Source organism: Capricornis sumatraensis, chromosome 1 (genome assembly GCF_032405125.1).
Source record: "Capricornis sumatraensis isolate serow.1 chromosome 1, serow.2, whole genome shotgun sequence".
Taxonomy (NCBI): Eukaryota; Metazoa; Chordata; class Mammalia; order Artiodactyla; family Bovidae; genus Capricornis; species Capricornis sumatraensis.
In genome coordinates, this window is record NC_091069.1 from 172,749,190 (window position 1) to 172,817,929 (window position 68,740).

Genomic DNA, 68,740 nt, shown 5'->3' on the forward strand with positions numbered 1-68,740 from the left:
CCATATGAATTTTAAAAATCAACCTGTAATTTTCTACATTCACAAAACCTGTTGGATTTTTTTGTGATTGATTTGGGGATTGCTGACATCTTACTGAGTCTTCCAAATCATGAGCATGGTATGTCTCTCCATTTATTTAGATCTTTAATTTCTTTCAATAATGTCATAGAGTGTTGAATACTGATGTCTTTTTTAACTGATTTTTTAATTGTAGCATGTACTGATGTCTTAAACATCTTTCAATAGATTTATTCCTAGGTATGTTTTATACTATTAGAGCTGGTATAATTTTTAAATTACCTTTTCTATTTGTTTTTGCTGATATTTAAATACAATCTTTTTATGTGATGATTTTGTATTCATAGTTTGCTAAACCCGCCCTCTTCTAATTTCATATTTGCCTCTTCTCTCTGACTATATACATATCTTTCATTTGAGACTTTCAGCCTCCTTTCTGTACATGACTGTAATATATTACTCTCTTCTGTCATAATCACTGAGTCACAGATATTTTTACTCATAACTGGTATTTTAGATTATTTTACTCTGTTATTCTTTTTTTATCTCTGAAGAGTTTGTACTCATTTCTGTTCATGAATTGCTTTTTTCTTTGATTTTTTTCCCTTTTATCCTTCTGATTTCAACTTAGCAAAAATGATGCTGTACAAGAGGCATCTTGATAAAATAGCAAAGGCTCTAGAATAGGTCTTAGAGTCTGGGATTCTAGTCTGAGCTCATCTGTAATATTCTTCAGGCTAGATTAGCAGAAGGATTTCAAACCAGTGTTCACCAAATCCCTAATAAAAGAATAACCAGAGATGCTTGTTAAAAATACAAGTTCTTAGCTACCTCTTTAGATTTGTGTGTCTGTGTGTGTGTGTCACCCTGGAAATTATATATTGATACATAAGTACATGTACAAATATAAATATATATAAATATCCGTAAGTGATTTTTATCATCAGGAAGTTTACATATGACAAGATTAGGATTCCTTCCATCTCTGATATTATTTGATTCCATGAATGCTTAGCATTGTATTGCCATAATCAATGAAAAATTTCACCTAAACAAACAAGTATCAACGATCCAATACCAATATGCTAAAGTTTGGTATTTAGGGCACCTATGAGCACAAATGAGTTGGTGCCTTGCATACAGGTGCTATTCCATCTGCTCTGCTATATCAAATGCTATTTCAGAGGTACAAGGCCAGAGCAGGAGGAGCCATTGATATAATTAGATCTTTTTTTTTTTTTACTTATTATTATTTTTACTTTACAATATTGTATTGGTTTTGCCACACATCAACATGAATCTGCCACAGGTGTACACGTGTTCCCAATCCCGAACCCCCTCCCACCTACCCCCCGACACCATCCCTCCGGGTCATCCCAGTGCACCAGCCCCAAAGGCATCTGTGCCTCTAGTGGTTAACTTGGCTAGTAACTTCTGATTGTTCATTTGTTTTGTACCCAGTCATTAACCAAACTAGGTCAGAAAGGGCATTACTTCCTGAAAGAATAACTACAGCTTAATCATTAATGTCACAAGCAGAAATGAAGCCGGACTCTTCTTTGGGTAAAGGTTGACGGGAGAGAAACAGGATGAGGAGTGTAACAGAAGCTGAGAAAAAAACATGATCAAAGTCTGAGATAGAGTTTAGGGAGGAAAGAGTAGAGTTTATTCTGGTCTTATTTGTCAATAGATTACTCAAGTAGGTAATGTAAGAATTTTATGAGGGATAGAATCATAGGTTCTCATATTCTAAAATAAAATAATGCATTCTCCTATCTCCTGCCTTCTTTTTTGGTTTAGTCCTTATTTTTCTTATTTTTCTCTAGCCATTCTTTTCCTTTTCCTTTTGACTGACAACTAAATGGGCACCATACTGTTTTGTTCTTTTACCTCTTTGACTTTGCAAAAATAATAATTATTTAACAGTCATGTCTGATTCTGTTCTTCCTCTGATAAGAACTAAATGTATTCTGGAGTCATTTGGAAGTCCATTCACTGAATATTAAGAAAAATGGTGTTTGTAATAGTACCTAGAAAATAACTGGTTCATAATTTTTACACAAATCAAATTTTATTTACAGATGAAATGATAGGTTCATCTTGAAGTAAGAAAGTTACAACACAGAGAATGAATTTTAAAAGAAGAATAATTCCCAAATGTATATCACTGAACTTTTCCTTTTGTTTTCTTTAGCTCCACCTCTTTAATTGCTTATAAGACATTTCCAGTTGAACTTTACTATGTTGAAAACCAAAAATTAGCATTTTTTTGTATCTCTCCAAGTTCACTTTGGAGATAACTTTCCCTTTTCAATGCATTTCAATTCCCCTACATTCCTGTGTTTCTATTTCCATAGCTTCCATTCCTAAGTAATAACCATAGGCATTACTGATACTAATCTATCCATAACAGCATAGTGAAAATTCCAGATCTGCCACTTGATGGCCACATGACTTTGGAAAAATTTCAATCTCTTGAGATATTAGTTCCTGTAAAGTGAGGATATTAGTAAGAATAAGAACATGAAGATCATATATGTGTGTATACACACACACACACACACGTATATAATAGGTGTGTGATAAATGGCAGCTATTATTACTCTGAAATCAGTGTTTAAATCTGTGCTCCAGGCTATGTCCGAGGCATTATATTTCTAACTACTTTTCACTCGTGCAGTTCTCCAGCATTTTACAGTATCTCACTTCCCCATGCTTTACCTTTCACATAAACATTCTTTTAAACTAGTCTCTGAGACCCAATAGTTTTTTTTTTTTTTCATATAGCTTTCTGCTTCTCAGGAAGCTGCTTAAGCCCGACACCCACAGGGTTAAGACTGGTTGCTGAAGCCACCCCCTCTTCCCCTCCCAGTCCCCCTTTTCACAGTAGCCTGGCAGCTGTCCCAACTGCCTACCAAAGCCAAATGCTTGAAGAGAGAGAGAGGAGCCAGCCATGAATCCCTTCCAGAAAAATGATTCCAAGGAAACTCTTTTTTTACCTGTCTCCACTGAAGAGGTACCACCTCAACCCCTCAGCTTTCCAAAGAAGCCATCTCCGGTGAGTCCTGGGATTCATCTCTGCCTCTTGACAGGAACACAGACATACTCTGTTGGTTCTCCTTGGTCCCTGGAGCTTCAGGCTGAGCTGTATTAGAGTATTAAAAACTATTCTCTCTTGGAGTTAGAATGAACCTATAAACCAGATCTAAACAGGAGTTTCTTTCAATTTAGGAGAGGAAGCAGCAGAAGGCGGTGGTCAGAGTTCCTCAGTGGGTATCCAGGACTTGGCTGTATTTCATTGTATATTCTGAATTTCTCTGGGGTGGAAAAAAAAGCACTTTGCATGTCCAGGGAAACTTGGCAAGTACTCCTTTCTGGAGAACTGTGTGTGATTGTTCTTTCTTTACCAAAAAAAACCTCCAAAACTTCAGCCTTTAGTTTCCCCTGTACACAGAGTCTGTGCTGCACACCAAGAGAAGTTTTAGAATAGATCTAGTCTCTGTTATTGTGTTTCAGTTTACAGTGGGTGAAAGGACAGAGAAACAGGGAAGTAATAATGTTTTAAATTATATATTAATACTTGTTAAAACATTTCCCAATTCTTTTTCAATCCTCCTATCAAAATCCTGTTAAGTAGAGAGGGTATAGTAATACTAGCCAGTATTTACTTAGTTCTTACTTACAAGCAAAGAAGTAGCAGTATTCTAGAGGTGGGTAGTTTCTTTGGAATAACAAAATTGAAGTATAAAGCCAGGTTTAGTGACATGGCCTGGAACAGTGTGTTAACACAGTCAGTGACAGTGTTACATAGCTAATAGAAGCTGTGTTAACCAAACTTCAGGCTGTATAATTCTCAAGCTGTGAGCCAGGAAAGTAAGAAGACTATTCACTGTGTCTTTAAAGAAAGTTTTTTTAAAATCATACATTAATGCATATTAATACTTTGGAGGGTTGTTTATGTATATCCATATATATCTATGTGGATAAAAAAAATGAACACATTACTTTATCAATCATTTATTTAGTTGTATATCTTCTGGTCCCAAATAATTTGAGGCTACTTACAAAAATGCATGTATATCTTATGAATAAGGAAAGGTAATAAAAAATCTCGTGATTTGATTGAACCGAGGCCACGTATCTCCATCCCTTTCTCATGTTGGTTGGGCTATCGTAATGAGGGATTTGAAGTAAAACATGATATTCCTTTTATTCTGACTGATACAGTGCATGCAATAGCATAGTCCTTTTAATTCCCAAAAGGATTAGCAAGAAAATATTATAGAATCTGTTTCATAGAACAAATGGACATTTAATTTGAAAAGGTTTAAGAAATGTCTGCCAAAGGTTAAGGTGATCAATCATCTTAATCTTTAACAATCTGTATTGGGCTCTGTTGCTGGCAGGAAGCCTTCATACTGCTAGGATTCCTCCCATCACAGTGAATGGGGCAAGTGGGGACAGAAAGGTTAATCCACACTGTAGAGCTAAGCAGGGTACTGACATCTGAGTGTAACTACCTGGACATCAAGTGTTCCAGAGGCCAACTCTTTGTTATGTTCCTAGAAATAAGGATGATTATTCTCTTGCCCAGTGCCCCAGGCTTTCCATTTAGTACCTGTGGGAAGATGAACAGGTCTTAGTGTCTGTATCAAGAAGTGCCTGAGGAGCTCCATATTAAATGTTTGAGGGACAAAGGAATATTCAGAATAGCTTCTTTGACTGCTAAATCAGCAATGCAAGCACTTTTAGTAGGATACTGACCGTTTCATGAAGAGTAGGGACCATTGCTTCTTCACATGACCTATCATGATGTCTTAAATGGTTTTTTCTGTTGCAGAACAGTATAATGGTCTAAATATGGAAATATTGTTCATGCTTGAACCAGTGTCTTTTTGTTTCCTAGAAAATCTGTGGCTCCAATTATCCACTGAGTATTGTCTTCATTGTGGTGAATGAATTCTGTGAGCGCTTTTCCTATTATGGCATGAAAGGTAATTTTGTGTCTCCCAATCCTACTTTTCTCCACTCACTCTCACCCCATGTTTGTAATAATCTGTCTTATATGCACTTATTTCTCTTATCTACTCTTTACCTTCATCCAGCTGGTCCTTTCCTTTGGCGAAGACTTCCAAAAAATGCCGGGTGGGATTTCACCTTCTAACTCATACAGACCAAGAACAAAAAAGAGTAGTGAAAACCAGAACACAGTCTATGAGAATATAAGTGGAAAAACTCATCAGCAGCATTCCATTCTTAATTTTTGTTCCTTAGGTCTATGGATTATATTGTTGCTGGGAAGGAGAAGAAAGGATTATTAGATATTAGATAAAGATAACATTAGGCCATGTTATCTTTCAGATTGGCCTAAATGATGCTATGTGCATAAAGACTGAAGGGAGGAGTATTGCAGTGCCTCACTCCATAAAGCATCTGCCTGCAATGCGGGAGACCATGGAGTAATCCCTGGGTTGGGAAGATACGCGGGAGAAGGAAATGGCAACCCATTCCAGTATTCCTGCCTGGAGAATTCCATGGACAGAAGCCTGGTGGGCTTCAGTCCATGGGGTCACAAAGAGTTGGACATGACTGAGTAACTAACACACACACGCTAAGCACAGCCCCTTTCACCCTCACAACTCCAAGGGACCCTGCTTCTGCTCCTCAGAAGTTACTACTGATAGGAGTGCTGAAGATCAAGATCAACTGCAAAGACCCTATCAAATGCTCTTTTCCTCCATAAATCATTTTAATGTCCCTTTTTTTTTTTTTTGCTTTAGCTGTGCTGACCCTGTATTTCCTGTATTTCCTGCATTGGAGTGAAAACACTTCCACATCTGTGTACCACGCCTTCAGCAGCCTCTGTTACTTCACTCCCATCCTGGGAGCAGCCATTGCTGACTCATGGTTGGGAAAATTCAAGTAAGGATGATGGGAAGTCACATTTCCAAGAAGCTTCACAGATTAAACATGCAGAGAGTATCACTTCTAGCCTCTTGCTTCCAAGCAAGAATATACTTGTATCATCCATGATAAATAAGAATCTCTCTCAGACTGACAATATAGAAAGGTTTTGTCTCTTCATTATCAGTTTTTCCAATATTTTTATACCCTTTTCAGTCAGGAGGGGTTTTTTCTTGTATTTAATTTTAATCTTCTATTCTGAAGTTTAAGACCAATTCTTGTTCTGATCTCAGGTGGTAAGATGGCTACCCACAAGAAAATGTATAATTAAATGTTGTTATTTTATATACTATCCATCTCTCCTCCAGACTGAGTCATTTCAGCTTTTTTAGTATCTTCTTATAAGTCCTTCTTTTCAGCTCTTTTACCATCTCTGATTCTCTTTTCTAATCTCCTTCTGTAGGTTCTTTCTTAAAACTATAATAAATATTTTCATGAGTTAGACTAATAGTCTGTTCATTTCAATATCTTTTAAGTCCCTAAAAATAACACCAAGAGATGTTTGGGGATAATGTTATAGTTGTCATCTATAACATCATTCTCATGGGACAGAGATGGATCTCAGGTATCCATCACTCAGGTATTTTCTGTGGAGTTGTCATCTACGGAATTGTCTAAATTAGCATTTCTCAAAGTGCATTCTGTTGAAAATTTGTTGTATAGGATCTAAAGAATGTTATGTAGGAACATAAAGCTCTCATAGTCAAATAAGTTTGGGAAAATGCTAGACTGAATAAAGCTAAAAAGGTATCTTTACTGCATGACTTCTTATAGCCTTTAACATGAAATTAATATTATAAAATCTCCAGGAGAAGGTTATGATAGGTAGCATTTCCCAAACTTGTTTGACTGTGAAATATTTTTTCAGGGTATCTTGTAGACTGAGTGTTCCAAGGAGTTGTCTTTAGTAAACACTGGTTTCTATCTCACTTTGGCCTAGATATATCCATTATTCTAAAGTATTTATTCAGCACCTAATGTAGTGCTACAGCCACAACACTGTACTAAATAGTTTCTTGATTTGGGAGAGAGATGGCAGGTGCCTGAGTTCTATGTGTGCTCCTTATGTAGTAGTAGTCACTGAGTCCATCCAGATAGAAGGATGGCACTATATGCAGAAAAAAGCATAAGCCATGGTATGGTCTTCATTCAGTTATAGAATAAAAGATTCATATTTATAGTATTTTAATTTATTTTTAAAATGACTGCTTTGTAAAAAGTATAGCTCTGGGATTTGGTGAACAATAGCTTCCTGACTATTTCAGAGGAAATTTGGCTATCTCTCCTTGTACCCTCAATCTCAACCCTTAATGAGGTAATTTTAATTATTTTGAATTTGTTTTTATTGATGTATAACTTAAGTATACAAATCTGAAAGGCTTAAGTATACAACTGGATGAATTTTTACAAATGTGTCACCATCACCTAGGTCACTCTCATTGGTATCTTTGTACCCTCAATATTTCCATCTCTTGCCTTCAAATTCTTCTTCAGAGATAGTCTTGTCCTAGAAATAATGGCAAATATCTTATGGCTGTAAACAAAAAAAATTATTATTAACCTTTCTTTTTCTATCTTCTTTATCACTACCTTCAAAATTTTAAAAGAATCACTTAATATTTGTTGCCTTCCTTTCTCACTCTTCATTATCACTCCTTCGGCTCAGTTCAGTCACTCAGTCATGTCCAACTCTTTGCAACCCCATGAACTGCAGCACACCAGGCTTTCCTGTCCATCACCAATTCCCGGACTCCACCCAAACCCATGTCCATTGAGTCGGTGATGCCATCCAACCATCTTATCCTCTGTCATCCCCTTCTCTTCCTGCCCTCAATCTTTCCCAACATGAGGATCTTTTCAAATGAGTTAGCTCTTCGCATCAGGTGGCCAAAGTATTGGAGTTTCATGCTTCAACATCAGTCCTTCCAATGAACACCCAGGACTGATCTCCTTTAGGATAAACTGGTTGGATCTCCTTGCAGTCCAAGGGACTCTCAAGAGTCTTCTCCAACACCACAGTTCAAAAGCATCAATTCTTTGGCGCTCAGCTTTCTTTGTAGTCCAACTCTCACATACATACATGACCACTGGAAAAACCATAGCCTTGACTAGATGGACCTTTGTTGGCAAAGTAATGTCTCTGCTTTTCAATATGCTATCTAGGTTGGTCATAACTTTTCTTTGAAGGAATAAGCCTCTTTTAATTTCATGGCTGCAGTCACCATCTGCAGTGATTTTGGAGCCCAAAAAATTAAAGTCTGACACTGTTTCCACCGTTTCCCCATCTATTTGCCATGAAGTGATGGGACCAGATGCCATGATCTTCATTTTCTGAATGTTGAGCTTTAAGCCAACTTTTTGACTCTCCTCTTTCACTTTCATCAAGAGGCTTTTTAGTTCCTCTTCACTTTCTGCCATAAGGGTGGTGTCATCTGCATATCTGAGGTGATTGATATTTCTCCCGGCAATCTTGATTCCAGCTTGTGCTTCATCTAGCCCAGCATTTCTCATGATGTACTCTGCATATAAGTTAAATAAGCAGGGTGACAATATACAGCCTTGACGTACTCCTTTTCCTATTTGGAACCAGTCTGTTGTTCCATGTCCAGTTCTAACTGTTGCTTCCTGACCTGCATATAGATTTCTCAAGAGGTCTGGTATTCCCATCTCTTTCAGGATTCTGACAATTCTGACAAACCAGAGATCAAATTTCCTCTTAGAGAGAAATTCCTCTCTCTAAGATCACTGGTAATGATGCCATCAAACTGAGTGATCTTTTTAAATTCTTATTCATGTTGAGCATTTTAGTCTGTTAAACTTCCTGGGCTTCTCTAAGACTGTATTTTCTGGTTCTTTTACTTTTTGGATTCTTCCAAGTTTGGCTTTTTTTATTTATTTTTTTTCTGCTTATTGTTTACTACACTCTTTCCTGAATGTAGGCATTTCCCCAGTGTATACCTTTTACCCTTTTCCCTTTCTCCAGATTTTCCCTTAGCAAGTTCTGTGGTGTCAATTTTAGCTATATGTGATGTCTCCTCAAACTCTATAATCTTAACCTATCACTCAAGCCCCAAGTGTGCATTGTAACTGCACATTATCATTCATTTCTTGGATATTCCACCTTACCCTCTCTCCTAGCTTCCCTATACTTCTGCATCCAATCAATTTTTAAATTCTACCAATTCTGTTTCTATATTATATCTCATATTCTTCCTACCTCAACACTGAGTCACCACTACTCCAGTTTTGGTTGTCTTTAGCCTCTGAACTGGACTATTATAATGGACATGTGTGACATTTTCATTGTTTCCCATAATATTTGTTCATAATTGAATCCTTGCACTACTGTCAAATTAATTTTCCTAAAAGAAATCTCCATTCACATTACTACTCTGCTCAACATTTCTGCTAACACGTTGTCTACTAATCTCATCCAACTTACCTTTCTGCTCTTATTGTCATACTTACTCCCTTTCAAGAATGTCCAATAGATGAACCAGATACTAATATTTACCTAATGATACCCAGGAATGTCTGTTTTCCATGTCTGTTTGCATAGTTTCTACTTCACAAAATCTCTTTCTTCCCCAGCCTTCCACATCCAAACTCTTTAAGGCTCAGTTCACATGCCACCTATGCAATGGAATATCCTCTGCCCCTTACTTTTCACCACTAACCAGAATTAATCTAATATTCTCTGAACTCCCTACTTTTCACCCTCACATGACAAATTCTCTCTTATAATAACTATGTGTATATGAATCTAATATCTTCTTCGAAACACTTAGAAGACAGCCTCATTTATAGTTTTCTATCCACAGCACTTAAAACAGTGCCTGGTACATAGGAGGCCCACAAAAAACATTTCAGTTCATAAATGTATTCACCCTCAGATGAACATAGGCAAAAGACTGAGGGTAGGTGTGGGCAGGTGTGAAGATGACTTTTATTTTGTTGTGGGTATTGTGGTTGCTTTTAAAATAACAAAATTCTTTGAGGGGTGAATAGGTATCTCTTTCAGAGGAAAGTGGGTTGGAGAAAACATGAATAACTTGTTCTTTAGGGATGTGTGGGGGTGTGGTAAGCTCACATGTCCAAAGACAATGATGACAAAAACATGAACAAACTAGTATTTCAAACTCTTTTCCTTTTCTTCAGAAGTTAGCTGCGGATGAAAAATTTCCCGTAACATTAGAAACATTGCTCAGACCTTCAAACCACAATTTTCTGAATTTAGTACAAACATATATTAAAGGTCCTTCCTCTATTTGAAGTCCCAGAATCCTAGCTTTGTTAAGAGAAAATGGGCACCCACGGTCCCTGACTTTTGTACAAGGAACTCACTGTGTCAGGAGAGAGGTGAAACTTCCTTCAGGGCTACATGTAGGAGAGAGTAGCCAGTAGATACACAATGAAAAACAATTTTTTAAACATGGATACTGGCTTTTTACTGTTTCTATAAGTATCTACTGAGAAGGTTAATTACATGCTCAGATGCTATTTTTGATGCCAAGTTGCTTTTAAGAGAGAATAACATTTTTAGTCATAGTCCCTAGTGTTGGTTTATACCTTGTGACCTGTGCCTGTCAGTCTGATCTCCTGATCATGGCAGTCACTAAAAGCCACTCTCTTAAGTGTGTCTTGCCAAATATACTTTTGGATGTCTTTTCTACACTTCCTCTTTCTCTGAGTGGGTCTATAGCATATCCCTCCCCCTGTCTTTTTTGTCTGGTCAGAGCTGACCCTCTTTATGCTAGGTCTCTTCCTTTGTCATAGCAGGTCTCTGCCTATTGCACATACTCCTTCTCAGTTCCTAAACTCTAATTTAGAATGTCTCTGGCTTTTATATTCTTATGGAGAAATAAAATTTAAAACTTCATCCTTTTCCCTTTCCTTTTTCCACATTAACTTGTTCATAAAACTGAAGGAATGCAGACTGTAAGAAAGAAGTTCTAGACCTAATTCTAATCCTAATTAGCATGGTGCTTTAAAAATGTCCTTTGACGTCTCTGCATTTCACTTTCCTCATTTGCAAATGGAATACTGAAGTCTGTCTGAAGCAGATCTCTGTCCTGTGGTTAGGACTGTAATATCCCCAATGACAACTGCATTTCAAATGCAGAATTTCCAAATCTCTCTTGACTTCTCTCTTCTTCTGTTTAAGTTCTCTGCTGTTAGCTTCCTCACTTATATTCTTCATATTTTAGACTAATTCCTTGAATCTTTCACCTAGAAGGTAGCTTGTTTTTCTTTTAAGGCAATTAGACTTCTCTCACTTGTTTAGTCCAACAATCTGATACTGCCCTGATCTCCCAACACAGGCTATCACTCCAGCTCACACTCCTTTTGTTTTTTCTCTGTGATGATTTAGCATACATCATCTATTTTGTGTTCATAATAGCTGGCCTTTTCTCAGTCACTTTTTATTCCATTTCTTTCTATTCATTCTTTTTGTTCCAATGAAGAAAACTTTTCTCCAGAAGACACTACAAGGCCTTTTAGGAAAACCTATCCCTTCCTTTTTCTTATCTCCTATTTCACATTATAAACCCTCTAAGATCCTTTCCCTGGTGAGCCAACCTAGGAATATTTGGCATTTAGAATGAGAAATCTACATCCTGAGGTTTCTGGTGTCTCCAGCCTCTCTTTGGTATCTTCATCGCATTTTTTTGTATTCCACTTTAGCACATGGTACTTTAAAATTTGCAGAAGTAAGCAATATAATTTCTAAGGTTCCTTCTAGTACTTATATTCTACTTATATGTAAAGAGAATCTGGTGTCCCAATACACATAATACACATTGTATATTTGATAGCTTGCCATGTTTCAGTGTGTGTATCTCAACGCAGGTTCCTACTGGAATTTCTCACTCTTCCACTTACTAGTTGTCATTCAGATCTTTTTTTTGAAAAACAATATAATGTTTGGGAGGAATGGATACATGTATATGTATGGCTGAGTCCCTTTTTTTGCTGTGCACTTGAAACAACGTTAGTTGGCTATATGCCAATAAAAAATATAAAATACTCCAATATAATATACTCCAATGTAAAATAAAAATTAAAAAAAGAAAGAACAACATAACAATAAGTCCCTATCAACTGCATGAGCTATATATCACTGAACAGTCTGTTCAAACGCCTTGGCTCCTTTCTTACCCTTGCTAAATAGTCCATGAGGAAACTGTGGTGGGGATTACAATAACCCAAGTGTTCAGGTTAAACCCTTTACCTCTTTATCCCAGTGACTGTGTTTAAAGAAAGTCCTTTGTTCCCTTATTTTCCTGTTTATGTGATTCTTTCTTGACCTTTATGCGTTTCTACAATCAAAGACATTCCTTGGGAAAAAAACCTCAGGTCAAACATATCCTGTTCTTCTGGTTCTCCTTTCTTAAAACATTATCCCTCACTACAGATCAAACCTGTTCATGATATATCTGTACAAGATCAGGGATTTTCTGTGTGGGGTAGGTAGGGAAAAACAGAAAGCATGAGAAAAGAATGTCCCTAATGCTATAGGGTGAAGAGTTACGGTCCCTTTTTCTAGTCTGTTTGCTTTATTCACCATTATTATTTATATTTGCATTTCTCATATAATTGTTCCCCCCTCCACCCCTTCCTCCTCCTGCTCCATTTATCCTGACACTGAGAACAGTATGAACTCTGAGTCTGTATTGCTCAAATCTCTGAATTCTGTTTGTAGACTGACTGATTTAACTTTCTCAACAGGACAATCATCTATCTCTCCTTGGTGTATGTGCTTGGCCATGTGATCAAGTCCATGGGTGCCTTACCAATAGTGGGGGGACAAATGTTACACACGTGAGTAAAATCATGTAAATCATGTAGATATCATGTAATCATGAACCTCCTCATTGGAAAAGAGCCGCTTTCCTCCATTGGACTGGTAAATGTTTCATGGATTCATTATAGACGTTTTTCTGTCTTACTAGAGATGTCTCTTTATTTTACAACCGACTATTTTATTGGGCTTCCCTGGTGGCTCAGAGGTTAAAGCGTCTGCCTGCAATGTGGGAGACCTGGGTTCGATTGCTGGGTTGGAAAGATCCCCTGGAGAAGGAAATGGCAATCAACTCCAGTATTCCTGCCTGGAGAATCCCATGGACAGAGCCTGGTGGGCTACAGTCCATGAGGTCGCAAAGAGTCAGACACGACTGAGGGACTTCACTCACTATTTTATTATACCAAATTGGTTAAGAAAAAAATATTTGACTAGTTGAACTCTTTCCTGCTTTATCTGAGCTCATTTGTTGTTATTAAATATCTGGGGACTTGTAGAATACTCAGTTAGCATCCTTTTCACAGAAACTCTACATATACTTGAAGATATGAAAATCTTCATGCCCTCTGTATTCCTTCACCTGTTCACCCATCCACACATTGTACTTTAACAGAGTTTCAAAAAAATGTCTGTGATACTTCTTTATAGTATATTGTAGAATTCATATTCAAAGCTTGAATGATTTCCATTTATGTGTAGTCCCATATATTCCAGTTGCTCTGTCCCTCTTTGTTAAGCTATTGATGTTTATGATGCCAGAGAATCTTGATAGGTTCTGACGTTTTGTTGGTTCAGTCAGAGAGGATTAGATTTGTTCATGAAGCAGGTTATATATATATTTGTGTTTATAATGTGGCTAAACATGTATTTTCCAGTGAGTTAAGAATTGTGTTTGAGATTTAATGGATATTAGACACCTTATTATTGTTGTCCCATCAGAAATCACTGACATTTCTTCCATTAGTTATGACTAACTTAAGATTTTATTTTGTGGCTACTAAGAATATGTAGGATAAAGGTTCACAAGGTCTTTCTATTGACATGTCCCTTTGACTATGACGATATTGAGAACAGTCTTAACTCTGGAGTTCCTTGAGTATTGGCTTCTATATGTTGCACGCATAAGGTAAATGAAACTATCAGGGACAAAATCTTCCCATGTAATGATACTTTCTGGCAGCAACTCAAGGATTATGAAGATTATAAGTGCTCCTGAGTCTCTCCTAGGAGGAAGCCATTGGGAAGTGCCTGCAATATAGAAATGTGAAGGAGGTCATGCCCTTGTACACATATTTTTTCTCTTATAGCTCTATATTCCATTTCTACCGTTGTGTTTAGTATCAGTATGGTTAGCACTCTCACATTTCCATTTCAGAGTCCTGTCAATGGTCGGCCTGAGTCTAATAGCTTTGGGGACAGGAGGTATCAAACCCTGTGTGGCAGCTTTTGGTGGAGACCAGTTTGAAGAAAAACATGTAAGAGTCTGGTCATTTCTCTATTTTCAAGAATTAGAGCAGGCATTAAATGACAGGTAGTGATTTGCCAAGATTGAAGTGATCCAGTAGTTAGAACATATCTGAGTAGTGTTCAGTGCTGGGTACTGATCATTAATAAAGAGAAAAATGGAAACATTTCAAAGGAATATGACCAGGACTAAAAAGATGCAGCTTAGGAAGAAAAGTTGATGGAAATGAAGATACTTAGACTGGATAAGATAAGACTTGAAAGAGAATATTATAATTATCTATAGATACTGGAAGTTGTTTAGTCACTCAGTCATGTCCAACTCTTTGTGACCCCATGGGCTGCAGCACGCCAGGCATCCCTGTCCACGGGATTTTCCAGGCGAGAATACTGGAGTGGGTTGCCATTTCTTCCTTCAGAGGATCTTCCCAACCCAGGGATCGAACCTGTATCTCCTGCATTGCAGGCAGATTCTTTACCTTCTGAGTTACTCCCTTTATATAGATATTGGAAGGATGTCAGTAACTAATTGGAGAAGGCAATGGCACCTCACTCCAGTACTCTTGCCTGGAAAATCCCATGGATGGAGGAGCCTGGTGGGCTGTAGTCCATGGGGTCGCTAACAGTCGGAAATGACTGAGCGACTTCACTTTCACTTCACTTTCCACTTTCATGCACTGGAGAAGGAAATGGCAACCCACTCCAGTGTTCTTGCCTGGAGAATCCCAGGCACGGGGGAGCCTGGTGGGCTGCCATCTATGGGGTCGCACAGAGTCAGACACGACTGAAGTGACTTAGCAGCAGCAGCAGCAGCAGCAGCAGCAATAATTAATCCAAAGATCAATGACAGAAAGCTATAGGAAGTTAGCCTTTCACTTGATGAAAGGAAAAACTTCAAATATTAATGAGTTCACTCTCACTTAAGGTATTTAAGAAGATACATGGTCATCACTTTGGGAATGGGAGGTAATGAGTAGTTTGGAGATGATATAAGCATCTCTAGCCTTGGGATTCTACAAAGGAGAAAATGACCATTTGGAATAAAACAGAATTAATTTCTTTAGATGATCCTGTCTTGATGATCCTTCCTTCTTTTCCTAGACACTTTCCACTGTCCATGGTGGGTGGGAGGCCAGTATGAATAAAGGTAAAAACATACCTGTTAAGGAAGCAGTGACAACTAGGCAAGGAAAATACTCTATTCTTAGATCAACCAACATTTCTAGCTTCCTCTTTTTACCTCTCAGTTTTCCTTTTTGATGGTCTTCATGTATCATTCCCTCTTCTATAGCTATTTATCATGTTTCTTTTATCATGTTTGTTTTTTACTCTCTGTTCTTTCTCTGTATCATGTCTTTCTGCATTTCTCTAACCTTTCAGACCCTGTGGGTTATTTTATATTCTTTATCTACCCAGGGGTTCATAGATTATAATTGCTTGCTAACCTTAGAGAAGTCACCAAACTCTGGCAAGTGGGATTCTATGCACAATGAATTCTACACATAGATGAATGGAGCAGGTTTAAATGGGGACCAGAAGAGGAAGCAGAACACACCATAAATGGAAAATGGAGATTGTGCTGATGTGTCAGGGGAGTCAGAATGAAGCACAGACATGCATAATGAATAAAGCGTCAGCAACTTTATTTGAAAGCTGCTTCATTTTGTACGTGCTCCACAAAGATATTTCAGTAATAGGACAAACCCACTTCCAAGTTTCCACTGGCCACTGCCCAGCCCACAGACTTTCTTTAATAGTCTCTGGCAGACTTCCCATGAGCATTAGGTAAATTATTCTGTTTGGTCAACAATTTACTCAACTGTTTCATATTCTAGTCCTATTCCTACCACACATTCCACAAAATCTATTATTTAACTCAGCCACTCATTCACTAACTTAATTCAGTTTAATAAACATTTACTGAGTCTAATATAAGACAAGTGCTATGCTAGTGATGCTTGTGAGGATTACAGAAAATAATAAGGTATTTTTTCTGCTCTGAAGGAACTCTCGACCTACTGAAACAAATTTAATACAGAGACTAATACTAGAATAAACACTATAGGACACACTACATAGACATAGTATACAAGATGATCATTTTTGCCAATATAAAAGGGTAAAAAAATGTTAAAGATGATTGCACTAGGGTGTGAAAGGTAGAGAAATGTTTATTTGGGGTCAGCAAGATATGTGTTAAAATATCTAATATGACATTCACATACTATGGAGGCAGTATCTGAATTGGTATATGTACCTCTTAATGAGTCTGAAGAGGTGGGGGTGGACCAAGGAGGCACACTGAACTGATGATTTGTCCTGTTTTGGCTTTTTTTTTTCAGGCAGAGGAACGGACTAGATACTTCTCAGTCTTCTACCTCTCCATCAATGCAGGGAGCTTGATTTCTACATTTGTCACACCCATGCTGAGAGGTTGGGATCTTTTCTGAGGGCCTCTGTATAAGCTTTACTCTGCCCAGCCAGAAATCCATTGAAGGCTTCTTACTGTCCATCTTCTCCTTTTATACGAGTTTTTAATCTTGATTTGTCTGGCCCAAAAGAAGGATTATGGATTAGGTGTTGGGAGGAAAGAAGATGGCTGTGTCTATGACCTCAAAAACCTGAGCTTATAGAACAGAACATCAAAAATGTTCAGGATTAATTTGGTTTTGTTTTTTCCTGTAGGAGATGTGCAGTGTTTTGGGAAGGACTGCTACGCATTGGCTTTTGGAGTTCCAGGACTGCTTATGCTGATAGCTCTTGGTAAGTGCAGTGGGGCAAAGGAAACTAATAACCACTGATGCCTTCCACGTGGAAAGCATGAGTAAGCACTATACACAAACTATTTTATTCAGTCCTCACACAAGCCTATTAGGTGTTATTGTAGGGGTTTTCCCTAGAAATTATAGATAAATTAACTGAATAAAGTTAGAAGCCTAAAAAAAAATAGTGCCCACGGTTATATAACTAATAAGCTTCCTGAGAGTTTTAAAAAGACTGATCCTTGGATGCCATGTAGGACCAATTAAATCAGGATCTCTGTGGGATACAGCCGTGGCATCTAAAATTTTTTAAGTTTCTAATTGTAGTCACAGTTGAGATGTACTGATCTATATTGCAATATATAGTGAAGCAAAGAGAATAATCCTTCCTCTCAAACCAGCTTATTTCATCTGATAACTATCTGGTAACTGGAAGATGTAAAAATTCTTTGGGCCTTTTAAAGCTTCTAGGGTCAGCTGTTTCTGCCCTGCTCTGCAATGCTTCCAAGAAGTTTGCTCCTGAGCAATGAGAATAAGAGGAGCTGGATAAGTAGGGGAAAACTGATGCAACTTAGATCAAGTGGCATTCTCTTTACCACTGAGAAACCAGCAATGGAAGAGGAAGAGGAATATATGTGTTGCTTAGTTTACACAGTCCAAGGGGAAACTTGGACATGATTGTTTCTAATCATTGACCTGGAAACCTGTTCTCACACTGAGCCTTTGGGTGACACCCCCCTGGAGGATATCCAGTCCAAACACATAAAGAGCTCAATAAAGGATAAAGAGCCCAGAGGCTCACTGTTCCATCTGATTATTTTCAAACAGAGTTGGGGGGGTAATAATATTACTCAGGCAAGTTGCAATTCCAATTCCAAGGAAATTTATGTGTTAGTCCAGGGCCCAGTGATAATACATTCTGTTTCCTTCTCTCTTCAAAGCCAAATATATTCCTAGTTTTCCTGATTAGTACTATGTCTTTTTCTCTGGATCATTGCACAATATTATTTACATATCATAATAATTATGAAGATCAAAAGAGATGCTTTTGAAATGTTTACAAATTATGAAATGTTTAATTGAATGTTAAACGTTAAGTGTTAGCTGTCATCATTAGTTACTTCAGTTTTCTGGGTACTGATAAATCAATTCTCTGATTTTTCACTATAATTTAATTTATTTGATTTTTTTCACTCACTAATTCATTCAGCAAACATCTATTTAATGAACAGTTAATGTGTCAGATTCTGTGTTAGGTACTGGGATCACGTTATTGAATTAGGTAGCTACAGAATTCATGCTTTCAAAGAATTTATTTGGTCCAGCAGGAGGAGGGAGACAGAGGAATAAACAGGATCTCTCAATATAGTATCGTCACTGTCAGAACTAGAGAAATACAGAGGAAGCTATAAGAACACAGAGGGATACCTAAGACGTTGAGGCTCAGAAAAGCTTTGCCTAAAGAAATGATAGGGAAGGTAAGACCTAAAGCATTAACAGCAGTTAATCAAAGAAGAGATTGAAAGTGAAACAGAAATAGGGCATGGTATCTATAAGACAAAGGGTTGAGAAATAGTATGATATATTTGAAGGCCTTGAAGGAACAGACGATAAAGAGGAGAAACTGACAGAAACCAGATAATGAAAGGCTTTTAACTTATTAAGGAATTAGAACTTTATCAGGAGAATAGTAGGGAGCTTCAAAAGGGTTTTAAATAAAGGAATGATCATTAGATGTTTATTTTTCAGTGGTATTTCTGACTGTAATGTGGAAAAAGAATGGATTAAGGATGAGACAAAGGATATTCTTTGTCTTGATTATTGAATTTTTGGTACTTCCTTAAATTTTGTGCTCAAGGTGAGTGCCTACCTTAGCTCACCTTCTTCAGCACTGACAGAACTGACAAACTTGATATGATTAGATGTGTGAAAGTAAGAGAGAAGATAAGCCAGGACTGAATGCGACATTCTGACTTGAGCAAATGGGTGGATAGTAGGAGTACGGTCTAAGGGAGACTAGGCTTGGGGCAATACCAATGAATTTAGTTTGGACATGTAACATTTAGATGTTTTTGGAACATCTAATTGGGAGTACCAAACTTTTAAATCTGTATTTATTTGGAAATACAGGTTTAAAGTCCAGAATAAATGTCTGGACTATAGATATAGAGTTGGAGCTATTAGTACATGGATAGCAATTAAGTCAGGAAAATAGATGGAATGACTAAGAGTATGATAAAGGAGAACAAGGATAGGACCTTGAGAAATACCAATATTTAAAAGACAAACAAATGAGCTAAGCACCAGGCATTAGAAATAAACAAGTTATGGCAACTAATTTACAAGAAATTTTGTTGTCCTGGTGAAAAATTAAGTTCTCTTCACTGTGATAGTGCAGAAATAAAGATATCTACAAGGATGTACAGCAAAGGCAATAATTAAGTTGCGCTGAAGCCATTCAAATCAAGGTTCACTAAAGAAAAGTTGGGAAAGGGCTCTCCAGGTAGGGAAAAAAAAACTGCAAATGGAGAGGTAGAAAACAGAATGTGGCATTTTGAGAACCAGGGTGATTTCCATAATACCACAATCAGACCTTTAGGGAACAATCTCCATGGCATAAACCTTTAGAATAATGTTTCAAATTAGTATGGGAATGAGTCTTATTGTAATGAAAACTTCATAGTAATTATTTTCTCCAATATATGGATTGTCGACTCTTGATGTATTTATATTATTAATATTAAAGAGATTTTTCAGCATTAAGCTTACTTTTATACAAGCCAGCATTTACTTATAAGTTGTATTTCCTTTAAGATGAAAATGTGTTGACTCCAATTTTGTATTTGAATTAGGTAAAGGATTCAGCAGTTAAACAAACAAAAAAAGACAGGTAAAGAGGGGAAAGCCCACAGATGAGACTAAAAATGAATGCGGAAAGTAATAGTAGTTCTACCTTGGATACCAAGAGGATTTCAGGAAGGGGATCATTCAGAGTAACAAATATTACTAACTGGGAAAGCAAGATAAGGGTGAAAAATGTCCATTAAATATGGTGACACAAAGGTCTTTGATTTGATGATATCAGTTATGGTAGATTGGTGGAGTTTCAAGAATAATTAGAGCAGATCAGGAAGTGAATAAAATGAATGAAAGAAAACAGTAAGAATTTTATAGCTGAAAGGTGACATGGAGTCAGGAAAGGATATTAAGCACGTTTGATTATTATTAGGAACACTCCAGTAAAGAAAGATGTTGAAGATGTAAGGCAAGACAGTATAATCAATATGAAAGCACACATGGTAGAATTGTATTTACACAAGAGGAGGAACATTACCTTCATGTAACTGGAGAGAGGAGGGGATGGGGATGGATACAAATATTAATAGATTTGGTGGCAGGAGTTGAGGGAGTTTTCATCTGAAGCCTTCTATTTTCTTTGTGAAGTAAGAGGCAACAAGGTCTACTAGTGGAAGTAAATGTTAGAGAAACTCAAGGTCCCTACCCATCTTCTTCAGTTAAGTGGCCTTCAAACTTAAGTGTGACCTTGTCAAGTTGATCACCTCACCTTCTTTTTATCACTCCGTTGTCACATTTTAGACCAGAATTCCTGAGAAGTTCAGCCCCTTTCTAGGATCATTATTAGTTTCAAGAGCTGTCTATTTCCCATCCAAAATTTTCTACTTGTCCAGATACCTTTTTTATCTGCCCACTTGTCTCTCAGGATTAGCATTCTTTATCTGAACTTTTTTTTTTTAATCAACAATAAGAAGGCCATGGTAAGTGGTAAAGCATGCTATTTGGAGAAGTTTGGGAGAAACTCAGAGGATAATAAAGAAAAAGTGGTGGAGTGAGCCTGACAGAGAAGAATGGAGAAAGTAGAAAGTTAAGAGAGAAAAGTAGGGTGATTCAGGCGTTCTGGATGTAAGGATATTGGAGATTGTTACTAGTCACTGAAGAAGGCATTTTTGGTAGAGGAGCTGCTAGAGGGACATCTTTCTTGCTGGAGCCGGGAAATCATTCAAGAGGAAAGTATATTGGAGATGGTACCAAAATGGAGGTTTCCCACAAATTTTAGTTAAATTTAATAAACTTTGGCCACCTGATGCGAAGAGCTGACTAATTTGAAAACACCCTGATGATGGGAAAGATTGAGGGCAGGAGGAGAAGGGGACAACAGAGGATGAGATGGTTGGATGGCATCACCAACACAATGGACATGGGTTTTGGTAAACTCCGGGAGTTGGTGATGGACAGGGAGGCCTGGTGTGCTGCAGTTCATGGGGTCACAAATAGTTGGACACAACAGAGCGACTGAACTTAACTGAACTGAATACACTTGAAAAAAAAACCTTGCGATTTTATAATTGTAAAGTAATATCTCATTGCTGGTATGTGGAAAATGAAGTAAAAACAAGAAAATTAAATTCACTTACAGATAGCTATGGAGATGTGGTTAAAAGATAAAGATATGCGTTGAGAGAAAAAGAGTTCAAGAACAGAAATAAAACAGAAAAGAATTGTTTTAGGAATAATGAATAGTAGTTAGAAGATACATTGGCAAATACAGAGTGATGAAAGGAAAAGTGGGAAGCAGTTGGTTGTGGGGAACTCTGTTGCAGATAGGGGTCACGTCTTTTTTATCTTTATTCTCAGCAGTGTCAGGTAAAATGTGTGATGCAAAGATCAATAAATGAGGTCCTTTATGGTAGTTAAGAGTATAGATTTTTGAGTTGAAAGGCCTCAGTTCAAGAAGGTAGTTTCTGATCTTACTACCAAGCTTAAAAAGGAATTGGAAGAGGCATAACTTAGCAGAGGTGGGTTGAGGGTGGGGTGTCAGTGCTGGAAGGGAACACTGGGGTCTAGAATATGTTTTTTATCTGGTCTGAGTTACATCGGTGTGTTCACTTGTAAAAATTCATTAAGTTTTACATCTATTATTTACTTGTTCTTCTTATATTTTAATACAATTTATTTCATATCATTTAAAAGATTCTATATGAAAGTTTACTGATATCAAAAATAAATAATGAAAAACTGTAGTTTCTGGCAATTTCCATCTGTGCAATCTTGCACAACTTGCTTTTGATTTCTTTAAGTGTAAAACCCTTTTCAGGTTAAATCAGTACTATTATGTAAAATGCTTAACTCTATATATAATAATAAACCTTCAAGAGATCATTAATGATAATAATAACCATCAGGATAATAATGAATTTGGGAAAATCCATTTCAGGAGTTAGGACTTATTAGGTAGGTCTTGGAAACAAGATTTTAATTTGGCAGCAGATAAGGAGAAATGAACAGGGATTAAGAAACTACTTGGTGGCCATTTTGAAAATAGAGGGTAGAAGTTGTGAGGTCCTATACGAGTCATAGCCCTGGTGATGCAGAGAGGGGACAAGCAGGAAACACACTGAAGATAGAAGGTCAGTGAAAGTTGATAATATATTAGATGTAGAGATGAGCTAGAAGATGGAGAATTCAGAGGTGACTTTCATTTCTGTGATTACAGGAAAGTCTACACATTGACCATTTTATTTTTCTCTTGGCTCCCATAGTTTTTATGACTCCAAAGTCAGGGAGCATCAGTCAGTTTCCACCCTTTATGAGATGTGTCAATCATTCCTACATTTCAGCAGTGTGTCCTTAGTGTTGACAACTAAATGTGCTAAGTGAGAAACTAATAACTCTGTTTATCTACTGCAGTTGTGTTTGCAATGGGAAGCAAACTATACAGAAAACCACCTCCTGAAGGAAACATACTGAATCAAGTGGTCAGATGTATCTGGGTAAGTTCATGAACTGTTTGTCTGCCTTTTTCAATCACGAGAAAAGAAATGCTGTTCTGAGCCTACAGGCCTTCAAACATGGGTATACACTTTTCTCAATGACCTCTGCGCTGCTTCTGTGACTTTTAGAAAGTAGGATTGATCAAACTTCACTTGATACCTCTATTTAACCTTTAGCTGAAAAGAATATAATCATTTTTAAACACTGGCAAAAGTTTTCTGAAATGTGGTTACATATGTTGAAATTATATTTCACTGAAATTCAATGTGTGATGAAATCAAAAGTTTAGATTAAGTCACTCAAGAGTATGTGTGTCTAAGGGAAGATACAGTGAAATGGAAAAGGCAGGGGATGGGTGTTCCTCTCTTCTGATATCTATGCTCTGCCCTAGTTTGCCATTTCCAGCCGTTTCAAGAACCGTTCTGGGGACAATCCCAAGCGAGAGCACTGGCTGGACTGGGCAGCTGAGAAATACTCAGTAAGTTGAACTGCAGAAACATCTGATGCCTTCATAGAGTTTTTCCTAATAACCAAACTGATTCTCTTCTACTGTACTTGACCTCTTCTCTTACTGTTCTGGCCCATTTCTACTCCAAGCGAGAAATCCTTAAATGCCAATTCAGCCTATTCCTTCTTCCTCCTCTTTGCAGAAGCAGCTCATTATGGACGTGAAGGCACTGACCAGGGTACTGTTCCTTTATATCCCATTGCCCATGTTCTGGGCGCTTTTGGATCAGCAGGTAAGAATAGTTCTTTTGAAAACTACCTGTTCTTCCAGCCCCTTCTCTCTCAAAGGAAAGGGATTTCCTCTAATAGCATCTGTTTGCCATAGGGATCACGATGGACCTTGCAAGCCACCAGGATGAATGGGAATTTGGTGAGTAGAAGAGATTTTTTCCAATATCATTTTCTTTTTAATCCACACTAAGGAAAAATTTCTTTGTGTTTTTGCCTAAAAAGTGACATAAGATTATGCCTTTAGCATGAAGTTACTGGGTAGGCAAAGTGAGTATTAAAAGATAGAATCTTATCTTTGAAAATCAGAAAGGTAAGGATGGAAAGGTTTCAGTGTATACAGGAAGCACTGAGACAATAGCAAATGAAGTGATAGGGAGTGGATAGTGATAGGGAGTGGATAGGGAGCAAATGAAGCCTGGGGAATGGATGTTTCCTTCCAACTATGCCCCACCAAAGCTCCCATCTTAGCTCAGTCAGTAAAGAATCTGCCTTCAATGCAGGAGACCTGAGTTTGATTCCTGGGTCAGGAAGCTCCCCTGCAGAAGGAAATGGCAACCCACTCCAGTATTCTTGCATGGAGAATTCCATGGAGAGAGGAGCCTGGCAGGCTACAGTCCATGGACTTGCAAGAGTTGAACATGACTTAGTAACCAAACCACCACCACCAGGCACCCCAGGGCAAAACAGATTGCTGTGACAACACAGTTGGCCCAACCTCTCAGGCAGGGTTCACAGCAGGGATCCAGAGGTGGGATATTTTGTTCATGGATACAGAAATAATGGGAAATTTTTAAACATAATGTTCTCTTTTTAAAATTTTCATTCATTGACAAATTCTTCTTTCATTTTTATTCCCACTGCCTAGATTATTGTATGTTCTCCTGCCATCTCACTTGTGAAGAAGGCAGGGTGGAATGATGCCAGGGTTTTATAAGCCAGTTTGTTTGGAGCTTGCCTAATATAATTTCATCTTTTCCCTTCCTCTGGCTGTCCAGGATTTACCATGGTTATCTTCCTTTTGACCCTCTGAAGGGTCAAACTTTAAAAACACTGTGTGTCGAGGGGAGACTTCACCCTAACCATGATACCTTTTTGTCCTTCACATCTTTACCGCCATGACTACAGTTACTGAGATTAATAAAAACACACTGACTCTATTCTCTCTCAAGTTAAAAAAGCATAGTGCACAGAAAATAAGATTCTCCCTTATGCCCATCTGCCTTCAGAAGCCATAGTCTAAGCCATTCTAGCCTATTCCCCCACATACCCTTACAAGGATAATAGTGGCTCTGAACCAAAGACCTGATGGATATTATCTTATGCTTCTCACCTGCTAATTATCAAGATTGTTGATCTAGGCTTTTTTTGTCCTTATGCCAGTATCTTCATGTGATTTGTTGTCATGTTTCAGGGTTTCTTTGTGCTTCAGCCTGATCAGATGCAGGTAGGAGACTTCTCTATATTCTTGGGTACTTATTTCTTCCCTTATCTATAACTTTACGTGTAGTAGGAGGATTACCAACCATAATTTGATAGGGTTTTTTCCTTGTATGCTGAGGAGGGCTAAACATAGTGATGAAAATATTCTCTTTAAGCCTCACACTTCTCTTTCATATCTTCTCTTAAGCAAGTAGCTCCTGCAGAAACTCCAGGGAGTTTTGAACTCACAGGGAAAGTGTAAACATTGGATTTTTTTTTCCATGTCAAGTATCATGTTGTCAGAGGAAGTATAACGCTTTGTTGTGTGAGCAGTGAATTCAGAAGCCCTGTTTATTGGTGACTTCCAGTTATTTTTAACTCTTTGTTTTGTTCAACAGTCCCCAATTCCTTTTTCTCTCTTTCCTTTCTCCTGACCATGACATTTTTCCCTTGGTTGTGAAACTGGATAAGATCAGAGCAAATGGGAGGAAAGAACTCCTAATTAATTGACAGAAAAACCAGTACAGAGTGAAACTTGTTCCTTGGGATATTTGGAAGCTAATGTGCTATGCAGGGGTATTACAGTCTTGGGTATAAAGGGACTGAAAGATGTGGAATCATTCTGTACACTGTATGATGAAAGTGTGTTTGGATGTGAGAGAGTATGCACACACGCAAATGAAAGCACATGCTCACACTCATAATAGAACACTTGTAACTAATTCTTTTTACCATCCTGTTACAGGTGCTAAATCCCTTTTTGGTTCTTATCTTCATACCATTGTTTGACCTTGTCATTTATCGTCTGGTCTCCAAGTGTGGCATTAACTTCACGTAAGTGCTCACTATGGGCTTCCCAGGTAGCTCTAGTGGTAAAGAATCTGCCTGCCAATGTAGGAGAAATAAGGGACATGGGTTCAATCCCTGGGTCAGGAAGATTCCCTTGAAGAGGGCATGGCAACCCACTCCAGTATTCTTGCCTGGAGAATCCCATGGACATAGAAGACCAACAGGCTACAGTCCACGGGGTCGCAAAGAGTCAGACATGACTGAAGCAACTTAGCACCATGCACACAAGTGTTCACTATGACTATGTTACTCCAAATTGACTCAGAATTTGCCCAGTTTGATAAAGAGTCAGTATCTTTTCTGCTTAGTAATGATTTTTTTTGGCTTATCATTTTTCTGCTTCTGTTTAACCACATTAGATTAAATGCCTATTAATACTGGAGGATGGGAATTAGATCTAATTAATTCTTAACTTAGAGAGTCCAAGTCATTACTGCAGACTTACATATGTGATGTTGAAAAGATAGGAGTACACTTCATGGAAAGTCAAAAGTAGGTGATTAGTCTCCTAAACCAACTTGCTGCTTTGTACATAAAAGTTGCCTCTTCAAAGCAGTCCAAAGTCTTTGATGATTAACTAATCCCTTTAAATCTCTTACTTTCCCTATGAAACAAATGAAGGACCTCATAAGAGTGGGGATAGAAACTGTTATCCCCCTTTCTAAATATAAGTGTTATTCTTTGTAAAGTTTGACAGAGGAGGGTGTTAAGTCATCTATAATATCTGATTTAATAGCAATTTCCTTTTGATAATCCTTTCATATATTCAAATGACTTTTTGCCATTTACTCATTCATTGAGCACCAAGTGCTTTGTAAAAGCACAAATCTTGCTTCTAAGGAGTTTATCCTTTAGTAAGGGAGCTAGAAGGAGCAAGGTTATTGCACAAGATAAATTACGTTAATATGTCAAGCCTAAGAAGAGAAACAAAGTACCAGGAAATGCAGAGATGGAAGAGTGGCCAGCATCAAGAAAAAATTATAAAGAAGAGGAAAAGAAGGTAATAATATATAGTAACTGGTATATGGTAAATGTTCAATAATTCTGGCTATATTACTATTATTTTTGCTATTGTGATATAATAGATAGAAAAACCATCATTAATAAAGATGGAAAATTTGGTGTGTTACAAAGAATAGTTCAGTGTGACTCAAGTAAAGGTAGAAAGAAGGATACATGAAGGGGAGTACTAGGAAATACTTTGAAAGTAATTGAGAACAAATTAGGTAAACTAAGGGGGGTTAGCGGAGAAGGCAATGGCACCCCACTCCAGTACTCGTGCCTGGAAAATCCCATGGATGGAGGAGCTTAGTAGGCTACAGTCCATGGGGTCGCTAAGAGTCGGACATGACTGAGCGACTTCACTTTCACTTTTCACTTTTCATGCACTGGAGAAGGAAATGGCAGCCCACTCCAGTGTTCTTGCCTGGAGAATCCCAGGGATGGGGGAGCCTGGTGGGCTGCCATCTATGGGGTCGCACAGAGTCGGACACGACTGAAGCGACTTAGCAGCAGCAGTAGCAAGGGGGTTTAGATTTTATTCTTTAGCACCTACAGTTTAGGTATAATTGCCTCTGTTTCCTCTACAGATCACTTAGGAAAATGGCTGTTGGTATGATCCTAGCATGCCTGGCTTTTGCAGTTGCTGCTGCTGTAGAGATAAAAATTAATGTGAGTACAGTAAATCTTAAGCTCCATGAGGGCAGGATGAAATCTGTTTTGTTCATTTCTCTGACTTGTTCAATCTCGATTCACTGGGCCCTACCACAGTAGCTGTTTTACAGAAGGTGCATAATAAGTATTTGTGGCAAATGAGTAGATATAGGAGTAGAGCAGCAGTGTAAAATGAAGCCCACCTCCCACCTGAATGATGTAGGAATTTCCAAACACCAGTATCCAAGATATATAATCATTTCTTTGATACCTTACCAAACACTCAAATACCTTTTGGCAGGTTGAATAGTCACTATTGGGGAATGATGTATGGGGCCACAGCCAAGTCACAAAGCATGGAGTTTGTTACCTGGCATCGGTGCTTACAGGGGATTCTCTGATAGCTCAGTTGATAAAGAATCCACCTGCTATGCGAGAGATGTGAGTTCAGTTCCTGAGTTGGGAAGATCCCCTGGCGTAGGGAAAGACTACAGAAGCAGAAGATATTTAAGAAGAGGTGGCAAAAATACACAGAAGAGCTATACAAAAAAGATCTTCATGACCCTGATAACCACGATAGTGTGATCACTCATATAGAGCCAGACATCCTGGAATATGAAGTCAAGTGGGCCTTAGAAAGCATCACTACGAACAAAGCTAGTGGAGGTGATGGAATTCCAGTTGAGCTATTTCAAATCCTAAAAGATGATGCTGTGAAAGTGATGCACTCAATATGCCAGCAAATATGGAAAACCCAGCAGTGGCCACAGGACTGGAAAAGGTCAGTTTTCATTCCAATCCCGAAGAAAGACAATGCCAAAGAATGCTCAAACTACTGCACAATTGCACTCATCTCACACACTAGCAAAGTAATGCTCAAAATTCTTCAAGCCAGGCTTTAGCAGTACATGAACCAAGAACTTCCAGATGTTCAAGCTGGATTTAGAAAAGGCAGAGGAACCAGAGATCAAATTGCCAACATCAAAAAAGCAAGAGAGTTCTAGAAAACCATCTATTTCTGCTTTATTGACTATGCCAAAGCCTTTGACTGTGTGGATCACAACAAACTGGAAAATTCTTCAAGAGATAGGACTACCAGACCACCTTACCTGCCTCCTGAGAAATCTATATGCAGGTCAAGAAGCCACAGTTAGAACTGGACATGGAACAACAGACTGATTTCCAAATTCCTGATTCCAAATTTCCAATTTCCTGATTTCCAAATCAGGCAAGAAGTATGTCAAGGCTGTATATTGTTACCCTGATTATTTACTTTATATGCAGAGTACATCATGTGAAATCCCAGGCTAGATGAAGCACAAGCTGGAATCAAGATTGCTGGGAGAAATATCAGTAACCTCAGATATGCAGATGACACCACCCTTCTGGCAGAAAGTGAAGAGGAACTAAAGAGCTTCTTAATGAAAGTGAAAGAGGAGAGTGAAAAAGCTGGCTTAAAACTCAACATTCAGAAAACTAAGATCATGGCATCTGGTCCCATCACTTCATGGCAAATAGATGGGGAAACAGTGAGAGACTTTATTTTCTTGGGGTCCAGAATCACTGCAGATGTTGACTGCAATGATTAAATTAAAAGATGATTGCTCCTTGGAAAAAAAGCTATGACAAACCTAGACAGCATATTAAAAAGCAGAGACATTACTTTGCCAACAAAGGTCCATCTAATCAAAGCTATGGTTTTTTCCAGTAGTCATGTATGTATGTGAGAGTTGGACCATAAAAAAAGCTGAGTGTCGAAGAATTGATGCTTTTGAACTGTGGTGTTGGAGAAAACTCTTGAGAGTCCCTTGGACTGCAAGGAGATCAAACCAGTCAATCCTAAAGGAAATCAATCCTGAATATTCATTGGAAGGACTGATTCTGAAGCTGAAACTCCAATACTTTGGCCACTTGCTGCAAAGAACTGACTCATTGCAAAAGACCCTGACGCTAGGAAGACTGAAGGCAGAAGAAGGGGATGACAGAGGATGAGATGGTTGGATGGCATCACTGACTCAATGGACATGAGTTTGAGCAAACTCTGGGAGTTGGTGATGGACAGGGAAACTGGTGTGCTACAGTTCATGGGGTCACAAAGAGTCGGACATGACTGAGCAACTGAACTGCTCTGATCAGTGCTTACTACAGTGAGGTGGAAATTCCCACTCCAAACTGCCTTCAGAGTTTTCAAAGCCAAATGCTCTTTAGAAGTAGAAAACTGTGTCCTCTTGACTAGATAAACTTGGCTATCAAGATAGCACTGCAGTATATGATCTCATTGTATCTCACAGGTGATTTGTTGGTAACATGTGTTCTCTGTCCTAAGGAAATGGCCCCATACCAGCCAGATTCCCAAGAGATTTTCCTACAAGTCTTAAATCTGGCAGATGATGAGGTGAAGATAACAGTGCTCGGCGATGAAAATAATACTCTGTTGGCAGAGTCCATCAAATCTTTTCAGGTGACATATGGACTTCAGTGAGTTAGAAACACATTCAGATTATTTGGCAAGACAGCACCGTAACACAGTGGTTTGTAGCATGCATTTGTTGAGTCGAAGTGCCCCAATCCAATTCCTGATTCTGTCACTCTGTAGTTATAAGACCTTGAACAAGTTATTTGTATCTTTAAGCCTCAGTTTTACCATCTGTAAAATGGCAGTAATTTTTATGTCATAAGTTGTGGTAAGGATAAATATTATATGTAAAGTGCTTAGCATAATGTCTGAGACATTGTAAGTTCTCAATAGGTGGTAATTTGTTTTAGTATTTCAAACTGCTTCCTACACACACCTTGTGGAAGACTTTGGCTTGCATATTTTCACTTCTATATTATACATATTCTGAAATATTCATTTAAAAATACTTTAATAAAATATACATTTATTATTGAAAATTAGGGAATGTGTCAACAGATATAAAATCCACCTATAAGTCTATCATACAGAGATTATAGATAGCAGTTTTGTATAAATGAATAAACAAATTTTTAAAAAGTATTGAAACACTGTATGCTGTATTGACTTTGAATTTTTCTTAAGATAAACTGCATCAAAAGCATTTTCCTGTGTCCTTAGATAAAAGCATTTTCCTGTGTCCTTTGAGTATGTGGTATTAATGGGTACATAATACTCCATTCTGTGGAAATATCTTAGTTTAGTAAAATATTTCCTTATCGGTATTTTAATTATTATAAGTAATCTTATAATGAACATCCTTACTCATAAATCTTTATTCATGCCTATAATTCATCCTATGGTATATTACCAGAAATGGTATTATGAAGTTAAAGAGTAATGTTGAAAATATCTGATGAGGTCAACTGCCCTGGTTTACTATGAGATTGCATTGTTCAAGGTGGGGGTTTTACTATGAGATTGCAGTGTTCAAGGTGGGGTAGAAGGTGAATGTAACAGGCTCTTCATTCTGCAGAATATGCCACACTATTCCAAACTCCACTTGAAGACAAAAAGCCAGAATTTCCACTTCCAATTGAAATATCACAATGTGTCTGTCTTCACTAAGCATTCTGTGGAGGAGAAAACATGGTACACCCTGATCATTCGAGAAGATGGGGAAAGTATTTCTAGCATGATGGTAAGTGAGGAATGGCCTAATTTCCAAATTATCTTAGAGTATGATGACTGGCTCATCAATATCTTACCAATGATATATCTGATGATCAAATGTTATGATTATCTCTTCCTTCTAGTCACTGGTAACTGATTTTTACTTCCCTCTATTGTAGGTGAAGGATGAAGAAAACAAAACAACCAATGGGATGATAGCCATGAGGTTTGGATGTCAAGGAGACCCAGGCCTCTCTGTTCTCTTGAATCTGGGGTCTCTTCTAAGCTGCGGGGCTTCAGAAGAGACCCCATATTCTTCATTCTGCAGAATATGCCACACTATTCTAGATGCCACTTGAAGACAAAAAAACAGAATTTCCACTTCCAATTGAAATAACACAATGTGTCTGTCTGCAGAACTTCACATTCTGATTGTCTTGTACTAGGATGCTTTTTCCTAGAATGTCAGGAGGATTGGTGTCAAGGCATTTCCCCAGGGAACTGAGAGGCACAGATTCAAAACCAAGTCTTTTGGCTTGCTTTCTCAATAGTAATCAAAAATGACCCTGTGTCTATGTACGCCCCTCTGTGCTCTGTCACATGGATTGCTTCTACTGAATTTTATGCACTTATCTTGCTCCTAAGAAAAAAATTAAGTACTTCCTGTCTGTGATCTTCAGAGAGAAATTTAGAAGTAAATATTTCTCCCTTCACTACTGGAAGTTGAATATCTTTTATAGTTACTATGTTTTTAAAGTAAAATTTAAAATGAACCTATAGAGGCATCATGGTTTAGTAAAGGTAACATACTTGGGGTCAAAACACTTGGTTTTGAATCTAGATAAGCTTGAAGGTCTTGTTAGATACCCTGGGACAGTTACAAAGATGAAGCCCTGAAGAGGTCACTTGCTCACAGGGGCAGGAATCTGACATGAAATAGACAGATGCATGTGCCTATGGCCATCAAGATTAGATGGTTGCTATAGAGAATAGCATTTTAGAGGAGAACTTTTAATGAAAAATTTGAATTTCACTGAAGGCTGGAACAGTCATAATAATCTGCCTTTGCATGATTTTCAGAAAAATTAAACAGATCAAAATATGTCTTCCCTGGGTCAGAGAGCAGTGGAAACCTCCAGTAAGGATGAAAGGGAGCAATTTCTAGGTTAGTGCAGGATGACCAAAAATCCAGGAATCAACATCAACAGTTTTAGAGGGAATTGCCCTTCTAATCCCATGAGCCAGGGACTAACACAAATGCTACCAAAAATTGAAACAGAGGGAACAATTTAGGCTCAGGTTCAAAAGACTAAAAAGATGGTTCTGGAAGAGTTCAAGTTTGTCTGAAGACCCAAACAATGATAGCTTAACCTACTGTGGGTTGGGAGTCTGAGTTTTATATAAATTAAATCAGACTTCATTTATAAAATAAAATATCAGTTTTATATAAATACTAATATGTATTTATATATACATAATTATTTTCCTTTTTGAGCTTCAAGTGATGAATTCCATCATTAGAAAACAGAAAGAAATAAGGTGCACCTAAGCTGGGTTACTGAGGAGGCTCAAACTGCCATGAGTGATCATGACGGTATCATCCCAGTTGAGATCAAGTGATGATGTGGCAGACAAAAAGCTAATACCTGAGGAAAGAAAAAGATAGGGACAGCTAAGATTACTAATTACTTATGTGTGAGTTCCTTTATTCATTCAGTTAACAATATATATCATGTACCTTTTATGTGCCAGCCTCTGTTCTAGGCACTAGGCATATAGCAATAAACAAAACAGAAAAGGCCCCTGCCCATTTATCAGGTGGGAGAGTTTGTCTGATCTCTAACAGTGTCTCTACTCTTAGGTTTGTTAACACATTGCATGAAGAGGTCAATGTCTCCCTGGGTACAGATGCATCCCTCATTGTTGCTGAAGACTATGGTGTGTCTGCTTACAGAACTGTGCAAAGAGGAGAGTAAGAGCACTACCCTGTGGACATTTTACTTTTATCAACAACTGATTTTTAAATACTTTGTTTGTGTAATAGGTGGGCAGATTAGGTTTAGAAGTTACACCTAATTATATACCTAATATATCTCAGCTAATTGTAAATATACACAGACTCCTCTTTTGCAACTTTTGACTCCTTTCCTCAGTCTCATTTTCTGCAGAGACATATTGAGACCATGCTTGTTGTGAAGGCCGTCTCCTGGAGGTTTGCCAGTTTATTATTGGCTCCCATTCCTACCCTTTTGAAACTCCTATTAACACCTTGTTACTTTGAGCTTATCCTTTCAGATTCAGTTTTAAGCTGTTCTACTAGTTCATAAGGTTCAGAAGAGAAAAATTCATAAGATTTAGATGAGAAGACTTAGTCTGAAGTACACAACAGAAGGCAATTTGTACCTTCTGCATTCAGGTTTAAGGTTAAAAAAAAAAATACCCAACAGGCAATGAAATCTCAGATCAGGTGTGGAAAAAACCTTGCAAGAAAATAATTTACTCTAAGACTCCTCAAAGAGAAAATGGTAGCTTTGCTGATTGATTCACCATCAGTAGAGAGATGAAATCACTCTTTCCACCAGAGATGGAAGTGCTTTTCTAAATTGTAATGTTCATTCTAACCTAAATTTGTCCTGTTGCAGATATCCTACAGTGCATTGTAGAACAAAGAATGAGGATTTTTCGCTGAATTTGGGCCTACTAGACTTTGGTGCAGTTTATCTGTTTGTTATTACTAATGTAAGTAGCCCATGGCTATCCTCAGTCTTTCCTTCCATATATCTGTATCTATATAACTATATCATATCTAAACATATATAATCTATGTCTATATGTATCTATCTATATATATGTATCTATATATATATCCTGGATCCAAAGAAGACTCTGTGGCAAAACGGTATCACATACTTATCTCTAGTGTAAGGTGATAGCTTCTATAGTGACTTTAGAAAAGCTACTAAGGTCTCCAGAGAGGACTTAAAATAGATAACATTGGCAGGAGGCACAGGATCTTGGGGAATGGTAGACATAACTTGTCTTGAGTCACTGCTATGAGGTGACATGGTCTGCTCCAGTCTCATTATGGCACCAAGAGAACTAAAATTATTTTGGTCTTCTTGACTGACTCCACATGTGGTTCTCCTAGCTCCTTGGAAATTGATCTGCTAGTATATCACAGTCTGAAATACCAAGACTTGCAGCAAATGTCAATCTTTACACAAAGTTTGGGGGATCAACTAACTGTGGCCCATCAAAAGCAGTTGTTCAGCCATCAGGGTTTTAGACCGCTGATGTTAATTTTGATTCTAATTTTATTCCATTACTTTTGACATTGTATTAAATATAAAAAGTAGATAGTGAATAAGAAAAATATGGAATACTTCTAGAAGATGATGAGAATAATCTGTAACATTTTATTTATTGTAATTTAATTAGCATGACATTTTTGGTATGCCATTTTTTATTATAGCCTTATTGAGATATAATTAATATACCATACAATTCACCCACTTCAAGTATATAATGGTTTAAAATGTATTAACATATTCAATATGCATTGTATGTTCAATACATATGTAGAATATATTTTCAAGAATATATATTCAGTAGTGTTTAAAAAATTCAGAGTTGTGTAACTTTAGAACATTTTCCTTGTTCCAAAAAGAAGCCCCATACTCAGCAGCAGTTACTCACCATTTCCTCCCAAACCCCTTATGCCTAGACAATTACATGTTTACTTTCTTTCTTTATACACTGACCTATTTTGGACATTTAGTATAAATAGAATGATATACTATGTGATCTTTTGTGTCTGGATTCTTTCATTTAGCTTATTTTTAAGGTTCATTCATACTGTAGTATATAACAGTTCAGTTCAGTCGCTCAGCTGTGTCCAACTCTTTCCAATCCCATGAACTGCAGCTCGCCAGGCCTCCCTGTCCATCACCAACTCCCAGAGCCTACCCAAACTGATGTCCTTTGAGTTGGTGATGCCATCCAACCATCTCATCCTTTTTCGTACCCTTCTCCTCCTGCCCTCAATCTTTCCAAGCATCAGGGTCTTTTCAGGGTATATAACAGTACTTCACTTATTTTTATTGCCCAATAATATCCCATTGCATGGAGAAGGCAATGGCAAACCCACTCCAGTACTCTTGCCTGGAAAATCCCATGGACGGAGGAGCCTGGTATGCTGCAGTCCATGGGGTCGCTAGGAGTTGGACACGACTGAGCGACTTCACTTTCACTTTTCACTTTCATGCATTTGAGAAGGAAATGGCAACCCACTCCAGTGTTCTTGCCTGGAGAATCCCAGGGACAGGGGAACCTGGTGGGCTGCCGTCTCTGGGGTCACACAGAGTCGGACACGACTGAAGCGACTTAGCAGCAGCAGAAGCAGCATGGATATAACACATATTGTTTATGTATTCATCAGTATATGGACATTTGGTGTTTTCACCTTTTGACTGATATAAATAATGTTGCTGTGAATATTCATGTACAAGTGTTTGTGTGGGCATATATTTTCATTTCTCTTGGGTATATAACTAGGAGTGGAATTGTTGGGTCACATGGTAATTCTGTGTTTAACCATCTGAGGAACTGCCATGTGCTTAGTCGCTCAGTTGTGTCCGACTCTTTGTGACCATTTGGACTGTAGCCTGCCAGGCTCCTCTGTACATGGGGATTCTCCACACAAGAATACTGGAGGGGGTTGCTATACCCTCCTCCTGGGGAACCTTCCCAACCCAGGGATCAAACCCAGGTTTCCTGCATTGCAGATGGATTCTTTACTATCTGAGCCACCAGGGAAGCCCTTTTGCAAAGTGAATGCACATTTATCATTCCCATGAGTTGAAAGTGGCAATATTCTCACATCTTTGTAGCACTTATTTTTCTGTCTTATTAATTATAGCCATTCTAGTAAGTATGAAATGGTATCTCATTGTGGTTTTGATTTGTATTTTCCTGATGACTAATGATGTTGAGCACCTTTTAATGTACTTATTGGCCATTTGTAATCAGGTTTGGAGAAATGTCTTTTCAGATTCTTTGTGCAATTTCTAATTGAGTTGTCTTTTAATTATTGACTTGTAAGGGCTTTCCAGGTGATGCTAGTGGTAAAGAACCTGCCTGTCAATGCAGGAGACATAAGAGACATAGGTTCCATACCTGGTTGGGGAAGATCCCCTGGAAGAGGGCATGGCAACCCACTCCTGTATTCTTGCCTGGAGAATCATGGACAGAGGATCCTGGCAGTCTACATTCCATAGCGTTCACAAAGAGTTGGACAAGACTGAAGCAACTTAGCATACAAGTATTCTTTATGTATTTTAAATATAAGTCCATTATTAGATATACAATTTGCAAACATTTTCTCCCATTCGTAAAATTGTCTTTTTAACTTTCGTGATGGTGCCCACTGAAGTACAAACACTTTTAATCTATATGATGTTCAGTTTATCAACTTTTTCTTTGGTTGCATATGCTTTAAGTGTTACATCTAAGAAACCATTGCCATATCTAAGCTCTTGAGGATTTATACCTATATTTACCTCTATGTTTTATTGTTTTTACCTCTTACATTTTAGTTCAGTTCAGTCACTCAGTTGTGTCCGACTCTTTGTGACCTGTGACCCCATGAATTGCAGCACGCCAGGCCTCCCTGTCCATCACCAACTCCCGGATTCTACCCAAACTCATGTCCATTGAGTTGGTGATGCCGTCCAACCATCTCATCCTCTGTCATCCCCTTCTCCTCCTGCCCTCAGTCTTTCCCAGCATCAGGGTCTTTTCAAATGAGTCAGCTCTTCGCATTAGGTGGCCAAAGTATTGGAGTTTCAGCTTCAACATCAGTCCTCCCAATGAACACCCCGGACTGATCTCCTTTAGTATGGACTGGTTGGATCTCCTTGCAGTCCAAGGGACTCTCAAGAGTCTTCTCCAACACCGCAGTTCAAAAGCATCAGTTCTTTGGTGCTCAGCTTTCTTTATAGTCCAACTCTCACATCCATACATGACTATTGGAAAAACCATAGCTTGACTAGACAGACCTCTTACATTTAGGACTTCTATATGTAGCTAAGTTGGTAAAGAATCTGCCTGAAATGCAGGAGACCTGGGTTCGATCCCTGGGTTGGGAAGATCCCCTGGAGAAGGAAATGGCAACCCACACCAGTATTCTTGCCTGGAGAATCCCCATGGACAGAGAAGCCTGGCGGGTTATGGTACATGGGACTGCAAAGAGTCAGACATGACTTAGCAACTAAATCACCATTTAGGACTTTAATCTATCTTGAGTTAATTTTTGCATATGGTATGAGCTTGGGGGTTAACTTCATTCTTTCGTATGTGAACATCCAGTTGTCCCAGCACAATCTGTTGAAGATTCTTCTTTTCCCACTAAATGGTCTTGACATTCTTGTCAAAAGTCAACTGACCAAAAATGTGAGGGTTTATTTCTGGAGTCAATTCTATTCCATTTACCTATATATTTATTCTTGTTCCAATACCATAATCTCTTAATTACTGTTACTTTGTAGTCAGTTTAAAAATCAGGACATATGAGTCTTTCAATTTTGCTCATTCTTCCCTTTCAAGACTGGTTTGGCTATTATGGGTTCCCTGAATTTTCATATAATCTTAGGATTAGCTTGGAATCAGCAGCTGGCTGGGATTTTTTATAAAGATTGCATTGAATTTGTGAGGTGATTGTGAGGAGTTTTGCTACCTTAACAATATTGTCTCCTGATCAGTGAACATGAACTGTCTTTCCATTTATCTTAGGTCTTCTTCAAGATGTAAATATTTTCAACAATGCTTTTATACTTTTTAGAATATAGGTTTTACATTTGTTTTGTTATATTTATTCCTAAGTATTTTATTCTTTATTTTGCTGTTACTAATGGAATCATCCAAGTACTGCATTTCGGACTCTTGTTAACCATGATGGCTACTCCACTTCTTCTAAGGGATTCCTGCCCACAATAGTAGGTATAATGGTCATCTGAGTTAAATGCACCCATTCCAGTCCATTTTAGTTCACTGATTCCTAGAATGTCGACGTTCACTCTTGCCATCTCTTGTTTGACCACTTCCAATTTTCCTTGATTCATGGACCTAACATTTCAGGTTCCTATGCAATATTGCTCTTTATAGCATCGGACCTTGCTTCTATCACCAGTCACATCCACAACTGGGTATTGTTTTTGCTTTGGCTCCATCCCTTCATTCTTTCTGGAATTATTTCTCCACTGATCTCCAGTAGCATACTGGGCACCTACTGACCTGGGGAATTCCTCTTTCAGTATCCTATCATTTTGCCTTTTCATACTGTTCATGGGGTTCTCAAGGCAAGAATACTGAAGTGGTTTGCCATTCCCTTCTCCAGTGGACCACAATCTGTCAGACCTCTCCACTATGACCCGCCTGTCCTGGGTGGCCCCACATGGCATGGCTAATAGTTTCATTGATCCATGTGATCAAATTGCCAACATCTGCTGGATCATCGAAAAGCAAGAGAATTCCAGAAAAACATCTATTTCTGCTTTATTGACTATGCCAAAGACTTTGACTGCATGGATCACAATAAACTGTGGAAAATTCTGAAAGAGATGGGAATACCAGACCACCTGACCTGCCTCTTGAGAAACCTATATGCAGGTCAGGAAGCAACAGTTAGAACTGGACATGGAAAAACACACTGGTTCCAAATAGGAAAAGCAGTACGTCAAGGCTGTATATTGTCACCCTGCTTATTTAACTTATACACAGAGTACATCATGAGAAACGCTGGACTGGAAGAAGCACAATCTGGAATCAAGATTGCCGGGAGAAATATCAATCACCTCAGATATGCAGATGACACCACCCTTATGGCAGAAAGTGAAGAGGAACTAAAAAGCCTCTTGATAAAAGTGAAAGAGGAGAGTGAAAAAGCTGGCTTAAAGATCAACATTCAGAAAACTAAGATCATGGCATCTGGTCCCACCACTTCATGGGGAATAGATGGGGAAACAGTGGAAACAGTGTCAGACTTTATTTTTGGGGGCTCCAAAATCACTGCAGATGGTGACTGCAGCCATGAAATTAAAAGACACTTACTCCTTGGAAGAAAAGTTATGACCAACCTAGATAGCATATTGAAAAGCAGAGACATTACTTTGCCAATGAAGGTCCGTCTAGTCAAGGCTATGGTTTTTCCAGTGGTCATGTATGGATGTGAGTTGGACTGTGAAGAAAGCTGAGTGCTAAAGAATTGATGCTTTTGAACTGTGGTGTTGGAGAAGACTCTTGAGAGTCCCTTGGACTGCAAGGAGATCCAACCAGTCCATTCTGAAGATCAGCCCTGGGATTTCTTTGGAAGGACTGATGTTGAAGCTGAAACTCCAATACTTTAGCCACCTCATGCGAAGAGTTGACTCATTGGAAAAGACTCTGATGCTGGGAGGGATTGGGGGCAGGAGGAGAAGGGGACAACAGAGGATGAGATGGTTGGATGGCATCACTGACTCGATGGACATGAGTCTGGGTGAACTCCAAGAGTTGGTGATGGACAGGGAGGTCTGGTGTGCTGAGATTCATGGGGTCGCAAAGAGTCAGACACGACTGAGCGACTGAACTGAACTGAACTGAATGGAATCATTTCCCTAATTTCATTTTTAAATTGCTCATTGGAAATATGTAGAAATACAATTGATACTGATCTTATGTCCCGCAACCTTACTAAACTTGTTTGTTAGTTTTAATAGATTTTTAGTGGATCTCTTGGGACTTTATACATACAAGATCATGTTATCTGCATAAAGAAGCGTTACTTCTTTCTTTCAGTGGATGACTTTTACTTCTTTTTCTTAATGAAGTACTCTTGCTTGAACCACCAATAAAATACTGAATAGAAGTGGTGAGAGTAGACATCCACTTGGGGGAAAGCATTCAGTCTTTTATCACTGAGTACGATAGCTGTGGGGTTTTCACAGGTGTCATTGATTGGGTATCAGGTTAAGTTCCCTTCTATTCCTAGTCTGTTGTGGTTTTTGTTTGTATGTTTTTTACTAGGAAAGTGGGAGGAGGCATTGAATTTTGTCAAATGCTTTTTCTGTGTCTACTGAAAATCCTGTGATTTTCTATTGATATGGTGCATTGACTGATTTTCTGCTGTTAAAGCAACCTAGCTGTATTAGTTTTCTAGGGCCACTGTAACACAGTACCACAGGCTGAATGGCTTAAACAACAGAAATTTATTGTCTTACAGTCATGAAGGCTAGAAGTCCAAGACCAAGGTGTTGGTAAAGTAGGTTCCTTCTGAGAGCTGTGAGAAAGAATCCATTTCATTTCGCTTCCTTTAGTTTTTAGTGGTTTTCTGGCAGTGTTTGGTGTTGCTTGGTATATAGAAGAATCACCCCAGTCTTCACTTTCATCTTCTCATGGAATTCTCCCTGTGTATTTGTCTATGTCCAAATTTCTCTTATGAAGACACCAGTCTTATTAGATTAGGGCCCACCTAAGTGAGCTTATTTTAATTTGACTAATTATATCTGCAACAACTCTATTTCCAAATAAGGTCACATTCTCAGGTGGATAATGGGGGTTTGAATTCAACATATGAGTTTTAGGGGGACACAACTCAACTCATAACACTTGCATTCCTGGTGTTGTTTCATTTTTTCCTTGTTCAGTCTATAGTATAATGCTCAAGTTAGAGGCTATATGTATTGTTTCTGAATGCAAGGATCTAATAAGCATCTAGAGTAGAGATCATAAATTAGAGGTTCTGAGGGCCCAGTTCCTATGTAGTTCGGTTTTGTCTGGTTGCAGTCTTGACAAAAATGATAATAATTATTAATTGACAATATTTAAAATTTAAGCAATTTCACCAAAGAAACTGGATTCCTAACATTTCTTTGTTATTAGATCAGAAAGTTTTGTAACAAGTATTACCATGTCACTTGGCTGGTGCTATAGTGGCTGTACACTTTAGACAGTTTACCATAGTCTGTATCATTCCCATTCAATCTACTTTGTTTACTTAATTATTATATTTGTCTGTGAGTATTTAAGAATGTGACTTTTATTTAAAAGCTCAGGTCATGGTCTTCTCTGAGGCTAAGAAAACCCAAAATATATGCCCAGTATTGTTCACAATATCAACGAAAGCAACACTTCCCTTACTACATTTTGAATGCAGTGACTCTGACTCTTATGAAGACATCAGTCATATTAGATTAGGGCCCACCCCAATGATTTAATTATAACTTGACTAATTATATCTGCAACAACTCTATTTCCAAATAAGGAAGTCAAATCAAAATCATTTCAACATCAAGAACTTTTTATTTCAGGAGTTTTGAACTTGATATTTTATCTCTATTTTAATCTCATGATATATCCATGTATTACATCTACTATTTTAATAACACCTGCTACCTAATAACTTGGTTTTACTCCTATAAAAATATATAATTTCAAAAATTTCATTACAATTATTGTACAGTAAAAACCAAATACAGCTGAGAACTTGCATATAGTAAAAGTAGTTTTAGGGAAAAAAAGACTGTATAATCATGTATATTTGGTAACATTAAAAACAAAAAATTGGCCCTGAAAAGATTCTTTTTGACCAAAATTTTATAGGAATATAGCATCTTTTTGACAAAATTTTTATGTGTAAGTTTGAGTTTAAAAATAATGGCCAGAAAATAGGAGACAAAACAGCAGGTGGTATTTGATAAAGGTATTTACAAATTGATCAGGAAAATCTTTAATGTAAGGGTTACCAAGAAATAATTTATTCTAATAAAGTAATTTTATAAGATATTTAAATGGAAAATGTTAGAAATATTTTAATTGTAGTTTTTAAAGTACATGCTTTTCTGATAATTGTTCATATATCAGATGCCATTTTACATTTAAAATGTTGGCCAGGATCAAAATATGAAGTAGGTCAAAATGTTGGGACTCCAAACTACAATATTAAAATAGTCTACCATTTAAGGGCTCTGCAATAATGGTATCTGATTAACTGAAGCCAGCCAAGTGAGTGCAGTGTTACCAAAAGGAATTTCAAAAACCTGAAATTGTGTAGAAAATGCTCAATCTCTTCATGGTACAACAAGAATGACAATACAGTCAGGAGATGGATGTAAGATCATAAATGCAATAGGCCAGTAATACTTACTTGAGACTCCTAACAAGCCCATTTCTTGTTTCCCTCACTAAGAGAACCAATCAGGGTCCTCAGGCCTGGAAGATGGAATACATCCCAGCCAACAAAATGTCCATCGCATGGCAGCTACCACAATATGCTCTTGTTACAGCTGGGGAGGTCATGTTCTCTGTCACAGGACTTGAGTTTTCTTATTCTCAGGTAGGTTTTTGCAAGTGGAGATAGAATTACTGCTCAGAGGATGGAGTTTTAATCCTGACATTGCTTCACTTGGGGCTTCCCTGGTGGCTCAGATGGTAAAGAATCTGCCTATAATGCAGCAGGCCCAGGTTCAGTCCTTGGGTTGGGAAGAACCCCTGGAGAAGGGATTGGCTACTCACTCTAGTATTCTTGCCTGGAGAATTCCATGGACAGAGGAGCCTGGCAGGATACAGTCACTGGGGTCACAAAGAGTTGGACACAACTGAGCAACCAACACTTTGACTGCCTTAATTAGATATGTGACCATGGCCAAGACCTCTATAGTTTTTGGCTTTAGATTTTTTATGACCCTGAACAGAGTATCAGCTTGACTCCCAGGAACATGGCAGGCTGGATCCCTATGCTGTTTGGGATCCAGAAGAGGATACTAAAATATCAAGAATAAGGACTGTGGAATCAAACTGCCCAAGTTCAAATTTTGGCTGAACATCTATTATGTAACCTTCAGCAAGTGAATTATCATCTCTCTGATGCTATTTTTGTGTAAAATAAGAATAGTAATAGAAATTATCCCTTAGGGTTGTAATGAAGATTATATGATACAATGAATTAAAATATTCAGTTAAGAGCTCCATCTTGTTACTATGAACATTATTACCATTCCGTGAACTGATGTGATAGCTGAACTTGTGGGGGAAGTTCAAATCTTGAAGTTGGGGTGGGAGAAGTTTTATGGGTAGATGCATGGGATAGGAGGGTGGTATAGGGAGTTTCTTTACTCACAGATTTGTGTCTTCTCTAGGCTCCCTCTAGCATGAAGTCTGTACTCCAGGCGGCCTGGTTGTTGACAGTTGCAGTTGGGAATATCATTGTGCTTATTGTGGCACAGTTCAGTGGCCTGGCTCAGGTATGTACCTAAAAGAAACAGGAGCACGTTCTACCCAAGGATTTCCCTCCATCTTCTGCTGCTGCCCTTCCCCGACCCCTCTGTCTCCCACTCAACCCTCTGACCTGAGATGAATTAGACACAGATTTTTCCAGGAAAATAGACATGTAAGTTGCAATAATGGCCACATAGGTCCATGTGAGTCAAGGACAGTGAGCTGTGTCTTCTCCTACCAAAGCTCTTCCTAAACTGGTGACCCTGTATCAATATGCTCTCCATTCCTCATCCTATAAAGATCCCTTTAGTTTCAGGTTCTCTATATTTTTCTCTTGTATATATTTCTTCCTACAGTGGGCTGAATTCATTTTGTTTTCCTGCCTCTTGCTGGTGGTCTGCCTGATCTTCTCCATCATGGGCTACTACTATGTTCCTTTAAAGCCAGGGGATGTTCAGGGATCAGCTGATAAGCAGACCCCCCAAATCCAAGGGAACATGATCAACCTGGAAACCAAGAAGACAAAGGTCTAATGGCTCCCTGGACTCTGACCAGATCCCAGTTCCTGATTCTGGTCTTGGCCATCACCATCTTCAAGAATTTTTAACTCCAGTTTGGTTAGAAGAGAAATAGCATCATATCCGAGTTGATTGCCTCTACTTTTCTTCCATGATAGAGGCAGCTCCAGGACTAGGTTTTTCAGTGCATTACAGGAAGGCCCCTGAAACTCTATGTCTTCCCATCTGTCAGTGAACTCAGTAAACAGTGCGTAGCGTTGCTGAATCTGACCTGCTGTCTCCAAAAACACAAATGTATAATTGAGATTGGTCTCTGTGGTTATCAAAGTTATGTAGGAATTCTTTATCTGCTATTTAGAACTGATTGTCCCACTCTCTGAAGTGCTGATTCAGGGGCAAAATTGCAGAATTAACAGAGAAATGGCATTTTAATCTTTTTCATTAGCAGTGTAATTGTACTGTTTACAAGGACTTCAAGAATTGGTATGTCTGGTGTGATCTGGTCCAGGACCTGCTTTGTCAGCTATCTAGGTCTGATAAGACCTTAGTAAATTTTTCAGTACAGATAGTAGGAGAAAAATTAAATTTTACTAACAAATAGGAGATACATCTTTCTGATAATTAGTCTTTTATCTACTAACCCAAATACCCTTTCTCAGTACTAATACATCCTTGGAAACCAAATTAAAGAGAATAAACATGGTTCTGGAAAACAGAACAAGTATAAACTGTGGAAGTTCTAATGAGCCAGTCTACTTATGTACACTCTTTGTAGGGACTACATTGTTTCAGCCCTAGATCATACCCTTCTGTGGACAACTGTATAGTAGACACTAATTATAACTTTCCAACTCTGTCTTTTCAGTGTTGTTAGGCAAGGTTTTTCTTATTATCACATTGTCTTGCTTATTGCAACATGTATTTAATGACAACAGTATTTGGCTCAGCTGGTAAAGAATCTGCCTGCAATGTGGGAGACCTGGGTTCAATCCCTGGAAGATCCCCTTGAGAAGGTAAAGACTACCCACTCCAGTATTCTGGCCTGGAGAATTCCATGAACTGTACAGTCCATGGGGTCACAAAGAGTCGGACACAACTGAGCGACTTTCACTTTCACTTCCATTTTATTAGTACTTCCTTTGGCCTCAAAGCAGTGGATCTGTTTTGATAACTTTTACTGTTTTGACAAATTTTAAATGACTTGTTTATTTTTTTTAAGTTATCTTAATACTCTATGTTTGAGCTTCTAAAATGGCAGTGCTCAATGAAGGGCATGGTCGCATATCAGGATTCTAACAAAATCTGGAGGTTAGAGTGGTAGAACATGACAGGGTTTTGTTTGTTGCTGTGTTGGTGAAAAAAGCTGAGAAATATTACCTTACACACAATGAATGACTCTGGACAGACATGGGAGTATCATGACTCTACTGTGTATTGCTGGGGGAAAAGTTCAAACATTTCCATTGGTTTTGCTCCATTATTCTCATCTAGAACTGTTTTGAGTCAGTCACACTGTAAACATAACAAAGAAAGTTGCTCCAGTTTCCCAGGCTTTAATACTCTAGTTTCAGTTACTAAGTTTTCAGAAGTACAGAAGTGAAAGCAACACAATCCATTTTCAACAGATACCTTAATGTGAACTTGATTGTTCTTCTTCAGAAGATAATCTGTTCATTTTTGAAGCAGCTTTAATTCCACCTATTCTATGAACTACTGTCTCAAAAGATATTAACAGTGCTCTCTGAATAAAAGTTTCCATGGTTAAATAAATTTTGGAAATGAAGCATATTCTATCCTCTTCTTAAGACTTGCATATTAAAGATTCTGAGAAATGCTTCAGTAAAGACATAAAACACCTCATTTAGCCTCACATGGTATAGTGTTCTGCAGAACACGGACTTGGGAAAAACTGGCAGGCAATTCTTCCTTATGCTGAACTAAAAGCTTTTTCTTTGAAACCCCTTACCATTGGTTCTTTCCTTTATAGCTAACAAGAATAAGCATAAACCCCTCTTTTATGCAGCAGACTTTTTGCTATTTAGGGAGAATTTTCATGTCACCTTCATTAAGTATTCATTAAGCACATGGAAACTTCAGTTCAGTTCAGTTCAGTCGCTCCGTCGTGTCCGACTCTTTGTGACCCCATGAATCGCAGCACGCCAGGCCTCGCTGTCTATCACCAACTCCTGGAGTTCACTCAGACTCACGTCCGTCGAGTCAGTGATGCCATCCAGCCATCTCATCCTGGGTCGTCCCCTTCTCCTCCTGCCCCCAATCCCTCCCAGCATCAGAGTCTTTTCCAATCTGCTGATTTCTGTATAAGTTTTCCTGAATCCTTTTGCTTCCATGGTTTAATTCAATGTAATGGACTTTTTTTTTTTTAACCTGAGAGACATTATATCAGTCATTAAGTATTCATCAAACTGAAGACTTTAAGTTTATTTCATGGCTCTTCATAGAGCCTAGTTCAGTCCTTTCACAACGGTTTTTCCAATTCTGAAAAATATCCTTTGCTTGAAATTCAATGGTAGACAAGAATCCCTCTTAATATGTGTTATCTGAAGCCAAATATGTACAACATTCCAAAGAGGTTGGACCAGAAGAACTAGAACCTGCCTTTTTCCCAACAATACACTTCTGTTTTATGCAGCCTTAGGTAACATTAGATGTTTTAGGCAACTATATTACAATATAGGTTTATATTTTGAACACATGTTGGTTAAAACTCAAAAATTTAGAGTTTTTTAAAATTCATTTTTGAGTTTCACTTATTCCATTCATCTAGGTGTTAGGAAAAAAAAGATGAATAATCTGCTATACCTGTGTGCAAGCTTACCTCACTTATCTTGACTGGCTGTCTTAGAGACTGCATGGGGCCTGAGGAAGTCATGAGTATTGAAGAAGAGCAATATGGGCAGTACAACAGGACTTGAGTAAGTCAGTCAAGTATGAACAGGTAGAGGATGCCGTCCCAGGAAGCTAGGGATCAGATCATGTGGGGCTTTGTGGCCATGGTAAGACATTATGATGGTATTCTAAGTCCCATGTGAAACCATTGGAGGTTCAGAACATGGGAGTGACATAATCTGACTCTATCAGTTCACTGGTTGCTAAGTACAGAATTGTCTATAAGTAGGAAATAGTGGAAACAAAGAGAGTCTAAGTAAAACATGATTGTTATTTGGACAAGGTGGTAGCAGTGGAGGTGGAAAGAAGTGGTTTGACTTGGAATTTATCATTAAGGAAGGACAGACATGAATTGAGTATGGTCTACGTACATGATTTGAAAGAAAGAAATTCTGTCAGATTTGAAGGCTCAAGTAATGAGGATGAATATTGGTGCAATTTTCTGAGACTAGGGAAGACTAGGGTAAAAATTGATTTGGGGTATTAAGTAACCAAGAGTTTTGTGGCATGTTGAACTTCCGATCCCAATAGGGTATCCAACTGGGGCTGGGTATGTAAACTTGAAAGTCATCAGCATATAGATGGTATTTAAAGGCATGCCATGGGAGGAGATAGCCTAAATGTCATAGCGAATGTTATAATAAATGTTATACAGAAGGGCTTCAAGGAGTACTCCTGGAGTTTTACAACGTTAGAGATCTAGAAGAGGAGGATCCAGAAAATTATGAGAATGGGTGATTTATGAAGTAAAAGGAAAACGAGGAGAGTGTGATTTAATTATACATTCTTCATTACAATTAGATAAAACTAAAATGAAAAACGAATTTTTTTTTACCTAAAGGAAGCACATGGAAACTTGGGTTCTACTAATTTCTATGTACCTTTTCCTGAATCCTTTTGCTTCCATGGTTTAATTCAATGTAATGGACCTTTTTTTTTTTTTTTAATTTAACCTGAGAGACATTATATCAGAAGCTATGGGCGAACTAAATGGGAATAGAGTCCTTAATCTTAAGGAGCCTGCAGAAGGAAGAGAAGGCATATACATAAATAGCTATCATTGTAAATAAAAACTAGTGTAATAAATCTCATTTGTTTAGCAATTTACTTTTCATGTGCATTATTTCAGTCCTATTTACTAAAGACAGAATGTCACCTATGCCAAGGAAATTACAAAATGTTACAAAAATTCATAAGGAAAGTTTACTTCTGGCCACAGGAATTGAGGAAGGATTCATGGAACAGATATCGTTTTAGGCTTCACTTTGAAGGTGACTAGAATTTGGACATGGAAGTGAGGGATAAGAGAGCACTCCAGGTAGCAAGATTCCAACACAAGCAGAGGTTAAGAGGCAGGAAAACACAACATTGGGAAAATGATGAGTAGCCTAATTTGTGTGGAGCAGTGTGTGTGCATAGAAGTAGTGGGAGATAAGGCTGTAGAGTACATAATATGTTGGAGTCTTCCACATCCATAAACATTAACACCAATTCTTTGACACCTTTTTAAAGTGCCAAAGATCTCCATTTTATTTTAGCTGGGGTTCAGTCATCCTCAAACTCAACTATATCTTAAAGCTTCCTTTGGTCATCATTTCCTCTCTGTTTACAGAACTTCTGAGTCATTCATTACTGGTGAGTCTGCTGGTGATAGATTTCCTTAGTTTTTCTTCATTTAAGAATGCCTTTATTTGCTCTTCATTCCTGAAGTATATTTTCCCTATATATAGATGTAAGATTAACAGTTTTTTTTTTTCAGCACTTCAAAGATGTTGTACTACTTTATTTTTGGTTTCAGGTTTTAAAAAAATTGCTATCCAGGGTGCAGATGCTGCAGTCATGAGTTTGACCTGCACAGCCTGGGTAGAATCACTTTGCATAACCAACTTAACATGTCAAAAATATCTGCTGTCATTTGAATCATTTTTCCATTATAGACAATGTGTCATTTTCTCTGCAACTGCTTTCAAGATTTGTTTTTTTTCTTTTTCTTTTTTCTGGCTTTTTGAGGTTTGGTTAATGATGTGTCATGGCTTGAATTTTTTCTTTTAGTTTATCCTTTTTATGATTCCCTAATCTTTTTGAATCTGTAGATTAGTGTCTTTTATTGAACTTGAAAATTTTTCATCCTTTGACTATTTCTTTCAATAATTTTTCAGCCCTACTCTCTTTCTCCTCTGTTTCTGGGTCTCTCATGACATAAACGTTATATCTTTTTTTCTTGTCTCATATGCCCCTGAGTCTCTGTTCATTTGCTGTTGTTGACAGGATAGCTAAGATGAATCTGTTTTTCAGTTTACTGATTCTTTACTCTGTCATCTCTAGTCTACTGTTGAGCACATCTAGTGAGTTTTGTGTCATATTACTGTAATTTTCAGTTTCATAATTTCTCTTTTATAGTTTTATTTCTTTGCAGATGGTTTCTACTTTATCATTTGTTTCAAGAATATGTGTAATTGCTAGTTAAAATATTTTTACAACTGCTGTTTTACAGTCATTGTCAGATAATTCCAACATCTGAATCATCTCCTTGTTCAGTTCAGTTCAGTGGCTCAGTCGTGTCCGAGGGACTGAGGTCACTTTTTGTGACCCAATGAACCGCAGCATGCCAGGCCTCCCTGTCCATCACCAACACCCAGAGTCCACCCAAACTCATGTCCATCAAGTCAGTGATGCCATCCAGCCATCTCATCCTCTATCATCCCCTTCTCCTCCTGCCCCCAATCCCTCCCAGCATCAGGGTCTTTTCAAATGAGTCAGCTCTTCGCATCAGAGTTTCAGCTTCAACATCAGTCCTTCCAATGAACACCCAGGACTGATCTCCTTTAGGAGGGACTGGTTGGATCTCCTTGCAGTCCAAGGGACTCTCAAGAGTCTTCTCCAACAACACAGTTCAAAAAGCATCAATTCTTTGGTGCTCAGCTTTCTTTACAGTCCAACTCTCACATCCATACATGACCACTGGAAAAACCATAGCCTTGACTAGAACTTTATTGTCTTTAATGTCTCTGTTTTTTAATACGCTATCTAGGTTGGTCAAAACTTTCCTTCCAAGGAGCAAGTGTCTTTTAATTTCATGGCTGCAATCACCATCTGCAGTGATTTTGGAGCCCAGAAAAATAAAGTCAGCCACTGTTTCCATTATTTCCCCATCTATTTGCCATGAAGTGATGGGACCAGATGCCATGATCTTCGTTTTCTGAATGTTGAGCTTTAAGCCAACTTTTTCACTCTCTTCTTTCACTTTCATCAAGAGGCTCTTTAGTTCCTCTTCACTTTCTGCCATAAGGGTGGTGTCATCTGCATATCTGAGGTGATTAATATTTTTCCTGGCAATCTTGATTCCAGCTTGTGCTTCTTCCAGCCCAGTGTTTCCCATAATGTACTCTTCATAGAAGTTAAATAAGCAGAGTGAAAATAAACAGCCTTGACGTACTCCTTTTCCTATTTGGAGCCAGTCTGTTGTTCCATGTCCAGTTCTAACTGTTGCTTCCTGACGTGCATATAGGTTTCTCAAGAGGCAGGTCAGGTGGTCTGGTATTCCCATCTCTTTCAGAATTTTCCACAGTTTATTGTGATCCTTATTGCATTTGCTAATTGTCTTTTCTCATTAAAGTTGTGATTTTCCTGGTTCTTAGGTTGGTGAATTATTTTCAATTCATCTTGTACATTTTTGTTGTTAGACTCTGCATGCTACTTTATCTTTTTCTTTTTTGACAAGAATTCACCTTAAAGGTGTACTGCTCAGGCCAGGTGGGGGGTGGACTTTCGGCTCCCCAATGGTCCTATGACAACCCTGGCTCCTATGATACCAATGAGTACTATCTCATTGCTGCTGGGTTTAAGGTTCAGCTCCCTTCTGGGCCCCATGACAGCAGAGGGGAGACTAGAGTGCCACTAACACCACCCCTTTCACCTCTTGCTACTGGGTGGGTGTTGAACTTCAGTTCTCTGATGAGCTCTACTCAAACTAGGGATGGAAAGATGGTAAGAATGTAGAAAGTGGACAGCCAATATGCCCACTTCATTCTGTCTCTTTGCTGCCTGGTAGAGGAATAAGTTCAGCAAACCTCTGGGCTTTCCAACACAAGGGCAAAAGGGAAAAAAAGTGCTGACTTGTATCAGCTTCAACGACCTCCTTTTGCTGCCTAGCTTATAAGGGGTGGAAGCTCTCAGCTCCTTGCTTGGTTATACTGACACTACCCTAGCAGTAGTGGAATTAGAATACTGCTTGCTACCACTGACCTTGTGAACACATGCTAGTGGGAGAATCAGATTCCAGCATCGGTTCAGGGATCAAAGTTTAACTCCCTACTCAGTCCCATAGACACCATAATGGAGGTGTTTGGCTGCAGTAGGGTTGGTATTGCAAAAAACATTTTTTATTCTGCTCTCTTGGTCTTTTTCTAGTTCCTTCACTGTATGAACACTCATTATGGAGGTCTTTTTTGGCTGCACCATTGGTGGTTCCAGTTTGTAGGTTCTCCAGGACCCTGGCTGAGATATATAGGAAAGAAAAGAAAACCTAGGGATTCCTGTGAGTTTACTTTCTAAAAACTCAAATACAATGTGATTGTCCTTTTTTGACCTTTCCTTTCTTCAACAGTCTATACTAGAGGTCTTAGTAACAGTGAGATTAATGCTTGGCATCTAGGGAGGGTTTATAAGGTCTTGTGCAATTCCTGAGAAATTAGGAGTCCTGTATGGTGGTACATAGATTGTGCTGCAACATGTAGCTTGAGTGGTGGCATGAGTACTCCTTCCTAGGTTATGCCATACTAAAGAAAACCAGAACATTTGCCTTTAACACGTCAGGTTTCTGCATTGCTCTAGTGCCCTTAGAGGTGCCAGGACTTGAAATGGATTTAGTTCTAACTAAAGGTAAATTTCTTATTGCTCTGGTTAGGGAGACAGCTTTGTATTATTACTACAAAAAACATGGACTCAAGATTAGTAAACACTACTTTGAATCTCTATTTACTACTGTGGGTATTTTGCAAATTTTCTTAATATGCCAGAGACTAAAGTAAATGGTCATAATAACTGTCAATAGAGTTTCTCAGTGAAGAGACTAAAACAAAATGTATGCAAAGCATTGAGGATACACAAAGTACTCCATAAATACTACAATCACTATGTTAAGTTTTAATCTGTAAGAAAGTTCAGGTCTTCAATAAGTCAGAACCTTGTTGGTGTAAACCTGCGTTGGGCTAACTTCAACTATATTCTCTGCAATATTCAATTACAGAAACTCAAAAGGAGCCAGAATTCTATTAATGAGGCCCAGCAGGCTCTGAGTCTTTAATATTAAGTTCACTAAAGACTAGGATCATATCTTATATTTCCTTTACATTCTCCACAAGATTCTCCATGCCCAAACCTCTCTCTTAGAGAACCTGACCAACAACAACCCAAAAGAAGGAAAGCCCTGGGTAACAGGTGACTCTACTATCCTTGGAGTTTGGACCAAGGGTGAATATTGCCCAAGCAGGGCTCATCAAAATCTCTCAATTTAGAATGGAGACAAAGGTTCAGAGTCAGATGGTGTAGGACATTCAAACTGAATGATGTGTAGGCTTTAAGGGGTCAGTGGTGGTGGCAGTATGGCAACTTTTGTGTGAGCAAAAATTACACAGGGGAAAGATTAGAATCCTGTAAAAGAATGTGGTCAACGGAGAGGACAGATGAGCAGATACAGAGAGAAAAGTTCAAGCATGAGGACACACAACTTAGAAGTGAAACAAAAAGCAATAGAAAGAGACAAGAACAGAAAAGAGGACAGACATCCAGGGAAAAGTGAAAATGAAAAGAGAACAGGATATCAGGAACACAGGAATTGGAATGGTCATTCTAGGAGAATTCAGATGGCTCCAGGAATCTGTTAACTGCAGATACCAATGAGCTCTGCTGCCAGAAGTCTAGTCCCTTTACCCTTGACTGATGGTGCCAGCCTTGCTTGAAGATCCTGAAATGACCCCACTTGAGGTGATTACCAGGAAAGTGAAGCCAGCTCATTCCCTGCCCAACTCTCCTTTACTGCCTCCACATCTTCATTGAGAGGCAGATCCTAAAATGCTTGTGGTGCCAACTACCCAGTCAGTTTTGGGAGCAAGAGCCTTGCATGCCAGAAGAGTTATCAAATTCCACTATTGCTTATCAGCAAAACCCTGGTGGAATATACATGGAACTGAATTATGAGGGTATTACACTAGAAATAGGGGGAAAGAATTTCAATTAGGCTAAAAATATATACTTGAGTGGGTAGCCTTTCCCTTCTGCAGGGGATTTTCCCAACCCAGGGATTGAACCCAGGTTTCCCACATTGCAGGTGAATTCTTTACCAGCTGAGCCACAAGGGAAGTCCAAGAATACTGGAGGGGTAGCCTAACCCTTCTCCAGAAGATCTTCCCAACCCAGGAATCGAACCGGAGTCTCCTCCATTACAGGCAGATTCTTTACCAACTGAGCTATCAGGGAAGCCCCAAAATTATTATATAGGTGCACTTACCAGAGATTCTGCATTCAATGTACTATCAAAAGCAGTTGGTAGAGTTCTAATTATTTTATCATTTTGGAGATTGAGAATTACATCTGCCTCTCACCTAGGCTGAGTTGAGATGCCAGGAATCCACAATAGAGGAAGGAATAGAAAGATTTAGGGAGATGAAAATGCCAGAGTGGATTTGTTATGTATTACCCTCTCAGTTATCCCTACCCCGAGGATCTGGTTGTCATAAGAACATTGAGAAATACATTAATGAAGGTAATGCCAACATATTTGAAACAGGCCACAGTGGCTGTCTTCTATAGATCAGAGATAAAGGTGGAAAATACTGATATTGAAATAGATTCTATGATTTAAATAAGGATGATGACAGCATGTAGTGGCATAGATGATACAGAGCATCAAATTACCAGAAAAAAATCTGCCTTGGTTATTTTAATAGGCAGAAGGGCTGGTATGTGTAATCATAACAGTTTGACCCATAGGAGTTCTTGGTGCTGAATAACTGATCACAGGTTTCCTAGATCTGAAATAAGGAGGGTCATCATTGCTTACCTGGGTAAACAAAGTTTCTCTGAAGTAAAGGCTTTTTGGTGAGCATTTACATAGGACCTATCTCACAATCTGAGTTCATTCTGAGAAATCCCTTTACATACCTCCTTCACCACACCAAATTGTTACCACTCATCAGTATCTTGTTCATGTCCCTGACTATCCTGCCAAGTCATTTGCCCCATCCATGCTTTAGTATAAGAGCTGCTCCACAGGCCAGCTTTCCTGTGGGCAAAAGGAGCAATGAGATGTCCTATTTAAAATTCTGTCCATTGGATGGAATTTCCTATTCTTTTACTGAAGGGCTACTCTTTGGTGGGCCTGCTGCATTGCAGAAGTCATCTCTAGCTTTCATGCAAACCTGTGTATAAATCAGGCTCAGATTTTTTTATTCTTCAATTAACTGGCCCTGGAGAACACCCCATGTGGCTTAAGCATAGAGTGAGGGCAGGATGGCAATGCAATGGGAGTAGCACACCAGGAGTGAGAGATACCTGCTCATCCAATTTACACTTGCTCAAGCCCAGTCTCAAATATACCACATGATTCAGGAGCGTTACTGGGCATGCCTGACTCTATGCCTTGGTAGATCAACACTCAATTCATGTGGGGCAGCTGGTGTTCTACAGTCAAATGAGGATTCAGTCTCTACCACAGCCCACTAGCAAGTCAAGAGTTCTCTCTCAAAATGAGGATAATTACTTTTCAAGATAGGCACGATTTTGCTCAAAACCCCTATGAGCCTCTACTCTGAATCTCCTATCAGGGCTTTCACAGAATTCATACAGCATCTTTATCAGTCATAGGTATTTTGCAAACTGTTGGTCTCACTGACCACAAATAATCATCTATCATTCAAACTAGGACAGTCTTGAGAGTAAAAGTGGGCACTAGTAATAAACATATTGGGATAACAGGCATAAATTAAAACTATCTTGAGATATATGACCATCCAGTCATAAAAGCCAAGTGATTAATTTGTTTACTAGGTATTTGTGACCAGCCAGAGTACATACTGAAAGATGAATCCAGGAAATTTTGATACCTTTCAATTCTAAGTTACCTTCGATTAGGCTATTGAATTTCAAGGTAAGGAATTTTCAAGTATTCAGGCAGAAAAAGGAAATAATTTAATTACTTCCTAAACGTGGATGATTTGTTATAACAGATTACTGGATTTTATACACCAAGTTCCCAATTCAGTAGCTATAAAACAGGGCCTGAATTTGTATTTTAACATATTCCCATGTGATGTTAACGCTGCTGATCCAGGGACCATAAATTAAGAACCAGTGATCTACTGAGAAGAGGAAAAACAAAAATCCAAGATTGTCATGCTTTTCCACAGAAACACTCAATAGCAGAGGATAATGGAGCAGTTGCTAACATATTCTAAAGAAAAAATTATACCAAAATATGGTTAAATTTTTAAGACCACTGATAGCTTTCATAAATGTAAGGAAGACTGCCTGTTTGATAGAGAACCTCTTGCAAAAGCTGTGTGATGATGAAATCCAGATAAGAAATGATGAATAAAAACAAAGAACTCGGGAATGGAGAAGCTCACTAATTATGAGAATGATGATTGTAAAGCAGATTATAAACTTGGATAAAATAATACTTACTTAAATACAGATAGAATAATATATCTCATCTCTAAGTGTTGAAATATATAAACCAAAATTTGAGCCTCTCCAATGAAAGTCAAAGTGGAGAGTGAAAAGTTGGCTTAAAGCTCAACATTCAGAAAACGAAGATCATGGCATCTGGTCCCATCACTTCATGGGAAATAGATGGGGAAACAGTGTCAGACTTTATTTTGGGGGGCTCCAAAATCACTGCAGATGGTGACTGCAGCCATGAAATTAAAAGATACTTACTCCTTGGAAGAAAAGTTATGACCAACCTAGACAGCATATTCAAAAGCAGAGACATTACTTTGCCAGCGAAGGTCCATCTAGTCAAGGCTATGGTTTTTCCAGTGGTCATGTATGGTTGCGAGAGTTGGACTGTGAAGAAAGCTGAGTGCCGAAGAATTGATGCTTTTGAGCTGTGGTGTTGGAGAAGACTCTTGAGAGTCCCATGGATTGCAAAGAGATCCAACCAGTCCATTCTGAAGGAGATCAGCCCTGGGATTTCTTTGGAAGGAACGATGCTAAAGCTGAAACTCCAGTACTTTGGCCACCTCATGTGAAGAGTTGACTCATTGGAAAAGACTCTGATGCTGGGAGGGATTGGGGGCAAGAGGAGAAGAGGACAACAGAGGATGAGATGGCTGGATGGCATCACCGACTCGATGGATGTGAGTCTGGGTGAACTCCAAGAGTTAGTGATGGACAGGGAGGCCTGGCGTGCTACGATTTATGGGGTCACAGAGTCAGACACGACTGAGCGACTGAACTGAACTTAGGAAGGGCATTGCTGTTAATTTAAAAGGAAACTAAACAAGATCAATAAAAGGTCCTAAAAGTACTTTCTTAATTCAGACACTATGTTGTAAATCACTTTTTATTCTGATAAAAGAATCTAGAGAGTATAGTATATTTAGGGCCTAAGAGTCTAAAGAACAGTTGTATTTACTAATTGAGGTTCAGATGAGGTCTTCATGAATACAAAATCTGACTATGCTCTATCTTACCTACAATTTCTCAATACAATTTACCTGCTAGTCAAGGTAAGAAATTACTCTTGTGCTGTCAAACTGTCTTAATGTCTCATCTGAAATGTAAATCTTTATGTGTGTCAGGAATTGTGAAATATGTTTGAGATAATGAAAAGAAGTATGAACACCAGACTAGTTCCTGTCTTGATGTATCAGATCTTAAAATGAACACTAAGAACTCTGTGCCCATGACACCATCCCAAGAAGAGTGCATCATTTTACTCTACAGTTATTAAAGACCAGAATAGCTTTTGATTTTTTGAGATTTTAACATTTCAAAGTATATTCCCAAAAGATTATATGTAGATTTTTAAAAATTAAAATATAGCCATGATCTAACCTAAATAATCATGATTCCCTGATTTTATAAACATCCAGTCAGTGCTCCCATTTCCAATTTTTTTGAACTTTTAAAATTTTATTTGAATCGAGATCCAAATAAAAGTCACAAATTATAATTGGTTACCTTTTAAATTTCTTTTCATCTATGGATTTCTACTCTACCTTTTCTCCCCTTCGCAATTTATTGGTTGATGAAACTATGTCAATTGTCCTATGAACTTCCCATAGTCTAGCTTTGCTAACTTCATTCATGGGGTGGAGTTTAATGTTCTTCTGAGTTTCTACAAATTGGTAGTTGGTGGTCCAGGGTCAAAATGATTCTTGCTTGAATTTTTGGCATATACATGTAATATGTGAGGTTATGATGAGCCATTATGATAAAGTACTTAATATCTAGCTGACTCTCCTTGTGATATGTTTACAGTGATGGAGAATTTACTAAATGTTGCAAAATAGCACTATTCTATCATACCCTTTTCATTTATTAGTTGGAATATGTTTATAAAGAAAAATTTTCAGCTTCTACTCTGTGACTGCATGAGGGGAGAGACCATGTTATTTAGCTTTCCACTACACACTCAGTGTCTAAAATAGTGCTGACACACAGTAAATGTTCAATTAGTATTTATCTGATAAATGACAATTTATCTGCTTCTTTACTTCTGGAAAGTAGGATGAAAAATTATTCTAGATGAGAGTGTGTGTCACAATAGGAAATAAGAAATGGATTACATTCATAATTCTTTTACTAGCTATGTAATTTTAGGGGAAAGTTGTATAAAGGCCATTAATTTTATCCATGTTCTGAATATAACTGTGGTATAAAAGTAACACAGCAAAAAGTTGATTGCTATAGTTACTCTTCATAATAATGAAAGTATTTTCTTCCTATTATTCTAGCGTATGTTTAATAGGCGCTTAAATAGACATGAACAAATATAACTATAATCAAAAAAGAAATGTGTCACATTAGATCAAAAGAATCCCTTTAATCCAATAAACTACCTTGGCCAGTTTCACTGAAAGAAAGGGCATGTAATCTTCATTGCTCCAACCTCAAAGGATAGTGCTCCACTCCTATACTTATTACTTTCTTTTAAAAGCCCATTAGATAATGCCACCCATAAATTCATGGCCTCTGAGACTGGTGAAGAAAATTTACCTTTAAGTCACTACAAAATTCTGGCATAGGTGTTTTTCTATTCTTACATATAAAATATGTGTGTGTGTGTGTACATATATATACACATGACTCTTGAGAGTCCCTTAGACAGCAAGAAGATCAAATCAGTCAATACTAAAGGAAATCCACCCTGAATACCCACTGGAAGGACTGATGCTGAAACTGAAGCGAAACTCCAATACTCTGGCCACCTGATGCGAACAGCCGACTCAGTGGAAAAGACCCTGACGCTGGGAAAGAGTGAAGACAGAAGAGGAAGAGGGAGATAGAGGATGAGATGATTGGATGGCATCATTGATTCAATGGACATGAACTTGGGCAAACTCCGGGAAATGATGAGGGTTAGGGAGGCCTGATGTGCTGCGGTCCATGGGGTTGCGAGGAGTTGGACATGACTTGGCAACTAAACAACATAGATGTATGCATGGATGCATGGATGTGTGTATATATATATACATTTTAACAAGTTTTCAGTTTAGGCCATAGTATCTTCCCTATGGTTTTACCATACTTTTGTGACTTTTATGTAGTCAAGCATAACAATCTTTCCCTCTATGACTTCTACCTTTGCTATCATGCTTAGAAAGGTCCTCCCTACCCTAAGAGCTAAAATATAATCTCCTAAATTTTTATACTCTTTTTGTGATTTTATTTTACTTATATCTTCATTTACTTACAACTTATCTTCAATACATATGTTATTTTTCTGAATAGTATATGATAGGAAGTTTTAAAGTGAGATATGGTTACAGATTGGTGAAAAAAGAACAAATGCACAAAGCTGTCATAAATTCCTAATGTAATTTATCATGAATGGATACAAGAGAAGCAACCTGAAATATCACTTCAATATATTTTGAATTTTATTTAGTTTATTAATTTGTTTCTTCCTGGGCTAAAACAATATTGTTCATTTAAATATATGTTTAGAGAAAATTCACATTAGAAGGTAAGCTTCACAAGGGCAAAACTCATAACATTCCTGGTGGTTGCCTTCTTATCTCTTTGGTTCACTGCTATATTCCCAGAGGTTAGACTCGTGCTTGGAATGTGGTATGTACTTATTATTTATACAGGTTGAAAGAATGATTAAATGCACAAACTTGGGTATTCCAAAACCTCAATTTCTTGACGCTCTACTTTTCTCCTTGTTATAAAATGGAAACCTCAGATTTAAAAAGGTTGAAAGCCTTTTTAAAGTAAAGTCGGCTTAAAACACTGTTCCTGCCCTCTGGCTACCATGATAAAACATCACTGAAACATTATCATCATCACCAAACATGACTAGGGCTCTATGTTAGATGTAAAATTCTAGGATTTTATTATAGTACAGATTCCCCACTCACATTCTGGTTAGGAAATAAAGTGTCCACACACACCCATATATACACATAGGTAAAATAAAATATGCATATATATGTTAAATGCCAAATAGATAAGAATAATGACCAGAGAGTCAGAGGACTAGGCTTCCATGAACAAGTCTTCTTACCTGTGAACAAAATCATAATTCCTACCTCATAAAATGATTCAAGACTTAGAAAAGAAAGCAGCCGCCAAAGATGGCTTTTAATGTTGCATGACACTAAAGTCTCAAAAATAATAACCTTTCAGAGCTTTTATTTATGGCACAAACTATTTTAAATGCTTTCTTGTACTAACTCATCTGGGCTTCTCTGGTGGCTCAGCGGGTAAAGAATCTGCCTGCAAAGCAGGAGACACAGGTTTGATCCTTGGGTCAGGAAGATCCCCTGGAGAAGGGAATGACTACCCACTCCAGTATTCTTGTCTGGAGAACTCCATGGACACAGGAGCCTGGTGAGCTCGAAGAGTCCTTTGGGTCGCAAAGAGTCAGACACGACTGAGCAACTTTCACTTCTTCACTAACTCATTTAATCTCTCAACAATTGTAAAGTATAAGTACTATTATCCCCCCCCCCCCCAATTTTAATGATGAGCATACTAAACTTTGGTTTGTACAAGTCACACTGTAGAGTATGAGGATAAAGTTTCAAAGATTCTGGCTCCAGAACCTGAGTGCTTAATACCACAGGAAACAATCTAAGTATACTTTTAAAAAGCAGAATTTAGAGAAGCAGATAGGCTGAGGGAGCCACATTCATCTACCTGCCAGGAACAATAAATGAAAAATTTGGCGAAGATAGCAGTTAAATAAGGAAGTTTTCTGATTACACTATCACCTTTAAAAGCCACCACTGTTAAGGCTGTTAAAACCTTCTTTTGTGTTTCTTCTCTACTATAGCACATCTCTCTTCTTTACCCTTAAAGTCATGAACTTCTGACGGGAGAAAAAAAAGACAATTATTTTTCAATGATTAATGCTACTACCCTGCCACACGCTCTGACCTTGATCTACTGAGAATCTTTTCTAAGAGGCCGTGTCCTTAATGCCGCCAAGGATCTCTGTGAAGGAAAGAAATGAAGGCGGCAGGCAGCCCAATGTAATCTAGCTGCAACTGATCCTAAGCATCTTCAGATCCTAACTCTGAACCTTTTTTACTCACATTTCTTAACACCCCCTTCCCCACTTCAATCCGTCCCCCCATCCAAATAACAACTGCTGAGGTAACAGGGTCGCTTCCAGTCAGGTCCATAGACTGCGCTCTGAGACCACGGGCTCCCTTACTCCGGATTCTAGACTCGGCTTTGGCTTCGGACATCAGGCTTCACGCCCAGGCTCCGGCCCTCCCCCTCCTCAGTTTCCACATCACATTGCCTCAAAAAGGCCAGTTCTTCAAAAAGCTCCTAAAAGCCGGGCTGCTTGGTCCAGAAGCCTGTGGTCCTGCCCTCCGGGTATCCCGGGGCCTCCTCCTTCCCAGACCCCACTTCAAGTCGGCTACCTCATTCCCGCCTCGCAATGCTGCACCAATTAACTCGGCTCCCAGCACGTTACCTCAGAGGCGTGGCCTCCCGGGGGCTGCGTGCGTCGCAACGGTCGAAGTTGGCGCAGGGACCAGGAGCCTCGCGGGCAAGGGGCGGGGCGCCCTTCCCCAGGAAGCGAATCAGCGCCCAGTGGGACGGCGCTCGGCTGGCGCGGGGCGGAGTCCGTAGTGGCTGCACTCGCAGCATCAAGCGCAGCTGGTTCAAGCTGAGTTGGCAACTGGACGGAGAAGGCAGTGGCAACCCACTCCAGTACTCTTGCCGGGAAGGTCCCATGGATGGAGGAGCCTGGTAGGCTGCAGTCCACGGGATCGCTAGGAGTCGGACACGACTTCACTTTCACTTTCATGTATTGGAGAAGGAAATGGCAACCCACTCCAGTATTCTTGCCTGGAGAATCCCAGGGACGGGAGAGCCGGGTGGGCTGCCGTCTATGGGGTCGCACAGAGTCGGACACGACTGAAGCGACTTAGCAGCAGCAGCAGCAGTGGGCGCTAACGGCCGAGGCAAAGTCAGAGCCACAGGAGAAGGATGAATGGAGCAGCTGGACCTTCGCATATTGACAGCCGCGAGCGAGTTCTCAAGTTAGGGGGCAGTTTTGAGAAGCAACCACGTTGCGCCTTCCACACTGTGCGCTGTGAGTGAGGACGCCCGAGGGGAAAGGGAGGAGTTCTGGTTTTGGGGGTGCAGAAGCACAACTCTCTCCAAGTCGTGTTCGAACAGATCCTCTTATTCTGTGGGAGAATGGGGTGCGCTGTGCAACCCGCTGCTTTAGCCGTAAAGTGCTTGGGGGCCGGTGGAAACAGGCAGATGGAAGCCGCAGGTGTGGGTAATTCCGAGTGGAGTGATTTAAGGGAGACTAGCAGGGCTTCCCTGGTGGCTGAGACAGTAAGGAATCGGCCTGCAAAGCGGGAGACCTGGGTTCCATCCCTAGGTTGGGAAGATCCCTGGAGGAGGAAATGGCAACCCACTCCAGTATTCTTGCCTAGAGAATCCCTATGGACAGAGAAGCCTGGCGGACTACAGTCCATGGGATCGCAAAGAGTAGGACACGACTGAGCGACTAAGCACGACAGCAGTAGAAAGGGACGCTATGTGGGGTAGGTCTGCAGAGGCGACTATGGATGGAGTCAGAGCTGACTGGTGGCCGATTCAGAGGTGGAAAGGAAGGTACAGTTGACCCTTGAGCCACGCAGGGGTTAGGGGTGTCGATCTCGCGCTGTGGAAAATCCACTTATTGCTGCCTCTGCCTCAGAAACCAGGGAGTCGATACACGACTCACCCGAGGTCCAGAAGCGGAAGCCGTTGGGTAGCATCAGACTCAAACTCTAGTGTTTTGATTCCATGTGTGTGACCTCTAATGGAACACATACTTCTCCTCATACTTCATTAATTTAAAGATGTATAAGATGTAAATATTGGAGAAGGAAATGGCAACCCACTCCAGTATTCTTGCCTGGAGAATCCCATGGACTGAGGAGCCTGGTGGGCTGCAGTCCACGGGGTCACAAAGAGTCGGACACGACTGAGTGACTTTACTTAATGGACTTCCCTCATAGCTCAGTCGGTAAAGAATCTGCCTGTAATGCAGGAGACCTGGATTCGATTCCTGGGCTGGGAAGATCCCCTGGAGAAGGAAATGGCAATCCACTCCAGTATTGTTGCCTGGAAAAATCCCATGGACAGAGGAGCCTGGTGGGCTACAGTCCATGTGGTCGCAAAGAGTCGGACACGACTTAGCGACTAAACCACCACCACCACCACCAGGATGAAAATACAGGTACTCTATTTAGTGGGGGGAAATTCCGCATATAAATAGACCTGTGAATCTCAGACCCATGCTGCATGTTACTCAAGGAACAACTGTAGTAAGGTGACAAGTGGATGGGGGGCAAAGGGAAACGGGAAGGAGAATGCCTTTAGGTTGGTAGGGAAATATTCTTTCCTGTCTTCACTTTTGGTGTCTCTGACTGATGGGAGTTCTTATTTAGTGTATTTCTGGGGAAAAATTCTGGATCATTCTAATATCTGTATCTCTTTTGGGCCCCTGATTTCATTGAGTCATTTATCAAATACTGATGATCACAGTATTGAAGGGTGCACTGTTAATTTATTAGAAAACTCTTTTGTCCTCTGGAACTAGTTTTGATACACTTTTCTCTTTTACGTTGTTGAGGTAGGAAATAGAACTTTTGCTTTAATAGTTAGATGTTGTAGATTCCAGGAAGGAAAATGTAATATATTATGATTTGGTATGTAAAACATTCATTCTTTGCACAATAGCCCTCATAGAATTATAGAAAGGGACGGAAATGGAAATTATTGAAGCATAACCTTTTATTTTTCTGTGGCAAAACTGTGAAGTAGGTATTTTTTTCACTCCCTCTTACTAATACTGCCTTTCCTTAGTGTGTCATCATACCACCTTTCTCAACTGTCTTATCCTTAGACTGTTTAGAGATCTTTATGGCTTTTGCTCTGAAGTGTTCCTCGCTTTAATTAAAACTCACATTCTCCAAAAGTTTACTTAAGTTGTACACAATCTAATTACAGCAACTCACAGTGAAGATATAAATACCTATAGATTTAACTCTCTAAGGGCATATTTACATTTTATGAAAGGGTTTTTATTAAGCAAAATTAATATCCAGTTGCTAGAATAAATAAAGGAGATATTTGCAAACAGATCTTCAACACTGACCCTTCCTTACCACACTTTGTGGTCCAAGACTTACCACACTGAGATAGCTAGTGCTAGCTGTGTAGTTTCTTTCCTTGAGACCCATTTTCCAACAGTATGATATAGTTCTTACCTGGTTTCACCACACCTTTCTCTCAAATAATAACTTCCCTTACCTTTGCTCTTCTTTCTCAGGTATTCAATAGCCTTAGTATTGATATTAATTTTTATAATTATAAGATTTAAGATTATACAAATTTCTTTAAAAATCTGTTTTCATGAAACTTGGGTATGTATTCTAAGGGCATAAGCCCCAAATTAAGTGAATAAGAAAAAGCCTTCTAAAAGATCTTTGCTGGTGCTTCAGAGAATGTATCAATTTATAAAAGCTCTCAAAATGCTGGAATTGTGTCTTCAGAATCAGAGTATCTATGATCCAGTTACAAGAATGAAAATAAACAAAACAATAATAACCCAAATAAACTCAGATGTTTGAATATACTTTTAGTCCTGTGAAGACATTAGAAAGGTTTTTCTGTACTTAGTTTTATTCTTCTTGAAGGAGACAGAGCCTTTCTAGATTGATTAAAATAAAACTAGTCATTTTCCTTGATGACGTCTTCATTTCCCATATGATTCTCACCTAAGGACTCAGAGTGAGGGATAGAAACTATAGAGTTTCACAGAAGCAAGGGGAGTTGGTTTATTTATTTTTTTTAAAGGTACATTTTGCCTTCTGAAAACAAAAAATATTTATTATTTTTTAATTATCAGTACTATTCATAAAGATATATTTTCCTCAGGGAGATTGAAAAAGAACCTTTTTTCTATTTTTAAAAATATATATATATATATATATGTTTAAGCTCTGTAATGAACAAAATACACAAAAATAATATATTAATTTCAACTTTTGTATTCAACTATGTAACAACACAATTCACCTTAAATTGCTGAGCTCATCTATAGAACAAAGCAATAAATTCAGCCATTCTACCATTTTTTTATTAAAATTATGAATGCCCTTAAATTGATAAGTATGTGAAAAATATAATATTTTCAGCACCAGTTTTACATAATGCTCAAAGCTTTCATTCATTCACTAAATGTAAAGTTGTTATAATCTTCTAAATGTTTTTAACAGGTAAGGCTGTGAAAGTATAAATTGAAAATATCAGATAGTTTGTAATGATGGTTCAAATATATTTTAACAAGACATTTATTTAAAACTTTCACTGAAACATAGTTGCCATATAATACTATGTTAGTTTCATGTGTGCTTTATAATGATTTGACATTAGCATTCATTATGAAATGATAATAATATCTTGTTATGTTCATCATGTGGTCATGTCCAAACTCTTAATGACCCCATAGACTGAAACATGCCAGCCTTCCTTGTCCTTTACCATCTCCTGGAGTTTGCTGAAACTAAGGTCCACTGAGTCAGTGATGCCATCCAGCCATCTCATCCTCTGTTGTCCCCTTCTCCTCCTGCCTTAAATCTTTCCCAGCATCAGGGTCGTTTCCAATGAGTCAGTTCTTTGCATCAGGTGGCCAAAGTATTGGGGCTTCAGCTTCAGCATCAGTCCTTCCAATGAATATTCAGGACTGATTTCCTTTACTGGTTGGATCTCCTTGCAGTCCAAGGGACTCTCAAGAGTCTTCTCCAGCACCACAATTCAAATCAATTCTTCAGTGCTCAGCCTTCTTTATGGTCCAACTCTCATATCCATACGTGACTACTAGAAAAACCATAACTTTGACTATATGGACCTTTGTTGGCAAAGTGATGTCTCTGCTTTTTAATATGCTATCTAGGTTTGTCATAGCTTTTCTTCCAAGGAGCAAGCCTCTTTTAATTTCATGGCTGCAGTCACCATCTGCAGTGATTTTGGAGCACAAAAAAATAACGTCTGTCCCTGTTTCCACTGTTTCCCCATCTATTTGCCATGAAATGATGGGACCAGATGCCATGATCTTAGTTTTCTGAATGTTGGGTTTTAAGTCAACTTTTTCACTCTCCTCTTTCACTTTCATCCAGAGGCTCTTTAGTTCCTCTTTGCTTTCTGCCATAAGGGTGGTATCATCTGCATATCTGAAGTTGTAGATATTTCTCCCAGCAATCTTGATTCCAGCTTGTGATTCATCTAGCCTGGCATTTCACCTGATGTACTCTGCATATAAGTTAAACAAATAGGGTGACAATATACAACCTTGACATACTCCTTTCTCAATTTTGAACCAGTCCATTGTTACATGGATGGTTCTAACTGTTGCTTCTTGACCTATATGCAGGTTTCTCAGGAGGCAGGTAAGGTATACCCATCTCTTTAACAACTAGCCACAGTTTGTTGTGATCCACACAGTCAAAGGCTTTCACATGGTCAGTGAAGAAGAGGTAGATGTTTTTCTGGAATTTTCTTGCTTTTTCTATGATCCAACGGATGTTGGCAATTTTATCTCTGGTCCCTCTGCCTTTTCTAAATCTAGCTTGTACAACTGGAAGTTCTTGGTTCATATACTGTTGAAGCTTAGCTTGAAAGATTTTGAGCATACCTTGCTAGCATGTGAAATGAGTGCATTTGTGCCGTAGTTTGAACGTTCTTTGGCATTGCCCTTCTTTGAGATTGGAATGAAAACTGACTTTTTCCAGTCCTGTGACCACTGCTGAGTTTTCCAAATTTGTGGTAAGTCTAGAAACCATCTATCTCATACAAAGTTACTACAGTAACATTGACCATGTTCCCTATGCTTTATATTATATCCCCATAACTTGTTTATTATGTAACTAGAGGTTTGTATTTCTTAATCTTCTTCAGGGTGTACCTAATTTATAACAAATACTCTAATTAATGTTACTGGGGAGAAAGTAGTACTCTAGCTTTATGTACTTGGATAATTATTCCTGTTCAATATGCTGAGGTTTTAGAAAAACCTGGATGTGAAATCTGACCTCCACCACCTCCACCATATATAATGCAGGTCTGGGAATATTCTCTGAGCTTTCAGCCTGAGTTTCTTAATGTGAAATGATAATTATGATATCTACATTTCAGAGTGTCACAATTAAATAGTAAATAGATAGTGAAAACATTCTAGCACAGTGTTTGGTACATAGTAGAGAATAAATGAGAAGGCAATGGCAACCCACTCCAGTACTCGTGCCTGGAAAATCCCATGGACAGAGGAGCCTGGTGGGCTGCCGTCTATGGGGTTGCACAGAGTTGGACACAACTGAAGCAACTTAGCAGCAGCAGCCGCAGCAGAGAATAAATAGTAGTTACCATTATTCTTGAATTGTTATAATAACGTGTATATGAGGAGTACAAATAAATGTAATTTACTTAGACTTTCAAAAAACATTTATCAGGGCTTGGCAATACAATCTATCAAAAAGATAGTCAGCCATGTGACCTGTTATATAAACAACAAACTAGGAACTTCCCTGACAGTCCAATGGTTAAGACTCTGAGCTTCCAATGCAGGGGGCACAGGTTTAATTCATGGTCAGCAAGCTAAGATCTTATATGCCACATGGAGCTGCAAAGGAAAAGAATACACAGGTAGACTAGATGTGGTAGGTGTCCTAAAAATATTATCATTCAATGAGGAAGATGGGCTTCCCTCGTAGCTCAGTTGGTAAAGAATCTGCCTGCAATGCAGGAGACCCGGGTTCAATTCCTGGGTTGGGAAGATCCCCTGGAGAAGGACATGGCAACCCACTCAGTATTCTTGCCTGGAGAATCCCATGGACAGGGGAACCTGACAGGTTGCAGTCCATGAGGTCGTAAGAGTTGGACACGACTTAGCAACTAAACCTGCAATGAGGAAGATAGGAGACAAATTAGTAATGTAAGGACTGTCATAAAGGTATACACAGAATATCATGGGAGTACAAAAGAGAGGTAATTCAGCCTGGAGAGGGAGAGGAGACATCAGTAATGCTGTCCTGAAGATGAGTTGAAATTACCCAGGTGAAGGAAAGAGGGAAGGACCTCTTAGGCAGAGAAAAGAAAGATATGGGCTAAGACAAAGCAACAAGGAACCTGTTAAAATTTGAAGAACTGCATATAGGTCACTATTCCTAGGTAAGAAAGGGTGCCTATGAGGACATAGTGGGAGATAGAAAGGTATTCAGGAGTTAAAGAAGGGCCTACTGTGTAATGCAAAAGAATTTGAATTTTATCCTGTGCCTCTTTCAGATAGCTGGAATGGAAGAGAATTGTTCAAATTACCACTTGCTAGGAGCAAAAAACATTTTTTTTTTTCTGCTGGGCATATAATTCTTGAACTATTATGGATAATAGTAAAAATTATATATTCTCAAATTTTGTAGGGGTTTCCCCCTTCATTATAGAACTTTTAAAAATAAGCAGGAATATTATCTTTCTTCACTTTTCTTAATATCGTGGGTATTTTGTGGAAGTATTGATTATAGTTTGAGGCATTTAGATTCTCCTATTTTCTTTATCAACTTACTTTCATCATCTTAGTGAAAACACCAAGAAGCTGGAGGAATTCCATTAAATAGAACTTTTATTATTCCTTTAAGAGTACCTTAAGGTACTAGGGATTCTTTAATAGGGTAGATTTTCTAGTTCTCATTCCTCTACGTTTTCTTTGGTAGTATCAGATAGAAGAAGCTAATAATAATGAAGACTCTTAAGCGGGTCAGCATTGGGCATTTACAAATCTCTCTTTTTTTACAAACAACTCTCTATGGTTGACTGTATAAAATTTCAAAATGTTGAATTTTGAAAGGAAAAGAGATACTTGACTCTTAAAATTTGTCATTGATCTGTCCAAGTCTGGCATATATTTAGTGTTATCTTGTGGGATACTTTTCTGGGCTTCAGTGAAATAACCCACAGGAAACTTCCAGCTACACGTCATATTATGCAAGGAATGTATGTCTGTTGGTTGCTAAACAACTTTGGCCCTCAGACTTCAGACTGGGTAAAAGTTCCATACGTGTGATGGCTACTCTGCCACCCTAGATGACCCTATTGGTCAAAGACTCTTCCAAGATGAACCTAGTCTGATTGTTTCCTTTGCATTTACTTAACTCCCATGGGAAAATAGCCTACCACTTTCTTGAGACTTCAGCTTATTTTAGGACTAGAGTTCTATTTTAATACTGTATTATAGTTTTACTTTTAAATGAATTAAAATTTTTATCATTGTATAATAAAATTTTTACCCTGTTTTTTG

General features: G+C 38.5%; 1 protein-coding gene across 2 annotated transcripts; it reads left to right on the forward strand.

The window, feature by feature from the left end:
• The first annotated feature begins 1,190 nt into the window (after positions 1–1,190).
• SLC15A2 (solute carrier family 15 member 2) lies at positions 1,191–45,741 on the forward strand. Of its 2 annotated transcripts, XM_068981263.1 has the most exons (23): positions 1,191–1,204; positions 2,953–3,076; positions 4,925–5,012; positions 5,799–5,940; positions 12,712–12,804; positions 14,160–14,259; positions 16,591–16,681; positions 16,934–17,011; positions 22,717–22,799; positions 23,192–23,278; positions 23,451–23,540; positions 23,633–23,677; positions 24,950–24,982; positions 25,703–25,791; positions 27,396–27,477; positions 29,786–29,920; positions 30,891–31,055; positions 31,207–31,253; positions 32,889–32,999; positions 33,670–33,766; positions 42,249–42,395; positions 43,198–43,302; positions 43,633–45,741. In XM_068981263.1, the coding sequence occupies exons 1-23, from the start codon at positions 1,191–1,193 to the stop codon at positions 43,807–43,809; spliced, it is 2,223 nt and encodes a 740-aa protein (XP_068837364.1). In that variant the 3' UTR covers positions 43,810–45,741. The 2 variants fall into 2 exon arrangements, with proteins under 2 accessions (XP_068837364.1, XP_068837373.1); XM_068981272.1 differs by lacking the exons at positions 1,191–1,204; positions 12,712–12,804 and having other exon boundaries at positions 2,972–3,076.
• Positions 45,742–68,740: the final 22,999 nt, after the last annotated feature.

Bases quoted from the DNA above. Each gene is read 5' to 3' on its own strand.
- SLC15A2 (XM_068981263.1), top strand. The intron at 5,941-12,711 runs GTAAGGATGATG...CTTTCTCAACAG, and splicing joins TCATGGTTGGGAAAATTCAA to GACAATCATCTATCTCTCCT. The intron at 27,478-29,785 runs GTGAGTACAGTA...CTCTGTCCTAAG, and splicing joins CTGTAGAGATAAAAATTAAT to GAAATGGCCCCATACCAGCC.